This window comes from Cheilinus undulatus, linkage group 10 (assembly GCF_018320785.1).
Source record: "Cheilinus undulatus linkage group 10, ASM1832078v1, whole genome shotgun sequence".
Classification (NCBI taxonomy): Eukaryota; Metazoa; Chordata; class Actinopteri; order Labriformes; family Labridae; genus Cheilinus; species Cheilinus undulatus.
The window spans coordinates 33,999,332-34,061,280 of NC_054874.1; the positions used below are offsets into that span (position 1 = coordinate 33,999,332).

The window sequence follows — 61,949 nt, forward strand, 5'->3', positions numbered from 1 at the left end:
GTACAGCAGCATACCCCCAGTCCTGTCCAGGCAGTGCTACCATCCTTTTATCAGACCCATTGTCCTTTCAACAACTGACCGAGTGTGGGAATGGAGGTCATTGTACCTCCGCTCTTGGTCAGTCTGAGTGTTGGTGAGAGGGGTCATCAGCCAGCTCTTAAGTGGGTAGTTGCCTGGGGTCAATTGAAAACAGACAAAATAAACTGGATTTACAGTTTCTATTTGTTAATTTTATACACTACTTACATGGATCACATACTATTGTTGCAAATTAATGCAGAAGTGTGCCGTGAAAAAGGTGAGACTGATTAAGACATTTCACACTTTACGCACGGATTTCACACTTTATGCACAGAGTGAATAACATGAGTACTTTGCACACAGAGACAATCAGGGCCTTGTTGGAAAGATCAGAAGCAGTACTTTAACCAGCAAAAAACAGCAAGTCACTAACTTTAACCACTGACTAGTAATGATTCTGTGCTCGAATTAAAAAAATTTTCCTGTTGACATACTAATTCATCATGTGATGGTGCTTTACTAGTAATGTGTGTGCAGTCGATAGCTCCGATTACATTAGGAAAACCAGCTCTCGCTGCAAATTGCGCTTTAATGTTGACCTGTTCAGCTGCATTGTATGGAAATTTGATATACCTGGCGGACATCTTAATAATTCCGTCCCACACGGCTGGCATAGCTCGGCTCAGGGTCGACTGGCACAGTCCAGATCGGTTGGCCAGCTCCCTCTGGAATGCCCTGTTTGCTAGGAACCCCAGTGTGGTCAGCACCTGTATGGATACAGGCACTGCATGGCTCCTCCCACTCTAAAGCCTGCCACAGCTCTGAACACAGTTCCAGGAGGATTGCCCTCGGGAACCTAAAGCGGTTGATGAGCCAGTTGTCATTATGGCCAGTAAATCCTCTCTGTCTCTGAACACACACTGTCTTCGTATTGCACCATTTACAATGTCTTCTAATACTGATAAAGCAACCATCATTGTCATGGGTATTTTCTGTACCACTTTGCACAAGCTTTAATATCCACTTGCAGGGGTGTAACGGTACAGAAAAATTTCAGTTCACTGCGTATCTCATTTTGAAGTCACAGTTTGTGACATTTTTGGTACGGTAGTTGAAGCAATTAAATTAAATTTTTAATTTTTATACCAATATAGCATAAATAAATTACATTTAAATTATAGATAATGTGGCAGTGATTAAAAATATTAATAACTAAATATATTTTTTATTTACTAGGTTTTTAAATTGATACATATACCCATTCTTTAAATGCTAAAATTTCCCAGCCAACTTGAACACATCATCACACAACAGCAAGTTAGCTCAGGTAGCTTGTTGAGTATGGAAATTAGTGTCTATCCTGCTGATTTCAACACAGATTTAGCACTGGATCACTTTTTTAACCAATGGGACCTACTACAAAGTTTGGGAGAACTTTTCACAGCCCATCTTGGCAGATAAAGAGGTAAGAGCCTGAGGATAACTATACCTACGACGCAGCTGCAGACAGGAGGGAGTCCTCTCTCTCCCCCCTCCGAGGCTGACATATGAAGGTAAAATCATACATCATGGAGACACGGTAAGGCAAGGCATTGACTTTGCCACGTGTGGAAGTCATAATGGAAGCATTGCCTGCCGGTCCCACCAGATGCACTGACAGTCTCACCCATGTTTTATTGAAAATTTTGAAATAGCCCCTCCCCTTAAAGAACTGAACATACTAAGTTATCTCAGCTTAACATAATCATTGCATCGCATCTTTCAGCTGAATAGTACAAACGACTAATTTGATTTAGTAATGTCAACGTTTCTGACAAAACATAAAAGAATAAGTAATGATTGCTAAAAAGCTTAAGTAGAAACAAAATCCATGTTTACAGTGTAGTCTGTACTAAATCTTGAGCACTAATAACTTCCTTACCTAAGTACTCTACACAAAAGAATTTTAGTTATTTGAACTGAAGTGCAATTTTTCTTTCCTTAAAAAGTCTTTTTAAATACAATGCAAAAATCTCTATTTTACTCTACTAGGGTCATAAAGTTAAAGTTACTTGTTTTTTTCAAGGCAATCGGTTTGCATGATTTTTTTAAGTAAGGTTAACTAATTGGATTTTACAGTGTGTACAAAACCAGACAACAAGCCATGACAAAAGGATAATGGGGCTGTTTTAACTTCAGCCAAGGGCAGAAAGTAACAAATTATTCCTACTGGTTAAGGCAGTTGTTAGAATAAGTAATTCTACATTTCCCCACAACTATTTCCTGTGAAAAGTTGCCTTTCACTTTCACTACAGTTTGCACAGAATCAGTTACTGAGTCAAAAATAACATTCAGCCCTATTTACAGGATTAGCATTACCTGTGGATAACTTGGGAAAATTGCATTAGCCATCTTTTTAATCCTGTGATGACTGATAATGTCTGTAATTTATTGAATAACTTTTGCAGGGCAAATCACTCACCTTATTGTTTCACTATACAGTATAAAGGTACGTTCATAAATAAGCTAATTATCCTAAGATCCAGATGTCATTTTTAACAAGTTAATTGCCTTTGTAATGCAAAGAGATTGTGTGCCTTATTAAAGAGACAATATTTTCTTAAGGTAAAGTTACAAATGTAATATGTAACTTTCATAATCCAACATTAGTTTCTCATAAGAGGTTACTATGACACAACATTTTTTTTTTAATCTTTTTGCTACCTTTGAACCTGCTGCATTCAATTGAGGCTTCAAAACTCATGTTGAGTAGAAAATTCTGTAAAACATTCACAGAAGTCTGTAAATCTGAGTGAATGACAGGCTTTGCTCATTGTGCTAAACCAACTACTGATGACAGGGAGAGATTCATAAATTACCAGAGGTCACCACATACTAATCCCAGCTTAGAAAACAGTGAGACAAACAATGAAACACAAAGTCTTCCTCACAACTTAAAGGAATGATAACTTACAAAGTAGGTCAGGTAAAAGCTGCTGGGATCATCTCTGAGGAGAACTGTTCAGTTTACCAACACCACTTGTGGTCTGTCGTCAAAATTAAAAGCTTCCTCTGAGGTAAAAATACAAGCTGCTTGTGTTGCCAAAGCACAGTTAACTTCAAATTGGCTTCTGCGCAAGCTCAAACACACCTATCTTTTTCTTTCCAGTTTTCAAATGATACAGTTCTTCTTCTTTATCCCCCAGTCCTAACTCGATGTAATTACTGCCACCTACTGGCCTGTGGGTGTTAGGCAGCAGGTTTGAAACCAGTGGCGTGCACAGACTTTTTCAAGGGCAGGGGCGAAAAGAAAAAAAAGGACATATACAGCGCGTTCTCGCCACTGAAAAGGGGAACTAACTTTTGCGTGTTTTCGAGGGCACTTTAGACATGTTTATATGTTATACAAGTGGCAAATCCCTAGGGGGTCTGGGCGTCTTCCCCCAGAACATTTTCAATTAAGTAGATGCCATTTCCTGTGTTCCAGTGCATTTTAACACCACATTAGCATCAGATAATCCAAACTGGTTCTGTGAGATATAGTTCTGGCTCAATATAACTTAAGCGTGCGTTTTTCAACAATTGGGTCTGTCTGTGAGCTGTTTGTCTGAGTCCTGTCTGTGTGTGAGCTGTTTGTCTATGAGTGAGCTGTCTGTGAGTCCTGTCTGTGTGTAAGCTGTCTGTCTGTGAGTCCTGTCTGTGTGTGAGCTGTTTGTATGAGTCCTGTTTGCGTGTGAGCTGTTTGTGAGTGAGCTGTCTCTCTGTGAGTCCTGTCTGTGAGTCCTGTCTGTGTGTGGGCTTTTTTGTCCGTGAGTCCTGTCTGTGTGTGAGCTGTTTGTCTGAGTCCTGTCTGTGTGTAAGCTGTCTGTCTGTGAGTCCTGTCTGTGTGTGAGCTGTCTGTTAGTCCTGTTTGTCTGTGAGTCCTGTCTGTGTGTGAGCTGTTTGTATGAGTCCTGTTTGCGTGTGAGCTGTTTGTGAGTGAGCTGTCTCTCTGTGAGTCCTGTCTGTGAGTCCTGTCTGTGTGTGGGCTTTTTTGTCCGTGAGTCCTGTCTGTGTGTGAGCTGTTTGTCTGAGTCCTGTCTGTGTGAGCTGTTTGTCTGTGAGTCCTGTCTGTGAGTGAGCTTTCTGTCTGTGAGTCCTGTCTGTGAGTGAGCTGTCTGTATGTGAGTCCTGTCTGTGAGTGAGCTGTCTGTATGTGAGTCCTGTCTGTGAGTGAGCTGTCCGTATGTGAGTCCTGTCTGTGAGTGAGCTGTCTGTCTGATAGTCCTGTCTGTGTTTGTGCTGTTTGTCTGCAAGTCCTGTCTGTGAGTTCTGTCTGTGTGTGAGCTGTTTGTCTGAGTCCTGTCTGTGTGTGAGCGGTTTGTCTGTGAGTCCTGTCTATGAGTGAGCTGTCTGTCTGTGAGTGAGTTGCCTGTCAGGGTGCAAGCTGTGAGCCTGCATACATATGTGTGTGAGACTATCTGTAGCTGCCCAGCTTAGTGCATTAATCTGTAGGACATGACATGTTAAAAAGAGAAATTAATGAAAACATAATTTTGAAGAGAAAACAAATATTTTTTAACAGTTTGAAATACCTTAAACTATTTTCAATCGATATAGAGCAGGTATACTGACACGTCAGGCTTTTCCATTTTTATACTGTTTAAGATATAGTTTTTTAACTTTTTTTTTTAGGTACAAGGATCACTATTTCTCCAACACTGACACTGCTTTGGGAACCAAAGAGATGATGGTGCTGGAGCTTCAGAAGGTGGCAGGAGTGCAGGCCAGCATGCTGGATGATGTGGGAGAACCTCCTGCCAGAAAGCCACAAAAGGTCCAGGCTTGCAGCAGTCTGGACAGCATTTTTGACAAGATTGCAGATGAGCAAGTATTAACAGCTCAGAGCTGTGCTCCGGTGGTGCTACAGTTCAATTAGAGACATATCTTGGAGAGACCATGACTTCTCGTGAAGACAGACCACTGCAGTACTGGTGAACAAAGTTTCCTACTCTGGCCCATATGTCAAGGAGATACCTCTCTGCACCATGCAGTAGTGTGGGAAGCGAAAGACTGTTCAGCTCTGTGTCACAGGTTGTAGATGTAAACAGAAACACGCTCACAGCTGATAATGCAGAAAAGCTGCTTTTCATCAAAAAGAACCTGCATCTTACTTTTCAGAAGACCTAGTCCTCATAGAAAGCACCAATGCATGACAATGCCATTTCAAGTGTATCTTTATTTTGTTGTGGGGTTCAAAAGTTCACTACACAACAGTAACAGGTTGTACAAAGACAAAATGTATTTGTTTAAAAGAAAAATGGTTGACTGGTAAATGCCAGCAACAAATACACCTTCATCAAATTGTATTGTAATTGTCACTATCAGACAATTATGGAGGACTGAGAGTGCCAAAATGAAATATATAATTCATTGAATAATTAAATGTGCTATGAATTAATTAAATGTGCCATTAATTAATTAAATATGTCATAAATTAATTAAATGTGCCATTAATTACTTAAATATGCCATGAATTAATTAAATGTGCCATTTATTAATTAAATGTGTAATTTATGAATTAATTAAATGTGTCATGAATTAATTAAATGTGTCATGAATTAATTAAATGTGTCATGAATTAATTAAATGTGTAATTTATGAATTAATTAAATGTGTCATGAATTAATTAAATGTGTAATTTATGAAATAATTAAATGTGTCATGAATTTATTAAATGTGTCATGAATTAATTAAATGTGTCATGAATTGATTAAATGTGAATTACACATTTTATCAATTCATGACACATTTAATTAATTCATTGTTCCTGCTCCAGCAGTGCATCATGAATTTATTTTATCTGTCATCCTCTCCCATCAAACTCAGTGGGCGGGACTAACATTGATTAGTCACAAACCATTGGTTTGGTCTGCAGGATTGCCACATGGGGGCTTTTCCCACCAAACAAACTAACACACAAACATGGCAGCTATCACTGAGGACCTGCATGAGCTCTCCCGTGAGTTAATAACTGATATTTTAGTCCCGTTAGAGAATGTTGACGCTGGAATTTCGGACCCTGAGCATGTGGCTAGCAAAGCAGAGGGATTTACTGAAGTTCTTGGAGTTATTTCTGCTCTGCCTGACCAAGATACTGACCAAAGATAGTTCACAAACTAAGATTGCTGCCATGTTTGTCTGTGTCTGTGTGCGTGGGTGTGTGTGTGTGTGTGTGTGTTTTTGTTAGGTGGGGAATCCCCTTGTCTGGCAGCCCTGCAGATCAAAACAATGGTTTGTGACTGTTCAGCTTTGGTCCCGCCCACTGAGTTTGATGGGAGAGGATGACAGATAAAATAAATTCATGATACACTGCTGGAGCACATAGTGCATTATGAATTTATTTTATCTGTCATCCTCTCCCATCAAACTCAGTGGGCGGGACTAACGCTGAACAGTCACAAACCATTGCTTTGATCTGCAGTGCTGCCAGACAAGGGGATTCCCCACCTAACAAAAACACACACACACACACACACACACAGACAAACATGGCAGCAATCTAAGTTTGTGAACACTCTTTGGTCAATATCTTGGTCAGGCAGAGCAGAAATAACTCCAAGAACTTCAGTAAATCCCTCTGCTTTGCTAGCCACATGTCCAGGGTCCGAAATTCCAGTGTCAACATTCTCTGACAGGACTAAAATATCTGTCATTAACTCACGGGAGAGCTCATGCAGGTCCTCAGTGATAGCTGCCATGTTTGTGTGTTAGTTTGTGTGGTGGGAAACTCCCCCATGTGGCAATCCTGCAGACCAAACCAATGGTTTGTGACTAATCAATGTTAGTCCCGCCCACTGAGTTTGATGGGAGAGGATGACAGATAAAATAAATTCATGATGCACTGCTGGAGCAGGAACAATGAATTAATCAAATGTGTCATGAATTGATTAAATGTGTAATTCACATTTAATTAATTCATGACACATTTAATTAATTCATAAATTACACATTTAATTATTTCATAAATTACAAATTTAATTAAATCATGACACATTTAGTTATTTCATAAATTACACATTTAATTAATTCATGGCACATTTAATTAATTCATAAATTACACATTTAATCAATTCATGGCACATTTAATTAATTAATGATACATTTAATTAATTCATGGCACATTTAATTAATTCATGACACATTTAATTAATTCATGGTACATTTAATTAATTAATGGCACATTTAATTAATTATATATTTCATTTTGGTACTCTCAGTCCTCCATAGACAATATCTGATTAAATTAAAACTATTTCAAAGACATTTTAAGACGTTATATTTTTAAGTACTTTGTATTGGTATCGGTGAGTACTCAAATCCAAGTACTTGTACTCGTACTCGGTTTGGAAAAAAGTGGTATCGGCAACATCCCTAGTCAGCACAATTGTTGTTGTCTTTGTCCACTGTTGTATTTTACTGGGCAACATAGTGTTCCTAAACAGGACACTTTTATCTGGGCATATTCAGGCTGTTGGTGTTGTTTGCTGTGATTGTGTGGTTGCCAGGACAGTGTGACATTGAGATGTGCTCTGGTTTTCTGTCTGTATGGGAACTCCACATGTATCCATTCGGAACACGCCTGTACTGTACCAAGAGGTCCGTACCGAATCGGTACGAATACATGTACCTTTACACCCCTATCTACTTGTGTAATTGCAGACACGTGGGTGTGTTAATTGTTCATCAGTGTTATTGTTCATGTGTCTTTGATGTGCACATCACATTTATTTATTTTAACAGTTTCCCAGCATCACCTCTTAAAGTGTCGCCAAAGGATCAACAGCTGTAGAAACCATGAAGTTGGCATAAGGCACCGCACATTTCCACGGTCATTTCACTCTTGATGCATCTGAACTTTGCCGTGAAAAAGAACGTACGCTATGTTTTTGTACTTATGCACCCTTTGTACATGAGGCCCTCAGTCTTTAGTTGATTTCTTTTATGAAACCTGAAGCGCCCTTTTTTTTACCAGTGGCATTGGATTCAAGTGCTTCTTGAGAAATCCTGTAATTTCCTCAAATGTTTTGTCAGTGGGCTTTGTGGGTGCAATGAGGCTGTGGAGTAAATTGTAAGTTTTACCTCCCGTAACACTGAGCAGGATGGCAACTCTCCTTTCCAATTCTATTTTGTTAGCCAAACAATACTGCTCAACTGTTTACACATAGGTTGCCCAGTCCTCTATAGTGCTATCAAAGATGTCCATGTGTCCAACACTTCCAGACATTTTTGCATTCTATGCTCTCTCCTCTACAGCAATGTTATCATGTCCATTTACTTACCTTGGTCTTCAGCTACACAGGTCCCCTCCTCCTGTTAGCTTGTCAAGCACTGGAAAATAAGATTGGATTAATTACACTCCCTTGTAGAACTCCATTCTGTATTTCTCTGAAGAGGATCTTTAATCCATCTGTACATCTTGCCTTTTATCCCAACTTTGTTATTTTAATCAATATTCCCTCTTTCCACAACATGTTATAAGCTTTCTCCATATCAAAGAAAACTGCAGCAACTATTTCTTTATTGGCTTGTGCCTTTTTAATATCTGATTCTAGATGAATGATTGGATCCAGTGTGCTCCTTCCTTTCCTGAAACCACTTCGGTGTTTTGATAGTATATCTTTTGACTCTAAATAATAACTTATTCTTTCGACTATTATTCTCTCCATGATTTTACATAAATGTGACGTTAAAGCTATTGGTCTATAATTTGTAGCTATTGTTGAATCTTTTCCTGGCTTTAATTCCAATCTTTCTGTATGCATTCATCTTTTTAACTACACCTCAGACTTCATTTACAGATGTATTTCCCCCTAGTTTCACAATAGTTCCTCCAGTAATTCTTCTTTGCTTCTCTAATTGTCTCCTTAAAAGTGCCTGCTTTCTTTTGTATTCCCTAAACATATTAAATTCCATTGTCTTTTCAAATTCTTTAAATGCTCTAGTTCTCATTTTTATAACTTTACTGCACTCCTCTGTCCACCATGGTACTAACCTTTTTTTTCCTCCTGATCTTTCTGCAGTTATTTGCTTTGCAGCCTCTAGAATAGTTTTAGTAATGTCTTCATTTAATTTATCCGCATCTTTACATAATTTAATCTGATACATCTGTGATTCAAATATTCATTCAGTTCATCATACACTTGCTCCCATGTTATCGCTTTGATGTTGAGGTAACGAGCTGCACTTTTCACAACTAATGCAGTTTTTCTAATCAGTGTTTGGCTTGTTTTGTACAATTTATTACTTCAGCAATATAGTACAGGAAGTTTACTTTGCTGGCAATCATTGTGTGATTCTTCACTTTACAACATTTTACCATGTTTTCTTGTCTCATCCTCACATTATTTCCTTGATTTCCCTTCACTATCTTTGCTGCCTCAGCATACGATACGACCTTATAGTAAGCTGCAATGTGTCCATATTTCTGAAACTGAGAGGAGGGGGAACAAATTCTTTGACATTTTGCCATCACAATCCTCAACTCATTGTCATCTATTTTCCTGCGCACCATTCTCTCATTTTCTCTCCTATCATCTGTACTGTTGCCATCACTTAACTCTCTTTTTCCGTTCTTCTCTTTTCCTTTGCTTTAAGTTCAAGCCAACCCTGTCCACTTTCCTCCATTCTCTCCTCGCTACTGTACCCTCCAAAACCTGCCATCTGCAGACCATTCACAGACCTTGGGTTTTGATTTTAAGTAATTATACGCTGAACAAACTCACACTACCAAAGTTGGTGTTCTCCCAGCATGTACTTTGACGATTCCTGTCACCCCTTCCGTTTTCAAAACACCTGACACCTCAATGAAGGTTCCTACCTAAATGTGATCTACCTGTATCCAACAGTGACACCTTCAGTAAAGATCTGGGCATTACACCTTATTGCCTCCTAGTATGGCTCCTACAACAGCCATACAGTACTAGGAGATTGATGCAGAGGACTGACAGTTGTTGATAACTGTTTGTGTACTACATGAAAAGCTTTGAAGCTTTAAAGAGGATATTGGTTGACTTGGAGCCAGCCAGATCTGTCAGCAAATGTTTTGAATGCTGTGTATTGATTGTAGTTGATTTTAACAAATACTTTGTGTTTTTTCTTTCATCATACTGGTCTTGACATTTTATTTGTTTGACTACTTGTTGTTTGTCTGTAACTCTGACTGTGCTGCTGCCTATCTTGGCCAGGACACTCTTGAAAAAGATATTTTTAATCTCAATGAGGTTTTTTCTCCTGGTTAAATAAAAGTTTACTAAAATGTACTGATGTGCACATGATAGTGGTGGTGTTAACTTTCACTCCTCCACTCTCTCAGACAGAGCAACGCTTCCCAGTAACATGAACAATAAAAAACTGGTTTAGACAATTAATTACAGAAATTATTCAAAGAAAAATGTAATCTGGTGATAAAATGACCCTTTAAATAGCCAGTACTTATTCATTTTGCCCTTGTTGATAACTGATTTTCTAGTTAGATGTTGAACACTGAGAGCAGTGTAAACCAGAGTCACACCCCTTGTTTGTGTTCACATTCCTGACCATTTAAACTGATTCTGATTTCCTCAGCTGCTACTGCTACCAGCCAGCCACACTTCTCTCTCCAGAAACATTCAGAAAATACTTTTAACAGAAATACTGAGAGTAGTGTGTCCTTACAGAGTCACTGTGTGACTTTGTGAAGTTATTTTATGTTTAATTACAATAATACTATGTTTATCATTATATTTTGATATTTTCAATGTTTTATGAAACATGGAAAAGATATTTCACTTTGAAAATATGAAATTTCCCAAACATAAGTACAAATGGCATCAGTTTCTTTCAGCTGTCTCACATACCAATCACCATCTACCTGGACAAGGAGCAAATATTTGAAAGAAATCCGCCTGGTATTGATCTAATTTTTGGCTCACTCTGACGGCTCACAATGAAATAATATGGGTGTATTATGAATTTCCTGAATTCTTAGATCCCTGTGAGTATTCCAGTATCTAACTTTTGTGTCCCTGATGTTCCTCGTTGTCAAAAACCTAAAAGATAGAAAATAATTTCTGTGAAAATTGTGAAAAAAAAAGTGTGCCAGTGACTGTGTGAAGAGCTGCTGTTAACTCATAGCTACTTTGTCAGAAAGAATTAAAACTGAGTTTAAATGAAAGCTTAGAGTGTCCCCTTTAAAATGATACCAATGAGCCTAAAGGAGAACACTACCAGTGTATATATGACAATTTTCACTAGGGGGTGGTCCATTTCAACAGCTGATAACTATGACTCTGCTACCATTCAGGAAAGTTTATCATGCCAAAATATTAACTACAGACATGGACCTTTTCAAATTTATTACAACCCTTTGCCACCTTGAGTAGTACCGATATCTGAAATTTTGGGGTCTGGGCCACGGACAAAATGTGATGTTTGTAAAGTTAATGAAAATGTTGAGCATGTTTTTTTTAAGTGTAGAAAGTGTGAAACTGTGAGAAATGCATTAAAAAACAAGATATGAACTAGAACAACCTTGAAGTGTGACAGGGATTTTAGGAAGAAATGATAAAATGAGAGATTACTATAAGGCTCTCTTAGTCTTTCTGAAAGATACAGGATTATAACGGAGAATATGATTGTCATTTTCTTTCAGTATTATCTTTTTATGTTTCTTTACGTCACCCTAAAGTTGCACACTCATGTACAGTAGGTGGCGATATGCACCTATACAAGTTGGTTGCGAACCGCCATAAACCTAGAGAAGAAGATGATTTCCGGTTATAAGTTGAGGTCCTTGACTGCATCCAGGTCCCTCTCATTTATTTTACGAGGAAAAGAACATAACTTTCCCTGGGGTTTTCTTGTTAAGATCTAATTGTCCAATTTTATAACATATTTTGTCAACAAAATAAGAAAACAGCAGCCAGTCATAATATCATATTTTGAAGGTTCAAACTAACCAGCCAGAACAACTTCCTATTGGTCCACGTTTGTATTTACCGTAAACCCCATAAAGCTGCATTTCTTTGTAATTAAGTAATTGACGATGCACTTTTCAATAAAAACACAAGTTTAACCAAAATATTGAGTAGCATTACGTTTTTTCTAACATGTTAAGAAAAGCCTCTCATAACTACTTTTACATCAACAGACAGAAAACAGGTAACGTGTCAGTGGTTCCAAATGTTGCTCTTGCGTCACATTGTAATTTCAGCCGGATGTGAGGTGGCTTCCAGTGAGCAAGCCTATAACAAATACGTTGCCAGACCGCTAAGGATACTTGTTATTATAAGCGACAAATTTCAGGCGTTAAAATGGATTAGGTGGGCATTTACGTAGGAGTTATCCGCCAAACTACACAAGAGGCGAACCTTGCTTACATATCAAGTGGGTGAGTTCCGCAGATTCACTGAGCTGCAACCAACCTTGTCCTGCTAGTCCGCTAATGTTAGCTAGCTATCTAATCTTATTACCAGATTTTAATAGTTAGGTTTGAAGTCACTTTTCTGTCACAGTTTGGACAATGTATTCAGTAACATACGTAAACGGGTATACATTTTCTTCTCAAACTTTGCTAACAGCTGGATTTATCCAAACTGATTAAACTGTAAGCGAGCTACGTAAGCCAAAGAAGCTTCGTCTTCTTCGGGTAAGTGTATGCTAATTTTCAACCTAGTATATTAAGATATCAAGAATAGTTTAGATTGATCACATTAGAGGGTAATATAACATGCAATTGGATGCAGAATCAATACGATATTTTGAGCTAAGTCTATGCAAATATAGCTATCTCTAAACTATTTTATCTTAATTACAACCCCGTAAAATCCCATTTGAAATCGGATGTTTTATGTTTGAATTTGATCCCTTTCCGAATTTAATCCCGAGTGGAGTCCATGAGCATTGCCAAGATTGATTTACCTTTTTCGGACTCCTCCGTTTTCGATGCCAACCAAACAATTTATGGTATGAGATTTGACGATATCTAGACATCACTTGATCAGGTATAAAACCTTACAATCAAGCAAGGAACGTGGAGATACTGTAGATACTGAAAAAATCAGATGCACCGCAATTCCTATTCGATTATTTTTGTAGTTATGTGATCAAATGTATACAAGGGGTGAACAGTTTTGCTGTAATGCCATTTTAAACATTTTTTCAATGATGTACGTAATACATTTATTTTTATGCCTGTTAAAACGAACAAACCAAAACAGAATGGTCTAGACTTTTCTTAATAGTAGGGCCCAGAAAACGTTACAGGGGACCCTAATATTATTATAATTGTTATTATTATTGTCATTATTTTTAGCAGTATTGGTATTAGAAGGTTTGATTGTATTTGTAATGTTCCTTTTGCCCGCAGTAGGTAATTTCCAAAATTTGAAGAATACAGTGGCGCATGGTCTGAAAATTTCAGGCAACTGTTGTCTGAAATCATGATTTAAATAACATTAATTTTCAGTGACTGTGTTATAATTGGACTTATGGACCACATGTTTTGCAGTATAGACCTTACTGAAGGGTTTCTGAAGCCTTTCAGCTACATTTCTGAACACTGTGGTAACATTTATTTCTAAATTGTTTTGCACTACAGATCCGCCTGAGTAAACTGAACAGCTGAAATTGAAACTTTGAAGCAGCTCTTCCCCCTTTTTGCATGTTGCTTTCCTATGCAGCAACCTTCTGCCTCTTCTGTCTGTTTCCCCACTGCAGTATCGGTAGCTGACTCAAACATGGTACGAGCAGCATTGGTAACAGCCACCAGTATGGCATTGACAGGGGCTGTAGTGGTACATGCTTACCTCCTCAAACATCAGTTCTATCCAACTGTGGTCTACCTAACCAAGAGCAGTCCAAGCATGGCGGTAAGAGCAATTCTAGTTGGATGTCCCAGCTTGGGCTTCATGTAGCTTATTAAATAATTGTGATCCATATTTATATGTTTAAATTTTCTTCAAGAAATATAAGTCCCATTATTAAAATTCAGCATGATTTTTGTTGTGTTTGTGGGAACAGGTGTTGTACATTCAGGCCTTTGTTTTGGTGTTTCTGTTGGGAAAGTTCATGAGGAAAGTCTTTTTTGGACAGCTAAGGGCTGCAGAAATGGAGGTAGAGTTCTGTTTACATCTGTGACTACCTTGATTATTTCACAAATTTGGGTTACCAGTCATAATAGGGTCTTAGTTGTGAATCAGAACAATTTATCAGATAAACAAATGCAAATACATAGTTTTATAAGCCAGTATTTATGCATTATTTGTTGACGCAAATTTACATGTTTTTCTCTCTACAACCAGCACCTCATTGAACGCTCCTGGTACGCTGTGACTGAGACATGTCTGGCCTTCACTGTATTCAGGGATGACTTCTCCCCTCGCTTTGTTGCCCTGTTTACCCTCCTGCTCTTCCTTAAGTGTTTTCACTGGCTTGCTGAAGACCGGGTGGACTTTGTGAGTAATATGAAATAAACTCCCTCATCTTGCTCACAGTAAACTTAATTTATTCATGTTCAGTATACTGTTGAAAGACAGAAGGAGATTTGGAAAAAAGTTTCAGGCAAGAGGTAGGCTATGTGTTAGGGCTCTTGCCACCGTTGAAGTAAATCGATTAACATTTTTAACTAATTATTTATAAGCATTTTTTATGTAGCCCTTTATGTATGTTTCAGCTAAAATATCCGAGAGAAGTTTAACGTTTTGTAATGGAAGGGAGAGGAGGGGAAGTAGTCTTTCACTTATAAGTTCCTGAAGACATAAGACATTAGTTGAATGAAAATAGAATACATTTCAGGTTTCTTTGCTCCAGTTATGAATTTGGTAATCCTATGTGCAATGTTCAAGTCAGAACCAAAGTGTATATTTCAGTTTTTTAATGGACATACAGTAGGGATGCAACGGTACTCAGTAAAATACTGAACCATTTGGTCCGCTCTGCACGGAACAATACGCCCTTGTGGACAGTGGATTTTTGGATTTGTAATTCATTTGCACTGATGGTTTACAGGCCATTGTGTGTGTCTGTATGTGCATCTGTCCTGGCAGGAGAAAAGCCCTCCCCACGAGTTAATGTCCAATCGTTGTGCTCTGCCCCTCTTACACTGTTTTGGAGCCGGGTTCACCATGCCGCTCTCACACTTAAGCGGAAAAAGTAAACAAAGAGGCATGACCATTACGAGCGGAGGAGTTGAGACATTTGAAGAAGCACTGGCTTCATTCAAATCAGCGGTGTGGGCTAATTTCGGTTTCACCGTCAAATACAACGATGAGGGAGTGAAAACTGTAGACAGCGTAAGCTTCTTGATATAACGCTTCCCAAACACAAGACAGTGGAGTGACTCGACTTGTTTACGCGCTGCGTCATGTCTCATTCTCATCTCATGATCACACATCCATCAGCTGTTGGTTGTGCTATCATCATTTAGAAGCTTAACATGTTTAGCGCGACTGGCTGTTGTACACTTCAGTGGTACACTTAGCCAAACAAACTCTCTTTTAGCGCCATAGAGTCCACTGTTAACTCCAAAAACTGCAGTTCTAGCCCCATTTAAATGCGCCCTGCTATTTGTCTGACAGCACACAGAACACTTGCTCACCAGCGCTCACACATTTAGGTGAATGCTCATCTGTGCGTCGCGTCCAACGCTGTCAAAGCTCATATGAAAAAAAAGCGTACAAAATGATCAAATAAATTATTTCTCCAAATTACAGCAAACGTGTTACTGACAGAAAGATTTCTTTTGAGTGTTTTAAATATGGATGTCCTTAAAGAGGGTGAGAAATAGTTTAATTTTACTGGTGCAGCTCTTTATATTTCAGTCTGTTGTAAACTGTGTTTAAAGTAGCCTACTTTCAAAATAATCTAAATGCTTTTATTATTGATATTATTATTATTATCGTAATTTTGGCAATGAGTGCACAGTGTAGTAAAATAAAGATGTGGTAGACTATTGGAATGAAAGGTTTGATTTGTAGAGCATTAAAATGTACGGTTTGAGTCAGAGTTAGACAAAATAAACAGCGTTTAAGCATTGATAGCCTATTCAATAAAAGAAGAGTTAGTTTAAACATTTCTAAATAGACCGGAATGCTTAACAGTTATGACTTATAGCTGAATAAAGGACATATTATCCACCAATCAATTTTTTTCCGAAATTGAAAAAAAAAGTGTTATATTATGCAGTACACCATTCATACTGGAATTTGTTTACTGTAAAATGCAGTTTTTACTTACAAGCAAAATAAAGAGATACTTTCGGGAGAAAAAAACTTCTCTTTAAGCACAAAACTGAACCAAAACCGTGGCCCAAAAACAGAGGTACGGACCGTACTGTGGGTTACCTGTACCGTTGCACCCCTAACATACAGTGCTTAACAAATTTATTAGACCACCTGTCATATTTGTCTCAGAGACCATCCAGCATCATGAAGTGCTTTAATGCGGACTCTTTCATTTTCAGTGAGCTCTCCACATTTTACCATTTTGAACAGGAATGGGGAATTTCAAACTGAATTCGCCTTTTTATACCCAAATTTGAGCCGGCTCACTGGGCTTGTCTGAGAAGTTAGAAATTAATCAAGCATAACATTCAACCATTAAAACAAAATTTTCTGTTCAGGAATGCAAGTAAATAGCTATAATTTGACACATTAATCAAGAAATATTAATGTGCTTTACTGTTTTTTCATTTTTTTTTTTTGTAAATCAGTAAATCTGAAAATCCATGGATAACACTAGTAATTATATTTAAGCATTAAAAAATCATTTCGGTTAAAGAGTTTCTACATATTGGAGTATTAACCATTGCACAAACATAAATGATTTTGGTAATTACCAATGCTGTTAATTTAGGGCAGCTGTGGCATACATCTTACTTTGGGTGGTGGTCTAATAAATTTGTTAAGTACTGTATGTCTTCTTTTTTTTTTTTTTTTTTTTTGAATATGAAAATAACCGTTTGTTTCTGTATTTATTATTCTCCTCTTCCAGATGGAACGGAGCCCAAACATATCTTGGATTTTTCACTTGAGAGTTTTATGTAAGTAAAAGCTATAAGCCACATCAGAAATGTTCTTTGACACAGTGACTTTTTGTTTCTTTTTTTTTTGTTTTGTTTTGTTTTGTTTTTAAACTCATTTTAAATCTTAATGATAGCCTTTGCACATGATTCTGGTTGCTCAAGTGCACTTAACAGTTCAATGGAGTCTCATAACCAGTTATGCAGTTTTCATTTTATCATTTTATATGTCTATTTCCTACAGCACTCATGGGGCTACTGGGGGTCCTGGATTTCCTTTTTGTCACCCATGCTTGTCAAAGCATTATCACTCGAGGAGCCTCTGTCCAGCTTGTTTTTGGATTTGAGGTCTGGCATATCTCACCTCTGTTTTTTAACTGCCAAGGTTTATTATTCAGGCAGCATGATGCTGGAGGAAAATTTAGGATAAATGTAACAAAAATGTTTACTTCCTTTCCCCATCTCTTGAACTTGCCACCTTGTCCCCACATGTCGGCAATGTTTAGATGGAAAAGGAGAGACGGAATTCAGACATGCTAAACACTCTGTAAACAAGTTAAACTTTTTTGTATACTTAATCTTAACAGTTTATGTTTAAAATTAAATAGAATAGTGAAGTTTGTTTAATTCTCCAGCTACAAGGGCACAAAAATCTACTTTGTTAAGCCTAAATTAAGTTAACAGCTGTAGCAATATGACTGGTTTGTTTTAGATTTTCAAAGTATTAATCTTGAGTTTCAGTGTTTATATTAAAATTCTATTTCTCTATCCAGTATGCCATCCTGCTGACCATGGTGTTGACAACCTTTATCAAGTATGTGCTGCACACAGTTGACTTGCAGAGCGAGAATCCTTGGGACAACAAGGCTGTCTATATGCTCTACACTGAGCTATTCACAGGTGCCCTGTTCAGCTTTTGCTCTGAATTAAATATGTATTTTTTTCAACTGATTTATTCCAAGCAGTGTGTTCAGGTATGAAATGGAATTTATATTGATTTTTTTATTAAGGTTTCATCAAAGTGCTCCTGTACATTGCCTTCATGACCATCATGATAAAGGTCCACACTTTCCCCCTGTTTGCAATACGACCTATGTATCTAGCTATGAGGTGAGTGACTTTATGCCTTTGCCTTTGGTCATGGTTGACTTAGTTTTTCCCTCCTTTTTATCAGGTCAGCGCTCTTGCAGAGGACAAAATACTCATGGAAAAAAACATGGAGTAATAGGGCAGCTATTTGCAATACTTGTGATATTATTTCCCATTTTTAAGTAGTACTTCCATTTTAGGAGTATTCTTGCAAAGATTTCAGGCAGTGGATATTAGAAGTTTTTTATTTAGCTGTGTTTTGAGTTTGGTATTTTCCTTTTTCTTCAAGGCAGTTCAAGAAGGCTGTCACAGATGCTATAATGTCAAGAAGAGCCATTCGCAACATGAATACATTGTAAGTAATGTCATACCATAAACAAAGACATTGTCGTACATTTTAAATGTTATTTTCCCAGAGCATACGTACATGTAACTTAAATTGGATTTTGACTTGCATTAAACAATTTTGGATTTATATCCTATATGCAAATAATTATCTTTTTTCTATTTGGTGTTATTTTTTTGTTTTTAAAGATTATATTTTTAGTCTGTCTTATTGATACCTGGAGAGAGACAAGATATGAGGGAAAGAGTAAATGTGTATGCAGTCCATGCATTATTGGCCCAAGGCTGGTTGTCAAAACCTACTGCAAAGTTGTCAAGGACTATGGCCTCAGTATACTGGGTGACAGCTCTACTAAATAAGCTGACTTAGTTGTTGCCCAGAATAATTTTTCTTAATTTATTAAATTTGTCCATATAGTAAGTCAATTTGCTGATTATTTAGCTCCTCTTTCAGGACAGTATTATAGAATTGTTTTTCATTTCCCTTCTATTTTTCCCATATTCAGATACCCTGATGCTACTCCTGAAGATCTGCAGGCCTCTGACAATGTCTGTATCATCTGTCGAGAGGAAATGGTCACTGGAGCCAAGAAACTACCTTGTAATCATATTTTTCACTCCAGGCAAGTCTGAAGTGATCATTCAGAATCAGCAAAAATATTGTCAACTGCAAACACATCAGTTTAGATGTTAGATATTTCCTTAAATACAGTTTGCCTGTTTACAAGTCAGTGTAGCAGATTAAAAATAAAACAGCAAACTAAATTGAATGGTTTATTTTGTATTTTTCCAATAACTATTTTAAGGAGGTTTTTTGTTGCCCTTCATTCCTCCAAACAGCTGCTTGCGCTCCTGGTTCCAGAGGCAGCAGACCTGCCCCACCTGTCGCATGGATGTCCTCCGAGTATCTAATAACCATCAGACTCCAACTCCAGCCCAGCCCCCGCCCCCTGCTCCTGCAGCTCCTGCCAATGCCCCTGCCGCCCCACCTGCAAATGGTGAGTGAAACTAGTATCCATATACGCAACCCTTTTGTCACTGCTTTTACATTAAGTCTGCCAATGTCAATTTTATTTTTAGTCCAGAACATGCCCATACATACTGTTAACCTTCACTGTATAAACTACCTCTGTATGAAAGTCACAGAAAGCAGGAAATGGCTTAAAGTAACTTAAACTTTACAGTGAAGTTTCTGGGTTACTGTTTTTTGATGACATACCATAAATTAAATTGGATTGGCCAAGTAGTATCACGTGTGATGATCTCATGGATTAAAGTTCTCTGTCGCCACAATGGATTTCTGTCATTTGGAAAATGGGGGGGGGGGGGGGGTTAATGTACTGTTGAAGAAGACAGGGTTGGGGTTATAGTACACTATGGATCAAAGTGGAGTGTTAGTGCGGCCCGCGCCTTTTTACACTCACACACTACAGCCTCAGCCGCAAAAATCTACCAGTTTCTGCTGCCAGTCAACAACACTGCAGCTATAAAGCAACAACAGGCTCAATTCATATTAATATCCATAATATGAATAAGCATTAAGAGATAACAATTCAAAACAGGTGCCCTAATCCACATATGCATTTAATTAACACACTGCAGCCGACAAAACACGCTGCTGTTCCTCAACACATTCTTTAAACAACGTAGACATGACCTGCAATCACAGCTCACTGATGTGACAGGAAGGCTCAGAGATATAGATAGAAGGTTAAGTAAGTCTATGAAGGCATCCAGAGGTTTTTGCCTTGTAAAACCAAACTTCTCCTGAGTGGGATTAAAAAAGCTGCGCTAAGGATGACAAATGTTTTCCCTGCGTAATTGTCCCTCAGCCACAAATGCAGATATCATATCTCGCTTTGGTGAGTGACTCAGTTCAATCTCTCATCTGATTTAATCCCTGATTATTAAAATCTATAATGCCAAAGTAATATCAACTAATTTTATTTACATATGATTTAATTTCATGTCAACAAGAAGTGAAACTGTGGTCTTGATCACTTAAGTTTAAACGGGACATAGTTTATAAATCCTGTTGCATATTTAACTCCAGGTCTCATCGAACAGTAAAAATTCCTCTCATAACGATAAAAACAATACTTTATAACTGAACATTTAATCCTAATCTGGATACAGGCATGAGACATGAGAGGTCGGCATGTTTGATCTTGACGCAGCGCTAAATTATGCACTGAGATGCCCCAGTTAATGATGCGTGCAGGGACGTCAGGGGTATTCAGATAGAGTGGACACACAGAAGAACGACTGTAGGGCTCATACATGTGTTTAAAGTCAAGTTTTCACTCAGCAGGTGAGGGTTTGCAGCTTTATAAAACAGCAACAGGGCAGCAGTGTGGCGAATCTCTGCAAGAAAGAGAACGACTGTAGGGCTCATACATGTGTTTAAAGTCAAGTTTTCACTCAGCAGGTGAGGGTTTGCAGCTTTATAAAACAGCAACAGGGCAGCAGTGCGGCGAATCTCTGCAAGAAAGAGCGAGAGTCTCTCTCGCTCTCTCTCCCTCCCTCCTTTCTCTTTCTCATTCTCCTCTCTGGACTTTTTGCACTGATCCCATGCCAGATGAAATAGGGCTCAGATCAGGTTTTGTGAACAGGTTGCTGTTTTAAAGCCATAAACAGTCATGTTGAATGAATAGTTAATGAATAATCCAGTCTTGTAAATTCATCATCAGTGGATTCTAAAAATGTTAAAATCTGTAAAACTTGTCATGTTACAAGGTCAGCATATTTTTGCCTGACCTGTTTAGATTACCTGCAGGTAAATTCTCTTTCTAAAGTAGCTAATTAACACTTTAGTGTGCAAACACTCAGCACTCATTAAACGGTACCTACATCTAATATTGAATCATTTCTCTTTATAAACATTACAGCAGCCTATATATCAGTGGTTGGTCATATTGATATTGCTAAAAAAAAATTGTGCGGCCCACAGGATGTCTCGTTGGAGCAAACCTGGCCCCTACCCTAAATGAGTTTGGACCCCTGTGCTACAGCCTCCTCCTCCACTGCTGGAGTCAGAGCCCCAGAACCTGTAGCTCATTCAGAAAGACCCCAGAAATGGGTGTCACTTGAAGCATTCGGTTTCACTGCCAAAAATCAGAAGAAATGAAAAGCAGGATAGCCATTTACACAACTCCATTTAATATTTCTTAATTGTTGGTGCTGCTGTGAGTTTTGTTTTTCTGTAAAGTGATATGGCTTTTCAAAGTAAAATAAATAACTTGTACTGAAAAGTTATGGAGATGGTTAAATATTTGTATGACTACATATATCTGAGTTAAACCATGCAAAAGTTGTTTTATTGGAGAGATTGAAAATATTGAAATTACATAAAAGCAAACTAACAGAAAAGCTATTCAAAATCGCTCTCTTCCTTTAAAATGCTATTGGTCTTGAGAATCTTAATAGTGTACATGAAAGTCTTTTTACAACTCAAATGCTTTATTAGAGGCCAATATACTGTGTATATGCTCTTGGGCTAAGGGTGTGTATACGGTATACTTCTTTTTACATGAAAACCTTTGGTAAGTGAAGTAAGTAAGTAAGTAAAGGCTTCTACATGTGTGGCATGGTGGGTTGATGGTCAGGTAGTATGAATTTGGTGTTGAAAAAAAATTTCAGTCAAAAGATTTTTTTTTTTTGCTTTAATCCCTGCGATTTCAGCCATGAATTCAAGAAGAGTTGCACTGTTTCAGATAGACCCCCATTTGAAACCATTAATAGCTGCGCAGTTTAAAAAAAAAAAGGCAGGGTGATTAAGATGTTATTTTTTTTTATTATACCTTGGTCAAAAAAGGGTGGCTGGCTCATATTTTCCATAACACGGGACCCAGCCACAGTTTAACTCCCAGTTTTTATTAAAGGAAATATGGTATTACAACTTGATTCCCTTTGCTATCAGACCTGTTTCATTTCATATTCCTAGTGGCCCCAGGAATGTTACCTGGCTTTCCACCTGGTGTGTTCCCCTTCTGGGGTCCCTTCCCTGCAGTGCCTACTCCTGCTGCAGAAGAGGCAGCTCCTGGGCCTAGTGATGCTCCTCAAAACAATACAGACACTGCACAAGCAGCTGGTAAGTAATGCTTAATTTTTCACCCCAAAAAAAGAAAATTCTTTGTTGGGGAAGTTACTATTTCTAGTATCGCTGTTGCTTCCAATCAGAGGTTGCGCTGGACTTCTGTGTTGTCCGTCATTTTGATGGAAAGGGTCGTAAAAATTCCGTCATGCCATTTTACGATCCGTCATTATAATTTCCTCTTAAATTTTTACGCTGTGGCGGTGGAGCAACAGTCCCTGTCTTTAAGCAAGCAACTATGAACTGCACCTTTTAAGATTCACAGACAGTTTTAAGGATATTTTTAATATCAAGATATTGTAGTTTGAAGACCATAGCTGATAACAAGTTGTTAAAAGGTTGCACTGTGAAGCTGTGCACATTTGTCTGCTTCACAGGAGTCGTAATCCAAAAAAAATGTCACGCACTTGGACCTTGAACACAGAGTCTGTTGTGTTTGTATTTGCCTTGACTGCGAAAATTGGAATACGGCACTGTACGGATGGCCTAGTGTGAGTACACCCTGAAACAAGTTGGAGAGATGGACAACAACTTTTTATTTCTGTCTCTGTTATGACCTGTGAGTAGGCTACAAACGTGTGCCTTTATCTGTTATATTTCCATGACTGATATCCACATAATACACGGGCAAACTACGGTGTTCAAAGTGAGGTTTGAGAGAGAGAGAGGGGGAGGGGAAGGGAGGGGAGGGCGGTGGTGAGCGAGCAAGAGAGAATAAAGGAACAGGCGCTGATCTGAATCATCATTCACCCATCTCTTTGTTAAATTTCCATGGTTGATATCCACATGATAAATGAGCAAACTTTGGTGTTTAAAGTGAGGTTTCGATGGTGAGCAAGTGAGGTGGAAGCAGCGGGAACTGTTTTGAATCATCGGTCACCTTGGACATATATGAAATTTCGCATTAAAATGGAACCTGTTCCGAAAAAAAAAAAAAAAGGGAAATGAAAGGACAATTTTGGCATCAGTGTGCAGACATGATTAGAACAACATGAAACGGAAGCAGCGGGAACTGTTTTGAATCATCGGTCACCTTGGACATATATGAAATTTCGCATTAAAATGGAACCTGTTCGGAAAAAAAAAAAAAAAAGGGAAATGAAAGGACAATTTCGGCATCAGTTTGCAGACATGATTAGAACAACATGAAACGGACTCATTGTGCATAAGCATGCCAACCTGTGTACTGACTGAGACACCTGCAGCAGCCTCTCAGTACGCTGTCAGCACGGAGACCGACGCGCTTTAATCTACGATGTCAAGAACAGTGAGAGAGCCCACTGGGTACAAGATTTTAAATAGATTAAATAACCTCCTTGATAGTCCATGTATGCAAAATGGAAAAGATCTATGGATCTGTGTGTGTGTGTTTGTGTGTGCGCACTGAAATGCAGGCTCATCCTCATCATTCCAGCCCATCAAAATGATGGACAGCCTTCAAAATTCTCTGTCATCCTTTAAAAAAATCTGTCAATGATGGAGAATAAAAAAAAAATCTGGCAGTGATGGAGAATATTTGGTTAACACAACCTCTGCTTCCAATATATGATTCATCGTCAGGGTTAATTACTTTATATTGTGGAATACCTTGACATTTACCTATGTTTTTTTTTCTCTCCGTTAAGGCACTAGCCAGCCAATCTTGTCATCTTCAGATACCGCTGCTGCATCAGGTGTTCCACCTGGATCGGCAATGCCAGGCTTCCCCTTTTCTTTCCCCCCTCCTCCTTTTCCCACTACTCCATGGTTGCCTATGCCACCACCTCCTCCCTTTGGTAAGTGCTTTGTTCTGTGTCTCAGACTAAAATTAATATGGTCTTGTAAATGTTCCACTCTTTTATTTAAGAGATGCCTAGACTGGGAAAAAGTAAGAAGGGAGATGTGGACCTAAGAACAGGGAGTTACTATTGCTTTTGATATAGAAAAATTTAGTTTTTAATAGACATAGGCTTTTTATGCCTTTTGATATATATATATTTGTTTTAATTTCTGGGTTTTAACCCAACCAATGTCTCATTTATCTTATTTTAAACAGTAGCTTGCCAGTGCCCCTTTTCGTTTTAAGTAAGACTAAAAAATGTATGTAACTGTATCCATCAGGTTTAGTATGTAGAAGTATTGTGTTAAGATGGGCTGATTAACACAACAAGTCATTATTTTATGCCTTGGTTGTGCTTGTTAAAGGTGCGATGTACATGTATATGGGCCATTCTTCCAAATTCGTGTAAACTGCCGTCCCATACTAAAAACACATTTTATAAGACAATTAGATATTCACACCTTTGATATTTATTAATGTCATGTTATGACCTGTTCAATATAAATGCATTAGTTCAGATAGCATTCAGTCAAACATTTAAAACGTTCTCCTTTTTATGTGATTTTGTATTGGGAAGTTACTGTCCCAAACTCTAACGCCAAAATTTCAATAAATGATAATATTATTTACATTATCATTTTTTCAAATGGGTTTATCTATATATCTTTATGATTTCTTTTAAATGGAAGTTGAAATATTCAAATTTATTTTGTGGTTGTGTTGTAAATTCTAGAAATACATGTCAAAAAATCTACCCCATACTTTCATGTCACTACCAAAACAAGATCAGGAAGGGTCCATAGGGGGAGCCTTATTTTTCAGCTACAAACATCAAAATTTGAGATGTCGTAACTACATTAATATGTGAATATATCTCGTCTCTAACAATTTTAACAACAAAATATAAAGTTTAGGGCTGCACTGTGAGAATTCGCCACATTAAAAATAAGGTAAAAGTTTAGCTGGTGTTTAAAAGACCCCCCATAAAAGTGTCATAAAAGTGGCTGTCCCTCCCCCCAAAATTTCCATTTATTACAAGATTGGTCATATTCTGTTGTAATTTGCTCACACAGCTCCCAAGATGTTGACTTTACATATATTTGAAGGTCAAAAGTCTACATGGAAAGGCATTGCCATGGGGATTTTTTTGTTCACCTTGAAACAGGAATACGGTAATTTTACATGCTTTACATACTTACACAGCCATTCAACTTGATAGAAAAATTTCCTGTGAGAAACTGGAAAGAATGATATTGCTTAAGCATGTATCATGCCAGAATCTATAAAACAGCCATTTGTACCCGTACTGTAATAATTACAGGGAGTCCGCCATTTTAATTTTTGTACAAATATTGGTCAAAGTTGTCATTTCCAGGGGTCATTCAAGCATTATTTTCTCTCTTCCACTTTGCTTCATCTTTGGTGTGAAACAAGAAGAGCCTTCAAGGATTGAAAGTTAGCAAAATGTTGTACTTACCTCAAAGGGTGGGGCCATGTCACCTCGTCAAAATCAGACGTTTCACCATGTCATAAAAGTGGCTGGTCCTCATAAAAAATCCATTAACTACAAGATTAGTTAAATACTGCTGGAATAATTCCAGGCATTTCCCAAGATGTTGACCTAACACATATACACTATATTGCCGAAAGTATTCATTCACCCATCCAAATAATTGAAATCAGGTGTTCCAATCACTTCCATGGCCACAGGTGTATAAAATCAAGTACTTAGGCATGCACACTGTTTCTACAAACATTTGTGAAAGAATGGGTCGCTCTCAGGAGCTCAGTGAATTCCAGCGTGGTACTGTGATAGGATACCTATGCAACAAGTCCAGTCGTGAAATTCCCTTGCTCTTAAATATTCCACAGTCAACTGTCAGTGGTATTATAACAAAGTGGAAGCGAATGGGAACGACAGCAGCTCGGTCACGAACTGGTAGGCCACGTAATATGACGGAGCGGGGTCAGCAGATGCTGAGGCACATAGTGCACAGAGGTTGCCAACTTTCTGCAGAGTCAATCGCTACAGACCTCCAAACTTTATGTGGCCTTCAGATTAGCTCAAGAACAGTGCATAGAGAGCTTCATGGAATTGGTTTCCATGGCTAAGCAGCTGCATCCAAGCCATACATCACCAAGTGCAATACAAAGCTTCAGATGCAGTGGTGTAAAGCATGCCGTAACTGGACTCAAGAGCAGTGGAGACGCGTTCTCTGGAGTGACGAATTGCACTTTTCCATCTGAATTAGAGCAGAGACTGAGAGCCAGGCCTTCTCGCCCAACATCAGTTTGTGACCTCACAAATGTGCTTCTGGAAGAATGGTCAAAAATTCCCATAAACAAACCTCAAAACTTTGTGGAAAGCCTTCCCAGAAGAGTTGGAGCTGTTACCTGCAAAGGGTGGACCAATGTCATATTAAACCCTATGGATTAAGAGTGCGATGTCACTTAAGTTAATATGCGAGTTAAGGCAGGGGAGCGAATACTTTTGGCAATATAGTGTAGATCACCACAACATCTTGAAGGACAAATCTTGTGTACAATAATTTACTAATCTGTTGTCTAGCATCCTCTATCAACAGCTTCAGAGTGTATTAGATCTGCTTTTTGTTCAAGTTTGTCTCACTTTGGACCATATTGTGTTTGTGCCCATCTCCTCTCTCAAGTGTCTTCAATGCCACCACCTCCCCCGTCTCTATCCCGGCTGTCGGAGGAAGAACTGAGGGAGCTGGAGGCAGAAGGCCGACGGGGCCTTGAGGCAAGGCTCCAGTGTCTTCAGAACATTCACACCCTGCTGGATGCTGCCATGCTAAACATCCACCACTACCTAAGCACTGTCGCAACACTCACGTAACTGAGCCTTCTTTAGTTTCAGCCACTAATTTCCCCATTTTTTAGTTAAAATACTAATGTACTCTTTACACCTTGCATTTCTCCACAGTCCCTCTCAGGCAGAAGGTATCATGGGAGAATCCAGCAGGAAAAAGCATGCTGCTTCATCCCCTGCAGCTGACAGTAGCACAGATAGCCCTAGACGGGAGAAAGACTCCCCAAGCCGTAAGTGTACAGACAAATCCCATTTATACTACAAATTTGCACTTCGAAGGTAACAAAAGGGTTAAATCAAAGACCTCATATCGTTAAATATTCCTTTTTTTAGCTGAGATGGAGGACGAGGGCACTGTTTCCCTCAAGCCGTCAGATGCTTCTTCATTTGCTTTGGATGTAGAACAGGATCAGGAAGGAATGACAGTGGAAGATGGAGAGCCCAACACTGTCGAGCTAAGGCGCCGGCGTCTTCGTAAGCTAGAGACATCATCGCCATCATCTATACCCCCACCTGACAACTGATTCCTGTGTTCTGCCTTAAACATATTGCACTGGACCAACAGGAATTTTGAGTTGACTTTCTTGGTGCATTTGTTCTTCTTTGTTTCTCTTACTGAAAGCTCTTGTCATCTACGCATTTTTTATTCTCTTAAGCTTGACTGAAGCCCACTTAAAGATGCAGTGATCTTTACTGCTTGAATATTCGTTCATATGAAACCCTAAATTTGAAAGGGACAGCTTTCAGATTTCGGTTTTGGTAGGTTTACTTTTGTTTAGGGCTTCCTTTATTTTTGTTTATTTCATCTCCCACCCCACCCCAAATAATTTTGGCCACAAATGCCCCATTAAGTATATAACAGATCATCTAGTGTGACATCAACTGAAATTGAATTAAGGGAAGTTGATCTAGCAGATTTGACTTTGTCTATCACTATTCTGTTGCCACTACGGACTTTGTAACATATTGATCCATTTGAATGTGTATATATTGTATAAAGGGTTTTAATAGGTGATCTATACATAATGCTGAATAAAATGCAGTGGCAGTGGCACAACAGGTATTTTTGCTTGCATGTTCACAAACAGGTGCCATAGTATTGAATATTCCCAAAGGGTTTCTTTATGCATTCTTCATAGTTATAAATTGATTGATTCAAGATGCAAATAAAGGCACCATCAAATCTGGGATACAATTATGCTTAATGTTACTACTTTCTGTAAAGTTTTTGTTCTTGAAAAGTAGTCAGTTTCTTAAATGTTTACTTAATTTATTTTAGTTCCTTGTCATCAAGCTTCCAAAAAAATTGGCAAAAGAAAAAAATTGTTTACACAGATAAAATAAAGTTAAAGTTTTTTCTAATCATTTGGAAATACACAAAATTTGACGCACTCATTTCAGTAATTATCAAATCCACTTCCATTGTCATTAAAAAAGACTTTTAAGTTTGTACCATTATGGCTTTTACTGCAAAATTTAATTGTGGTTCTTTGTAAGCATGCTTTGCTTTGTTTTTGTTAGTTACTTTTACTACTTTACTGAGCATTTTATTTCCACCAGGCAACCCCCAACTGGATAAGCTGTATATTAAATTGGATAGATGGATAGATTTTTTTTTTTTTTTTCATCTTGTCCAGTAACAAAAAAAAAAAATGCACACTGGGCAGATTAAGGATAAACTGAATTTTTTTGTAGGTTAGTTCATAGGTATTGCAAAACATCTCGGCTTGCATTCATACACAATCCAAAATTCTCTCATAAAGCTCCTATCATTTCAATCAGGTCTTATACGAGTTTCACAATGATTTATTTTACAAGTTTGGAAATGATTGCCGTACAGATTCCATCGTGATGTCTTTATGAACTTGAAGGTGTAGTGAGGCAGACAGCACGATAAGATACCCCCTATGAAGTCTAGACTGGTTCTGGTGATGGAAGGAGTAAGATGAGATGAGTGAGAGACTTCTGAGGAGCAGAAATTCGGAGGCGCTTGATCCAGACACTGATGAGATGATTAGAAGTAGTGTTGAAGGGATGCAGGATACATGGAGGGGCTTGACCTGGACACCAATGAGGTGAATTGGAGGTGGCTGGGGAGGAGGAGGGTTGCAGCGATCACACTGAAATGACTGTTGAGGAAAGAGAACAGATTTTGAAATATGAGAGATGCAGGATGATTGGATTGAAAGGGGTCATGGCTGAAAGGGGTTGTCTCAAAGCTTAAGTATGTAGATGTCCATTGATGATTACTAGAGCAGGAACAGGTGCAAGGAAAGGGGGGACAGGAAAGTGGGTGGTTACTAATGAATGAAACGGTGAATGGAAATGAAACAGTCTTCACTAAGCTTCATTTCAATCAGGAGAGACTTACACGAGTTTGACAATGATTTATTTTACAAGTTTGGACATGTTTGGCAAATTGTGAAATGTCTTTGGCGTATATACTCCATCATGATGTCATTATGAACTTGAAGGGGTAGTGAGGCAGACAGCACGGTAGGATTCCCCCAGAATAAGTTTGTGAGATTAGTGAGCAATCATCTAGACCAATTGCTCTAACTTCACATATTGGAAAAATTATGCAAAAGATGATAACGGAGAGATTAACATTTTACCTAGAAACGAGAGATTCGCTTTCTCCATTTCAGAGTGGATTTAGGAAAGGGAGAGGAACAATGGATCTAAGAAAAGCCCAGGTTAACAAGGAATGTGTCATGGTTGTGTTTTTTGAAGTTGAAAAAGCCTGGTATGAAAAGAAAGAATTTTGGTTAAACTGTATAAAATGGGTGTGAAAGGAATACATTTTAACTGGATTTAAAACTTTTTGTTCAGTAGAAGTATTCAAGTCAAGATGGGTAGAGCTGTATCCACAAAGCATATGGTGGAGCACTCCGCAGGGCACTGCCATCAGTCCGTTGTTTTATTCAATCATGATCAATGATTCTTTTTTCTAATATACATGCTGATATTGGTCAGTCAGTATGCTGACAACAGGGCACTGTGGAAAAGACGGAAAAATTTAACATTCATCCAAGATAAGATACAGAAAGCAGTAGGGGTTGTTGGAAGGTGACCATACTCATGGAGTTCTCAGTAGAAAAGAGTAAAACTGTTGTTTTACTAGAAATGATCTAGGAGATACAACTATACAGATGTATGGTAGAACAAGTCCACACTTTTTAGTTTCTAGGAATATTGCTTGATACAAAATTGACATAGAACGATTATATAAATAAGATGGAGAAAAGATGTAAGATGGTTTTAAATGTAATGAGATATCTGTCAGGATCAGAGTGGGGAACTAGTCGAAGTGCTTGAAAAATATTCATGTCACACTAATTAGATCAGTCGTAGACTATGGCTGTTTAGTATACAGAGGAGCAACAAAAGCTGTTGCAGAAGATAGAGGCTATACAAATCAAGCATTAAGATTGTGTTGAGGGTCTCTAAGGACTTCTCCACCTAATGCTGTTCAAGCTGAGATTGGAGAGATGCCAGTTAACTTGAGACATAAAGAATTACTGATGACATACTGGCATGGGCACGAGAAGGTTGATGCTGGGAGTATGAGCACAGACAACGTTTAAACAATCACAACTTAAAAATATTTAGCCTCGTTTTTACAGCAAGGTGTCATACATTTCCTGTCCGAAGCAAATGAAATGTATTCTAAATATGATATTATTCCATATAAATTAATTAATTTCTTCAACCTTACAACAATCGTTATCACGTCAGGTCAAACTGCATTGACAAGTCTTGTCTGCATGCAGGGCATGCAGGTAGTCGAGTGGTCAAGGCACACACCATATACACAGGCGGCCCAGGTTCAAATCCAGCCTGTGGCACCATTTCCCATATATCTCTTACCTGTTTCTAAATCTATCCACTGTCCTCCTCTATCTAAAAAAGGCATGAAAAGGCCCAAAAATAAATCTTAAAAAAAGTCTTGCCTGCATGCAACTCACTCTTCTGCAGGATCTTGCAAAAGAAAACAGCCTTTGGGGATGCAGGTTTTCTGGGTGGCCTGCATCCACAAACTCAGGAGCTGCTGAGAGAGGTGGAAAAGTTCATGGAACTTTGCCTCTTGTCTGTGACCTCTTCTAAAATGTCCATCTCTACACTTAAGGGGTTGAAAACATGGTTAAGGAGCACTGTGACTAAAAAAAGACAGACACACATGGCTTAATGCCATTTCAACACTATTGTTAAGAAATTCTTGTCTTATTACCATTTCATATGTGAGACCACCTTACACCAGCCAATAACTGCTTTTATAAGTTACTCACCTATGCAACTTAGTTAAGTGCAATCTTCCTCGATCCTACGCTCAAAGTAATACCTATTCAACCCATATTTTAACGTTTATCATTTTTGAGCTAAATTATTACATTACCCGACAGGGCTGATGCCTTTGAAAATTTCATTAATTAGTCGCATATATTACAAGTTTCTCCTTCCCCAAGCAGACCACAGTGCTTAACTCCTCAACATCTGAGAATAAACACAAGATTAATTTATCAAATTTTCTCTTATCCTTTAAAACACACTAAGTCACTACAGCAGTCTTTTCCCAGGGCATCAAATCAAGAAAAAGCATCTATGTCATTCCCTTGACCTCCGATCTTGAGATTTAGGGCCCATACTGGTAATCTATTCATCACGTTCTCTGCTCGTAGCCTCATTCCTGTCAAAGCGAATGAAGGCACACGTCACATATCCTCAACTTCCAGTCTTAAAAAACCCTCATTCAAAATGAGCATTAACAAGTAGTAATATCCAAAGGCAATGTCCTGAACACCAATGTTGGTCGTTAAAGTCCAAATGTTCAAACATGAGACTTATTTTCTGCAACCTAAACAGTCTCAATATCAATCGACCACAGAGTTAAGGGCCCCTTGCTTTGCATTCCTGTCAAATCAATAGTTGTAAAACATCAGACAACTTTAACCTCTGGTCTTCACAAACTCTTGTTAACCCTTCAGTACAATACAAAGCAAATTGAAGATAGAGAAAGGAAAATAAGCAAGCTCTCACCACCGTATTCACTCAGGTGATGACATCAGGCACAAACTTGGATCCAGGTCAGTTACCACAGCAGGAAAGGGAGATACCCGTTCACTTTACCACTCAGCTTCAGAACAAATACAACATCCTTGATTCACAAGACTTCCCTCCTCTATCCCAGGCTCCATCTACCTCCAGGTCTCTTGGAGATCTAAACCCTAATCGGTGTTGAAACACAGTCGGCCATAACAGCAGCCTTTTTGGGGATAACTCAGAGATTCATCAGAGGTTTGCCAATCTGTTTCCACCTCAGGGGCCCTTCGATTTCTCGAACATGCAGTACATACCTCATTATCTTCACGACTGATTTCCAAACAGACTTCAAACTTCTCGACCCATAGCCATATCATGCTACCTTCTCATCATATTCTAAATCAACAACAGCAGTTTGCAGATATCCTTGGCAGTCTTTCTTTCACTCCAACTGTTTAATTCAAATCAATCAAACATCAGAATAATGTTCCATACCTACCGCCAAATTCGATACCAGCTAACCTGCATCACCAAACATCTGTTTCAACCCAGACCTTAAAACAAACTTTACTTTTCTCAACAACCTGAACCATTTCAAGCTTTGGTGACATCTAGTCTCCAAAGAACCTTTTATATCGTCAAAAACAGCTGACATCAGATCTCCTAATTCACAGTCTTTAAGCTCAACTGCTAACCCTTCATCTGAAAGAGCCATATAACTTAACAGAACCATGGTTCAAATTTACCAAACTCAAACTCAAACCCAATAAACTAGTTACTCTTCTATCGTCACAATCCGGCTAACATCAATAACGTTCACTTGCTCCTCATCATAGAAATCTTTTTGGGGCTCCTTACTGAGAGCAACAAGGAGATGTCCCCCCCACCCAAAGTCTCTACCCCTATGGTTTCCAGACATTGTATCAACAGCAGCAGACACCATCAAGTCATTGGACCCCTCCGTCCAGATCCCAAGTTTTCAAACTCATCCGTCTTAGATCAACCTTCACTACCAACACAAATCCCAATTCTTCAGCATTCCTCAGATTCAGCCAACTCGAGATGGCTCACATCATCTCTACATCCATCCACTTGGTTCCTCATACTCATCCCTTCGCTCCTCGACCTTAATCTTCTTCCCTTGGACACTCAACCTTCATCCTCTTCCCTTTGCCCCTCGACCCTCATCCCTCAACCTTCATCCTCTTCTCTTCACCCCTCGACCATCTTCTTCCCTTAGCCCCTTGACCTTCATCTTCTTCCCTTCGCCCCCCCAACCCTCAACCTCTTCCCTCTGCCCTTTGACCCTTAACCTCATCCCTTCATCTCTCTATTTCTCCACCATTTCGTCATTTCAAATTGAACTATTCAAACTTATATCTGACTAGCGCGGTCTTTGTTAGTGAATTCTCATTCATACCTCTCAGAGGACTTTTTGGGTATACTGGGTCATAACTAGAAGCATGTTAACATCATGAAAATGTATAGATTTTGTATAAAACTCCAAAATCGCTGTTTATACGCTTCACTTTGCTCATCCTCAGGTCCCCATCCTCTGATGCAGCTGACTGTTGATGTACAGTGAACGTATTGCGCCACTTTCTCTTAGTGTGGCTGCTCTTTTGCTGTTTCTCACACCATTACACACCCCAGGACAAGACAGGGGCGGATCTACCAGGATGGCATGGGGTGGCAGTCGCCACCCCAGAGAACCCCCTTGCCACCCCAGCTGCCACCCCAGCTGGCAGCCTTCAATGCAAGAAAAAGTTTTGGTTCACCTGACTTTTTACGCGAGTTAACTTTGATGTCCGATTGCAAGTGTAGGCAACACCTGATGAGTGGCCCCTCCCCTCCCCCCACGGTGATGACTGCGGGAGGACTTGGCACAGCTGATCGCACGGAGCAAACAAGGTAAATAAACTATCCATGAAGAGATGGCAATCATCTGAAAAGTGTATGGAGTTGTGGTGCTGATACAAATCTGGCTGAAAACCTATGGCATCATATTTATGTCAAAAAGGACAAGTGAGATTAAACATACCCATGAGCAGGTTACACTATTTCACACATGCAGGTTTAAGCACCGCAGGAGGTATACGGGCATTCGGCTGTGGCAGGCCACTTTCTCCCCCTCCCCTCTCACTCGCAGGTGCCCGTGTACCTCCCGCAGTGGTTAAAATTACGCGGGAGGACTTAAAACCTGCATGTATGAAATAGTATAACCTGCTTGTGAGCATGTTTAATCTCGCTCGCCCTTTTTGACATAAATATGACGCCAGAAAAACACAATCAACACTAACCTGAGTTTGCGTGTATCGTTTGCTAGGTCCGACATCAGGTCTGTTTAATGTAGGAATACTTATTGAAGTTTTTAATGCACGCTCAAATGTTCGATGTCACTGAGTAGAGTCCCGTTTCAGAGAGAAGGATCAAATAAAAAATAGGCTGAAGCAGACAATTTTATTTTATTGGGTATTTAGCAAATCTCTCTCATGACGATGTTTTATTCTGATTGTCCAATGTTTGCATGCTTTAAAGATCTTGTAGTAAGCCAAAATGAACACTTAGGTTTCTATTGTAACAAGTATGGTTCTGATAGAACTCATACCGTCTGTAAATAATTTGACACATTATTTGAAAGCAAAAGCCTAAATACAGCCTATAGCCTGGATGTATAAAGGCTTCAAAATAAAACATCTAATTAAGGACTTACAGTAGAACTTTATTCTCATAATGTAGCTATTGCTACAACCTTGCAAATTACCCAGTTTAATCTAAAAATATCAGATTTCATACCCATATTTTTTATCACTTTAATCTTTCAGTATTACAACTTAAATGTCAAAGTGTTTATTTTGTTATTTGGCCCCTATACTCCATCATCCTCTGCTTTGCCGCTGAAGCAGTCCAACTTTTTCTCAAAAATATCTTTATACTTAAATTTTGTTGAATCACCTTCTTGAAATGGGCCCCTGGATGTACAACCTTTTAAAGGCTTAACAAACCCATTCAGCTCCTATAGAAAGCTCTTATTGACTGAAAACTTTGAATCTTACATATATCTGTTTGGGTTCCAGCTCACACTGCAGGCAGTGGAATCAGACAGTTACTGGGAAAACAACAGCCATTTACACACCCAGCATTTAATGTTAAGATTTACACCATTATATATATTTATATATGGCTGTTAAAATTTGATGAAAATCACAGTAAAGTCCTTTAGAATTTTATATAAGGAATGGGAAAGATGACAATGTAAATTTTCTCTCACTAAAGCCTGCATGGTTGAAATAGAGACTGATCAAAGAGGGAAAAAATGTTCTAATAAAAGTGTTTGCTTTGGAGGGATTCAGTAGAAAACTTGTGGGGGACTGTGTTCTGTGTGCAATGTGTTTAGACCTATTATAGCATCTGAAGTTGAAATTCCAAAATTGAGAAAGGCATGCACACCAGATCAAAATGTTCTACTGTGTGTTGAAATACAACCTGAGTTAAACATGCCTTATCAGTGACAGCTTCACATGGTGTTGTTAGTAGTTAATACATCTTTTAATCAGTAAAGCTCTAAGTTTTAATCCTTTTTCCTCTAGACAACCAAATCCAGGTGTGAAACAGGACCGTTTCCCAAAGAACCTTCATGGAGGAGTCTAAAGAAGGTTCCACAGTCCAAAGATAGGACTAATTGTTTCCCTTCCTGACATTTTCTCTGACCTGAAGAATGTTTTTATTTCAGCTGGTTAGTGCTGTGATTAAAAGAAGATCAAACTCAAAGACAGTGGTCTCTGTGCTCATGTCAGATCTGATTACTTTTATATACATCCACATTTTCAGTTATCAGCTGGTTTTCTGTTGATGTATTGAAGCTTTGAAAGTAGTTAATTTATCAATCAATCAATCAACCAAACTTTATTTACATAGCACTTTTCATACAAGAAAATGTAGCACAAAGTGCTTTACACACAGACAGATAAATTAAAAGAAGATAAAAGAGGGTATGACCCAAGTCCACAATGTCTGACACCCCACCCCCCCGGCCACACACACACACACACACACACACACACACTCAATCCATCCACAGTAATGGTAGAAATGCAACATAAGTAAGACACTGGTAGAACAGGAAAATGTTTAAACCCAGTACGTACACAAGAAACGCCATCTTGAAGGTTTAAAGTGAGTAAACACTGGAGGTTAGGTTAAAGTGTAAAATAATTTTAAAAAAGGGTGCTGTAATGAGAATAAAAACACTAAAAGGTGAAGGCAATATGCTCAAACAGGGAAATAAAACACTTAAAAAGAACTCAGGAAAAGACAGTAAAACAAGAGGATAAACTACTAAAAGATCATTCTGAAATTAAAACAGAATAAGATAAAACCTAAATTACTAAAACAGATTTAGATGGGCATATTAAATTCAGGTAAAAGCTAGACTAAAAAGGTAAGTCTTGAGTTTGCTTTTAAAAATATTAACATTTGGCGCAGCCCCTTTATACTGGATATATGATAATGAAATCTGTACATAAAATGATTATTGCACACAAGTTGGACTAATGATTGATAGCTGATAGAAATATCCCATGTTAACACTGTTAAACATCAGTGAAATTTTTTTGTGATTAATACACTTATTGTATCAGCCTTTGTGTAGACCACTGCTGGTGTAAGAGTGTAAAAAGTAGTATGTTGTTGTAAGGCGGCATATTTTAGTTATTTGGTAATAATTTGTTCTGTTTTTGTCTTTCACCATGTATATTTTTATTTATAATTTTACTCATGTGCCTCAGTAAGGGAGTCAAACTTTACTGAGTTAACATACCTTAATTTGGAGGCTTTTCATATAAATATCAATTGATAACGTGATTGAATCAACAAATACACTTTGCCATGGGTTGCCATCCCTAAAAAATCTCCTGCCACCCTCGTGCCACCCCAGGAATATTTTTCTAGATCCGTGCCTGGGACAAGAAGACGTTGTGTTTTCTATATCTCAATCACGCCAGAGTTATTATTTTTATTTCCTCTTTCTACTGCTTATCACTACTGTTTCATAGCTGTTGTACATTTACGCATGCATATACTTAACAACAAGCACCGTTTAGCTGCTTTTCTCCTAGCTTCCCTGTCCTCTTTCAACACAGCTTAGATTAGCTTAGCCTTGGCTTATGTGTCTGCCTCGGTCTGTTCACTGTGCCAGATGTTCAAATTCTCCCTGTCCTCCTTCGCCGATAACGATACATGTATATAATGTAGTTTATTTGGAGCTTTGGAGGACAGGGTAATGCTTTTGGAACCGGGACTCCACGACACTGAATCCAAACCTTTATTTTCTGCTCTTGCTAGCCAGACCCCTGTAGCCAGGACCTGCCGACCCAGTTGGATCGCCACCAACCGCTTAATGTTTCGACCAGATCAGATTTCCCCGGGTCTGCGACACACCCGCTGAAAATAAAGCTGATGGATGGATGGATATATCTACTTTCCCAAGGGAAAAGCAAAGCATCCAGTAGCTGCTTACAAACACAAAACGTCTCCTACATTTACGCCCCCCCCCTCCCCCTCCCTTTATCAACCACAACATAATTTACACAGACTTCAACTCAGACGTGACACAATTTACCACAACAATTTATACTTACTACTTTATACTCTAACAAATTAGACTAGAACCCAAAATTACATATAAATTTAAAGACAAAACAAATACAAACCTTTACAGATGAACTTAAATTAGCCTGTTTACAATTTCAAGCAGCAATACATTTTGACCTGTGCAAGAAGAAAACCTGTGCAAAAAACTTACAGCCACATAGCACTGTCTACACCTAGTGCTGTCAATTGATTAAAAAATGAATCAAGTTAATCTCATCACTAAGCTGTGATTAATCATGATAAATCACAGCATTTCTTTAGTTTTAGTAATTTTTAGATTTTTAAACGTTCTTATTATCAAGTGTTTATTTTCATTATTTTAACTTTATGTACAGCACTTTCAAAGGGATTTTTACTAAAAAATGTATTATTATTATTATTTTTATTTGTAAATCAAGATTTAAGAACTACTAATTTCTTGCATTTTTGTTTGAGATAAATTAGTACAAGTATGGTGTTTAAATGAAGAAAAATTAAACTAGAGTTTTCAAACTTATTTGTGGTATGTAAATCAGAGTGTCTTAATTCACTGAACAATAACATTTTTAACTGCAATGGAGCCCAGAAGACAAACACATCAGGTACAACATACAGTCGAAACCAGAAGTTTACATACACTATATAAAAAGGCACATAAACTTTTTTTTCTCACCGTCTAACATTAAATCAGATTAAACTTTTCCTGTTTTTGGTCAATTAGGATTACCAAAATTATTTCTTTTTAGCTAAATGCCAGAAAAATGAGAAAAGGTTTTTTTTAGACACTTTTTATTACTTTCTTCAAAGTCAGAAGTTTACATACACTAAGATTACTATGCCTTTAACAATTTTGGTAAGCCCAGATGATGATGTCATGTCTTTGGAAACCTCTGATAGGTTTACTGACAACATTTGAGTTAATTAGAGGCATACCTGTGGATGTATTTTAAGGCACACCTGAAACACACTGCTTCTTTGTGTAACATCATGGGAAAATCAAAAGAAATCAGCAAAGGTATCAGGAAGAGAATTGTGGACTTGCACAAGTCTGGTTCATCCTTGGGTGCAATTTCCAGATGCCTGAAGGTGCCACGTTCATCTGTTCAAACAATTATACGCAAGTATAAACACCATGGGAATGTCCAGCCATCATACCGCACAGGAAGGAGACGGGTCCTGTGTCCCAGAGATGAATGTGCTTTGGTCCGAAAAGTGCATCTCAACCCAAGAACAAAAGCAAAAGACCTTGTGAAGATGCTGGCTGAAGCTGGTAAGAGTGTGTCATTATCAACAGTCAAACGAGTCCTGTACTGACATGGGCTGAAAGGCCACTCTCCCAGGAAGAAGCCATTACTCCGAAAGAAACATAAAAAAGCCACATTACAGTTTGCAAATGCACTCAGGGACAAAGACCTTAATTTTTGGAGACATGTTCTGTGGTCTGACAAAACTAAAATTGAACTTTTTGGCCATAATGACCATCGTTACATTTGGAGAAAAAAGGGTGACGCTTGCAAGCCTGAGAACACCATCCCAACTGTGAAACATGGGGATGGCAGCATCATGTTGTGGGGTTGTTTTGCTGCAGGAGGGACTGGTGCACTTCACAAAATAGATGGCATCATGAGGAAAGAACTTTATGTGGAAATACTGAAGCAACATCTCCATCAGCCAGGAAGTTAAAGCTTGGGCGCAAATGGGTTTTCCAAATGGACAATGACCCTAAGCATACTGCCAAACTGGTTACAAAGTGGCTTAAGGATAACAAAGTCAATGTTTTGGAGTGGCCATCACAAAGCCCTGATCTCAATCCCATTGAAAATTTATGGGCAGAGCTGAAAAGGCATGTGTGAGCAAGGTGGCCTACAAACTTTGCTCAGTTACACCAGTTCTGCCAGGAGGAATGGGCCAAAATTCCTGCAAACTATTGTGAGAAGCTTGTGGAAGCATATCCAAAACGTTTGACCCAAGTCATTCAGTTTATAGGCAATGCTGCCAAATACTAATGAAATGTATGTAAACTTCTGACTCTCAAGAAAATAATTAAAAAATTGTCTTAAAAAATGATCCCTCTCATTATTCTGGCATTTAGCAAATAGAAATAATTTTGACCAAAAACAGGAAAAGTTTAATCTGATTTAATGTTAGACAGTGAGAAAAAAAAAGCTTATGTGCCTTTTTATATAGTGTATGTAAACTTCTGGTTTCAACTGTAACTTGTGCTGTAAAATGAATGATCAGGTGTGCTGTTACCCCGATGTAGCTGAAGTTGCTTACTGATGTCCAGTGGTCTCTCGTCAGTGAAATAAATGTAGCTCGGGCCAGCTGCTCCACTTTGTTGCCTTTTTAGCTGTCATACAGTACAGTACAGATTCTTATGCCAGTAGTTCTTGTAGGTGTTCTGTGGTACGGGTCATCAGAGGTAACTCGGATGATGTCTTGAAGGCCCTTGTCGTCAACGATGGCGATGGTCTGCAGTCTACGGTGACCTATTAGCGATTGCATTAGTTAGCTTAGTAGTTGTTGTTTTTTTGGGGACAAATCTGGGTCTACTGGTTTGCGCCAGTGTAGCTTGGCGTTATGACTTGATCCTGTGTTGTTGTAAGCATCTTTGCTAGCATTAGCAACATTAGCTATCATAGCTTGATCCCATGTTGTTGTTAGCATCTTTGCTAACATTAGAAAAGATGCGTTTTGCCCGGAGGTGGTACTTCAGACACATTGTGCTTCGGTGTAAAAACAGTTCATCACCGCAGTATTTTTTTCCAGTCCACACTAAAGGTGGTACTTAAAAAACAACCAACCAAACCCCCCCGGAAAAAAAAAACAAAGGCCGCTCTTTGATACAAGTGTCCATATTCCTCACTACCCCCCATTTCATTAACTAATAAAAACCGGTTTTACATCCATTTCATTAACTAACATAATTTGTTTTCACATCCATTTCATTAATTAACATAATCTTTTTACATGTCCGTTTCATTAACTAACAATCTGTTTACATGTCCATTTCATTAACTAACATAATCTGTTTATATGTCCATTTCACTAGCTAACATAATCTGTTTACATATCTACATACATACCAACAAATATTGATACATATTAAGAGGCATATCTCCTTGCTTACTTTGCATCAATATTACTCTAATTTTTTCTTATCCTACTTTTCCCCCTCTTTCTTTTCTTTATCAAAGCATGTATGTTTCAAATGACCACTCCCTGTACCCTCTCACATGGTCTTAAGTCCCTAATATAGGCCATAAATGCTTTCCATGTCTGACTGTGTTTTTTGGGGGGGTATCACTTAATCGGGCAATTATATTTTCTAAAGCCGCTGTTTCTGTCACAACTTTCAACCATTCTGTGATCTCTGGCTTCTGTGGATTCTTCCAGTTACACAGAATTAACCTGGCTGCTACCATACATTCTGTTATTACAAGTGCTGACTCTGCTTTCATAACACCTACAGGTATTATAGATTTGTCTCCTAACAAACAGAGTTTTGGAGACTCAGGTATAGGCTGTTCCAGCCAGTCTTCAAGACTTTACGGCACCAACTTCCAAAATGGTAAAACCACGGAGCAGCTCCATATAGCATGGAAAAATGTGCCTACTTCATTTTTACATTGCCAGCATTTATTATCTTTTGCTAAGCCCATTCTACATAATTTCAGAGGTGTAAAATAATATCTATGTAAAATCTTATAATGAATAAATTTACTTCTTGCATCTCTCATGGCCCTACATCTGACATAAATTCTTGCTATAAATCGTTCCCACGTTCCATATCAAGGTCCTTTTGCCATATTAGTCTTAAACTTTCACAGATTCCACTGTTGTTATTGGGCAATTTCTTATAAACTGCTGAAGCAGATTGTTGAGTACTAGGGGAGTTAAAAAAAAAATTCTTAATTTTTATTATTTTGTTCTTTCTCTACTCTCTTCAGCCCAAAAGTTGATCCCAAAGAACACTCTCTTTAGAAATCCTTAAGGACATGTATCCCTCTTGCCAGCCAGGTGTCCCAAAGGAGATTTTTTTTTTTTACCTATACAAATTGATGGATTATTCTATACTGAGGAGTAGTTCTGTTTATATGGTGAGACTCTTAGAATTTTATGTGCTTTTGTCAATGCCCATTTTGAGTGTTGTAGAATCAAATTCCCTCCTATCTGCTTTCCTGTATCTTTTTGTGATAATATTTCAATGACTCTGAAAGGTGCTGTGATGGCCTTCTCTATGTTTACACACGCAGGGTTAGACTCATATTTTGTCCAATGTCTTACCAACTTTTTCATCTCAAATGCTGCATTATATAGTTCCATATTAGGGAGCGCTAATCCTCCACTCTCTCTTGAGGCTAGAAGCTTTTTAAAGAGATTCTGGGTTCTTTTCCATTCCACAAAACATCTTTTATCATTAGATTATATTTTTTAAATGTTTCTTCAGGAATATTAATGGGAATCATCATAGAAATGTAGTTAACTTGTGGAGCAACCACCATCTTTATGATATTAATTTTTCACCATAAGGTGAGATTTATTAATTTCCATTTATCCAAATTTGTCTTGATTTTACGTAAGGGAGCCATGTTTATAGAGATTATGTGCTCTAAATTTGAACATAAGTTAATGCCTAAACATTTCATTCCTACCGAGACCCACTTGAACTGAAATACACTGAGTGTAGATTGGTTACATCACTGCAGTACACACAACTTTTGTTTTATCCAGACTTCCATTAGGCAGCTTTTTAAATGAAAATTTGCCGTGAAGCACTCACTCATCACTGCTGGCTGCATTTGACTCGCCTTTAACCTTTTAACCCCAGGGTTGAAAACACCTGTGCTGGAGGAAGTTGTGGTCAAACTTAGTCATGTGGTTTCATTGCGTTATTAATTTTTAACGTGTTAAGCTTTCCAGATTAATCACAAGCATTAACATGTTTATATTAACAGGCCTATCTACAACAGAAAACATATGATTTGAATATGGCCCAAGCTAATGTGTCACACTTTGTTACTGTTTTTCAGTATACAGGTCTGTGTGTATTCATAGCATAGTTGCAAGATGTGTAAAGGGCGCAAGAATGCTGGCTGCACTTGATCCCAAGTATGCAATATGTAATGGTCTGGGCACCATTTTGTGATCAGATCTTCTCATTTGTTATATTAGTGCAAAATGTGCATATGAGGTGAGGGGATCTTCTCACAGTATCTGAGTTACAACGATTATTCATTACTTCAACATCTGAGTACAGTACATATATTATATTACTAATATACGTATGTATTATATGTATTAGTATAGGTTTCTTGGTGCACATACACTTATGATCTGCTGCATTTTACCACAGTACTTTACTTAACAGTAAGTATGATCTATTAGTGCACATGTGCATGTGGGGTGAGGTTTTTCACAACAGTAATTTCAGTTACAGTTAGTACATTACTTCATGCAAATGTGTATGTGACATAACTGAGATGTCTTCCTGAGACTACAGACTAAAGAAGACTGTGGCCATAGTGAACTGTACTGTAGGGGCTACAGATGTAAGCACGCATAGTGTCCTGGGGCCAAAGCAGAATCAGCTTTATTGGCCAAGTATGCTTTTACAGCAACGCCTTTGACTCTGGTAAGCTTTCTTCTCAATGTACAGGAAGGACACACTACATACAACTTCATAGACTTCATACACTTATTTGTACAGATGGTTCAAAGGACTCTAAGAATGGGTCCACTGGTTTTGCTTTTGTCATACCAAGGTTAAACATAAATGTTAAGAAGAGAACACAAAATCATTTAGCAGTATATACAGTTGAGATGTTGGCAATAGTAATGACATTACACTGGACAGAACAGAACAAAATAGAACAGATTATAGTGTGTTCAGACTCTCTTTCAGCAGTGGTATCCTTACACTCCATCTCATCCTAAAGCAGACCATCTATATATAAAATATACAAAACACTATTCAGATTGCACAAATTGCAATTGGATGTCAGGTTTATGGGGGTACCAGTTCATGTGGGTACCAGTGCATTGGGGGATTGAGGGAAATGAAATGGATGATCATCTAGCCAAACAGGCCCTTAGGCAGGAGAAAATTATGAATGTGAAATTTAGTAAATCAGAGACTAAAGTGTTGATAATGAGTAAAATTATGAGCAAAAGGTATGGGATGAGGGACAGAAAGGACGCCATTTGCACAATGTTAAGGAGAAAGTGTGAAGAATAAACACATTAGGGGTAAACAGAAGGGAACAGATAATGCTTGGAAGACGAAGGCTTGGGCATGCAGGATTAAATAAAACAATTCATTTAATCTGAAAAAATCCAACAGGTTTGTGTGAGTGTGGGATGGAAGAGAAAAGTGTGGAACAAGTAATCTGTAAATGTAAGAAATATAAAACAAGCAGAGAAAAGCTGAAGAATGAACTAAGGAGATGTGGGCTACAATTGTTAACTCTTAAAAATATATTAAGTGATGAGAAAAGTAAATTTAAAGCCTTTTTTGAGTTTTTGAAAAAAAAAAAACTGGGTTATCAAAAAGAATATAATTTTATTCATATTATTTATTTATTTATTTATGGGCTATTTTACCGAATTTGTGTGAATTGGAGTCCCATACTAAAAAAACATTTTAAAGACAACTAGATATTCCCACCCTTGATATTTATTAATGTCATGTTATGATCTGTTCAATTCAAATGCATTAGCTCAGACAGCATTACATTAAATTAATAAAATGTCCTCCTTTTTATGTGACTTTTTATTGGGAAGTGGCTGTCCCAAACTCTAATGCCTCCATTTCAATGAATGAAAATATCCTTTAAATGATTTTTTTCCATTTTTTTTAAGATGGGTTTATTTATATATCTTTTTGAGGAAAGTTAAAAGATTCAAATTAATTTTGTGGTTTTGTTGTGAATTCAATAAAAAAAAACTGTCCCATGTTTTCTTGTCACTACTGAAACAAGGTGAGTTAGGGTACATAGCTGCACAGCTATAAAAAAACAAAATTTTACCAACAATAAAGACAGACATCCTCTGTCTAAAGGCCACATGGTTAGTACAGGAGTACTACCGTTTTTAAGTTTTTGTGTTGCAAAGTCTGACAAATCAGATGTATTTGTTAATTGTCAATACTGAACACATAATTTCTACAACTAAATACATGTTTTTGTTTTTACCAAAAGATGCATCGTTTTTATTTATGAACATCTGTTCAAATCTGTGACTGCTGGACATTCTAGCCTAGCATTGCTGAGTTGTTACTGATTAACTAAAATTGTCACTACCGAAACAGTCACTACTGTAACATATGTTAAAGTTACGGCTGTGCCTTCATTGTTTTGGTAAAGACAAAACGAATTGATGTCAGTTATTTTTAGACCAAAGAATTGATTTCTTTTAATGTTATACAGCTTTTCCTTCACCATTATTTTTGCTAATGCTAGAATTACAGTGATCATTGCTCTATCTTTTTACATCAGTTTTTCATCTATGATCATTACTACAACAATTTTATTGAATCCCAGAGCAATTTGACTTCACTACTGTGATAAATTAAAGCTGGTCTTCTTATAATAGTGTATAGGGTATTTATCATGATTAACGCTGGCCACATCAGAGAGTACGGTGACTTCGGTTATGAATTGGCACTATAAAAACATTGATTGATTCACCAAGTGACTAGCTGTGGAAAGTTCACACACACTGATGCCTTCTTTATCGATTTTAACCAAGCAGCAACCTCCAGTCCTGAAAAATGAAGCCAATGCAGAAGTGCAAAAAATTGCAATACCAAGTGTGTCCACTTGAGACTGGCTGCAGGAACACTGGAAGTCCTGTCTGAATACATGTTGAACATTCATGTGTCATTAACTAATGTCTTCATGTGCTCTCACTGTACAGGGGGTGAATTTTTTTGTATCACAGTCGTTTAGATTATATTTAGCAAAAACCTCACTATGCACTGATTGGCGCGTCTCATTTGATTGACAGATAGCTGGACAGGCAGGAGTTACGTTTCTGTCAACCAGAATGCTAGCTTGCTAGCTGACAGGAAGTGGCAGGCCGTTAGGTTGATCAAAAGTTTGGTTGAGACAGCGATTTCAATATGGAGCCCACCGCGGATTGGCTTCAAAAGCAATTTTAAGTCTGCCTATTGTAAGCAAATGGCTGACTTCACACAAGCTTTGTCTAATTTTTTCAACAGTCTATGGTTTTAACTTTCATTTGTGCTTCAACTCTAAAGTTTGTATTAAATTCTTTCTGTTATGTACCTTTTGGTCCATTCAAACAAATGGATATGGAAGTTGATAATAATGTATTATTTTCAATTGATAAGAAGGTTATAGTCCCATTCCTTGTCTTAAACATGCGTATGCAAAATTGGTTGGAAGTTGACCCATCGTCTGGGGAGCAGTGGGATGTACCTGCACACTAAAAAATGATGGGTTAAAAATAACCCAATTTGGTTTGTTTTATAACTCATCCGCTGGGTCAAGATAGCACCAGCCCAGCATTAGTTAATTTAACCCTTCAAGATGGGTTTGTCCATTTTAACCTAACAGATGAATTAAATATTTCACCCAAATGCTGGGTCAAATTAACTCCAAATCTGGGTAAATTCAATCACACATATTAGTTACATACTCTAAGTGATGTTTATTTTGAAATTCATGCTTTATTGTGAACATTTCCAGTTTCCGGGTTCCGGTTTCTGTGCTGTGTGCTGCTAACTTCACTGTGCTTTCCCCTGAGGCTGCGACCATCCCCCACGGCACTGAGGAGAGGTGATCACACCTGCAGCGAGTTTCCTCATCAGCACTCTCTACTAGAGGCCTCCTGAAACTCTCCCCAGTGCCAGAGTTTGCCGACTACTCACTAGTGGTAACCTCAAGCTCACGGCTCCTTCACTCACGAGAATCTTTTGTAAATCTCCAGTGCTTACCTTTTTGTGCTTTTTACTAATGTGTCTCTCCTTCCCTTTCAGTGCCTCCCTCACCGCTCACCCACAGCCCAGCTTCAGCATCCTCTCCCCTAAGACTCTCACTCCCTGGATTCCCCCCTTCCCCCAGCATATTCACTGTTCAATAAATCTGTTAAACCTGTCATCCGCCTCTGCATTCTGGGTTCAACACCAACTACACACCACAGAAAACTCTGGCCAGCATGGACCCAGCAGATCCGGACCCAATCAGAACCACCATCTCTCATCAGGGACAACATCTTGGACAACACGAAAGAATGCTTCACGGGATCATGAAATCTCTGCAGGCCCCTCAAGTCACCACTCTCTCCGACCAGCTTCAAGCAGCCAGTCAGCTCCTCAGCTCTTCCCCTGATCCCTCACCAGTGAGTAACCCTTCCACTTCCCTTGTAGATTCACCTTCCCCTCCCCTCCTCCCGTATAAAGAACCTTATGTACCTCCACCAGAGAGTTTCGCTGGCGAATAGTGCCAGTAGTTTTTTTGTTACGTTGTTCTTTAGTGTTCGACCAGCAGCCCAGTAGCTATCCCACAGACAGGGCCAAGATAGCTTATGTTATAAATCTTCTTTGAGGAAAAGCTTCAAGATGGGCAACTAGTATTTGGGAACGGGGTTCTCCAGTGTTAGCTTCTTTTCCTGAGTTTTCTAGTAAACAATGTAGAGTTTTTGACCACCCCTACAGGGCCAAGAGGCCGCCAAGAGTCTATTCTCCCTTTCCCAGGGCTCCCAGTCAGTCGCTGATTTCTCCATAGATTTCCGCATCACTGCTTCAGAGAGTGGGTGGGGGGAACAGGAATTAAAAGGTATCTTTCTTAGGAGCTTATCAGATGAGCTGAAAGATAAGTTAGCTTCCCAGGATGAACCTGACTCCTTGAGAATCTTATTTCTTTAGCTATCAGGATTGATAATCGGCTGAGGGAAAGACGGAGGGAGAAGGGCCAGTCAAGACCTACCAGGCCCTGTAATTTGGCTCCCTCTTCAGGCCAGCCGCTCCATCTCTCTCCTGTCGCCACCAGAGCTAGTGTTTCTCCTCCTTCTCTCTCCCCTGATGAGCCTATGCAGTTAGGTCGAGCTAGACTAAGCCCCAGTGAGTGTCAGAGGAGGTTCAACCTTAAACTGTGTATTTACTGTGGTCAGGCGGGCCACTTCTTAGCCTCATGTCCCCAGACGCCCAAAGGGCAGGCTCACTAGTGAAGGAGGGTGCACTGGTGAGCCACACTTCCTCTTCCCCAAGCTCTCCCCCCGTATCTCTGTTCCTTCCTGCCTGCTGTGGGAGCGGGATTCACTCCCCCTGCAGGTCTTGATTGACTCCGGTGCTGACGATAATTTCATTCAGGACGAATTAGTTCAACAGCTCCAACTACCCCTAAAGCCTCTAGCATCTCCCAAGATTGTTACCACTTTAGATGGTAGGGTTTTAGCCAAGGTAACCCATCGCACCATTCTCCTTACTCTCATTATTTCAGGCAACCATCGTGAGGACATTCAGTTTTTTGTTATTCCCTCTCCCCATTCTCCCATTGTCCTTGGTCTCCTTTGGTTACAGCTTCATAACCCCCAGATCAACTGGAAAACTGCCTCCATTACCAATTGAAGCATTCATTGCCACTCACACTGCCTTCGCTCCGCTAACCCCTTTGCTTCTCGTCCCATTGTCACCCCCTGTCAGTCAGACCTCTCTAGTGTCCCCTCAGAGTACCACGATTTAGCGCCTGTATTTAGCAAGGAGCTGGCAGTTTCCCTACCCCCACATCGTCCCTATGACTATGCTATAGACCTCCTCCCTGGTGCCCCCCTTCCCAGTAGTCGTCTATACAATCTCTCCTGACCTGAGAAGGAGGCCATGGAGACTTACATCCAAGAGTCTTTAGCAACCGGTCTCATCCGTCCCTTCTCCTCTCCCCTAGGGGCGAGTTTCTTTTTTGTTAAAAAAAAAACAGGAACACCAGCAACACGTCCATCTAGTCCTCCAGAGGCTCCTAGAGAACAAGCTTTATGTGACACCTGAAAAGTGTAAGTTTCACTCCCCCTCAGTTAGTTTTCTAGGGTACATCATTGCTCAGGGTCAGCTCAAGTCAGATCTGACTAAAATTCAGGCAGTCACAGATTGGCCCATCCCTACCACCCGTAAAGAGCTCTAGAGATTCCTAGGCTTTGCAAACTTTTATCGGAGATTCATTCATAACTACAGCAAGGTAGCACCACCCCTCACGAGACTTACCTCCTCCAGCTCCCCCTATCGGTGGTCCCCGGAAGCGGTGGATGCTTTGCCCACCTTAAGACTCTGTTCACCTCGGCACCTGTGCTTAAACACCCCGACTCCTCACTCCAATTCATTGTGGAAGTGGACGCCTCTGATACTGGAGTCAGGGCCATTCTATCCCAGAGAGACCCCACAACCCAAAGACTGCATCCCTGTGCCTTTTTCTATCGGTGATTATCCCCTGCTGAAAGGACTTACGACGTGGGCAATAGAGAGTTGCTGGCTGTGGTCTGGGCTCTACAAGAGTGGAGTCACTGGCTGGAGGGCATGCACCAACCCTTTTTGATATGGACAGAACATAAAATCTCGCCTATCTGCAGTCTGCACGCCATCTAAACCCTTGCCAGGCCCGGTGGGCCCTCTTCCTCAGCCGCTTTGATTTCACCCTCTCCTACAGACCCGGTCCTCAGAACACCAAGCCGGACCCTCTATCTCAGGTGGACTCCTCCTCCGTGGATCCTGAGAAACCAGACCTCATTCTTCCTCCTTCCTGTGTGGTTGGAGCAGCTTCCTGGGAGATCCAATCCATTGTAAAGGAAGCGCAGAAACAACAGCCACACCCTGGTACCAGACCACCTGACCATCTCTTCGTCCTGGACTCTGCAAGATCTCCAGTGCTCCAGTGGGCCCACTCCTCTAAGCTTACATGTCACCCAGGTTTCCAGAGAACCCTCCAGTTTCTCCACCAGAGCATCTGGTGGCCTGGTATGACTCAAGACACACGTCAATTCGTTGCAGCCTGCTCTGTCTGTGCCAGAGGCAAATCCTCTCATCTCCCCCCTGTTGGCTTGTTGCACCCTCTACCCACTCCTAGACACCCCTGGTCACACATTGCACTGGACTTCATTACCGGACAGCCTCCATCAGAAGGTAATACAGTCATTCTAACCATTACTGACAGGTTTTCTAAGTGTGTGCACTATGTTCCCCCGCCCAAACTCCCTTCCGCCCTCAAGACTGCATACTTACTAGTGTTACATGTGTTTAAACTTCATGGTATCCCCAGTGATATAGTTTCAGACCGCGGACCTCAGTTTATCTCACAAGTATGGAAAGAATTCTGTGAGGAGTTGGGCATAACAGTCAGCTTGTCATCAGGATATCACCTCCAGACCAACGGCTAGACAGAGCGGGTGAACCAGAGCTTGGAGGCCGCTCTGCGTTGTGTTGCCGCGCACCATCCAGTGACCTGGAGTTCCCACCTTCCCTGGGTGGAATACGCCCACAATTCCCTCACCTCCTCGGTCACAGGTATGTCTCCATTTATGTGCTGCTTCAGCTTTCAACCCTCTCTGTTCCCCGAGCAGGAGCAATCTGTGGCCGTTCCCTCCGTCCAATGACATCCGCGGAGGATAAGGGAGGTGTGGAGGACCGCCAGGGCTGCGCACACGGCGGAACGGAATAAGACACTGGCTGACATTCATAGTTCTCCTTCTCCTGAGTACCGGGTCGGACAGAAGGTCTGGCTCTCCTCACGTGACCTGCCCTTGGAAACTGAGTCACATAAGCTGTCTCCTCGTTTTGTTGGCCCTTTTGAGATCGTGAAAATTATTAACCCCTCTGCAGTCACACTCAGGCTTCCGGAGTCCATGAGGATACACCCCACTTTCCATGTGTCCCTTCTCAAGCCCGTGGTATCCAGTGACCTGAGCCGACCGTTGCCCCTCCTCCCACCCTACGCCACGAGCCACTCTCCTCCCATAGCTTTGCTATGAGGAGGAGAGTGGCTCGTGTGGCTCGTGTCGTTGCCCCAAGCCCCTAAAAATAGAAATTGTTTGAGGAACCTGAGCCTAGGGTTAGCTCTAGGGATCAACTGATTGATGGTAGCCTCATCTAATAGATGAAAGCTCTCCTCATCAATTTCCTCCTCTGAAAGACAAAAATAGGAAACACTAAGACATCTTTGTTTTTACAACAGAAGAGCAGAAAACAGAAAGGTGTGGCTAATTGCATTGAATCTATAGCAATAAACACGTATTTTCCATTTGTGGCAAGATGGGCTTCAGTACACGTTTAATTTTTGCTTTATAGTTAGTTTTATTGTTAGAGAACTTTATATTTAAAGTTAGTCTTATTTTTTGGATTTGTTTAATTCTTAAAGTGGTTTTATTTAGGAATATTTTTACCTGGAAATTAATTTAATTTTGTCCAAAAACGCCACCTAGGGGAATTTTACCCCCAGGACATTACTCAGAAAAGCACCTCTTGCACTCAACAGTAAAAGGTCACACAGGTTCGTACTCACCAGGACAGAGACGTACGTGTTCCAAAGAATTGACAAACTTTATTGAACAATATAAGGTTTAAAATAGAAATTTTCCATAAATTCTATCAAAATTCATTCTATCAAAAGTATTGCACAGTCCAAGTGGCCCAATAAATTAGACGTTATGGGCCAGAATTAAGGGAGCAGGGCTGAGGGCTTACCGGGGGGCGAGGACTAAATGGGGAAGGGCAGGGAAGGGGTCCTGGAGTTATCACCACACTTGAAAACCACACACTATCTGAATTGACACCTAAGTGCACTACTGTACAGGACTGTGAAGGGACCACTACCAGGGAATCGTCCAGCCCCCTGCCCAACAGCTCCTGTCCGGGGGAAGAAAACAGCAATTAATCCAAGGGTCCACAATATAAATATTCAGGCACTGTGCCTTTAAAATGCCTATACCATTCACACACACACACACACACCCACCTACACACACACACTTAAACCCAAGGGGGACTACACAAATCGACCCTAAATGAAACCCAAAAGAATAAGAAATTAAATTAGTAAATTAACACAGATGTTGTTACTCTAAAATAATCCTTAAGACATTTGTGGTATTACTGTCCTGGTCTAAAGTGTCAAACATTAGTACATTAGTCCAGAACCGAGATCACTGATGAAATGGGCAGTTAAAAAGAAGCAGACAAAACAGAGTAGACAAAAACGACGGACAAAATGGAGTACAAAAATGGCAGTAAAAGCCAGGAAGCGGAGGCCGAAGATGCCAAGTCCTCCACCCCGGTGCACGGCTTAGCCTAAAGCATGCACAGATAGGCATAATTACCACAGCATATTTCACATGAACTTCATTTAACAAGGAATAAGTACATTTTCAAACATACCAGAACAGAAGTGCTGAATCATAATAAATAGAGGAACCGCTGCAGAGCTGCAGAGCCACGGCACGGTACTAAAAACAGCCACAGACCAGATAAATCAGTTTTAGGCTTTTTGAACAAATACCACACAATAAACAAAAGGAGACAATAAGCAGCCTACCTCTAAAAAAGCCACAGTGCAAACTCAGCACCACTCACAGCCTCTCCAGGTCTCACCGGGTCAGACAGACATGCCAGCCCGCTGCAAAGTGAGAGAGCAGAGGCAGATATAATGCCAATTACGCATGCTTAAAATGTGCCAAAAAGAAATTACTGAGGGGCCTTACCTTACACCAACAGCAGACATTCACAGAAACAGCACCCAAGGAAGCCACGCTGACGGTGGGCAAGCCAGCAGCACCACACCACGCCAAACAACGCGGAAGTCTGTCTCCAGGAAGACGCCAGGAGGCATGGCACAGCACACAGCTTTATTGCAGCGCCGCACCACCTCACAATCAAGGTGCCAAGTGGATAATCACCTACAGCCTCACAGCACTGAGGGTAGAGGGAGGGAGGAGAAACTTCACCCTGCCACACCCACCCCCTCCTTTTGCATTGTCGTCCCGACAATGGAGGTAAAGACAAAATAAATGCTATTTTCTAGCACCAAGGCCTGTGGAAAGCAGACTGGACATTGGACACAGCCTGGGAAGATTCAACTTCTCCAGCCATACTAGCAGCTGCCTGAGGGGTGGTGAACATTAGAGTGGTAACCCGCTGTGGTATGGTTTGTTTGTCGCACCGTCACCTGACTGTCACTGGATTGGCCAACTAGAGGCAAGGAGGAAACCAACAACTGAGGGTTCTCCTGCAGTGATGGAGTTTCAGGGACAGGGATAGCTCCCTCAGGAGCGCAGGGTCTCGGACTCGACCCAAAAGAAAATCGACTGGGAGCTGTGGTTCTCAACCATACATTAGAAAAAAGGGAGACTCCCCAGTGACCTGACAAGGTGTAATATTGTAACAAAACAATACTTGTGGAAGACAAGAGGCCCAGTCTTGTGTTCATGACACTGGCAATGTGTGTAGTAGGCTATGGAGAATTCTATTGAACCTTTCACACTGCCCATTACCAGCTGGATGGTATGGTGTTAAACAAGACTTTTCAACCCTGTACAAACAATAGCCCTTATGCGGAACGTCACGTGACCAAAACCGGAAAACAGGTTGGCGGAGTTCCTGTGTGCGCAGCGAACTAGGGGCTGATGACATGATGGTGAAACAGAGGTGTCTGTACCAATTTTTATTTACAGTTGTTAGCATTTTAACAACCCGAACTTGCTAGAGTATTGTTTTCTTTATCGCTGGTGTCTTCGGACAAAAGAAGAATATGTCGTTAAGACCAACAAAATACCAGAAGCGGGAAAATCGTAACAGTGACTTCTGCTGTGTACCACAGTGCGCCATGTCGGGGAAATTCAACTCCACCATAAGTTTCCACCACTTTCCAAAGGATGACACCTTAAGAAAAATATGGATACGTAATGTGAGACGTGAAAATTTCGTCATTAAGAGGACCACAACAGTCTGCAGTTGGCATTGCCTCTCCACGGACGTCATCCAAGGTGGGAGACGGCGTTTAAAGGAGGATGCTGTACCTGTACTTTTCGCCTGGAACAACTACTCTCTGCCGGTAGCCAGACCGAGTGTCTGGGAGAGGACACAGCGACCAGAGGAGGAATTAATAGAAGAGGAAGAGATGAATGTTGATTTCTTACTTCAGTGCCATGATTACAATGCAAGACCAGAACCAGCAGCTCTGGATACAGCACAGGAGATAATTGAGGCGCAGCAGCTGGTGATAGAGGAGCTGAGGAAGAGACTGGAGGAGATCTCACTGAAACAATCGTTTGGTTTGGAGAGGTTTCTGGCATCAGATGATGACATCAGATTCTATACCAGGTTTGTGTGATGCCATGATATAATCCCTCTTATTATTTAATAACTGATCATAATTCTGTTGCATGCCTAGATTGTGTTTATATTCATGTATCAGCTTTTATTCATATTGGATGACTATTAAGAGCAATTTTATGTGGACACCATGTGAACACATGACCATATTAAAGTAAATAAATAAAAGCAATATAGGATAGACGTTAGCTTTTGGAGCTAAAAATATAAGTTAAAAAAAGCTTACAGTAAAGCTTACACTACACCTAATACTTGTCAAGTTTTCTTGACATATTCAGAAAGTTAATAATTTGTGAATTATACTAAGAAGTGTTCCTTACTTAAAAGCCTGCCCCTCTCATGTATTTAAGGGGGGTTGACAAAATATCAGGAACATCTCTCGGTTTAATGCACTTCTCACCAGTACCCACTGCCACCTCAATAATACTCATTTAGAAGAATTAGCAGGTTTCTGACAGTGTTAATACAATTTAGAAAAAAAAGAGAGGTTTTGGTTTGCCAGCTACCGCCATCTTCAGGCATTTTGGAGACAGATTGAACCTGCAACAAAGAGAATTGTGCGTGTTGGTACATGTTCATCCACTCCCAGTGCAACAGTAGCTCTTGACAATTCCACTGATCCGCCTCGTCGACCGGTAGGCATAGTTTATACATCATATTTTTGTTTGAGCAGCTATTTGATAAGTTGGTACCTAATAACAGTACTATGTAGTGATGCACCCAATATTTGCAAACCAAAATTAATAATTTTTTCCCAAATGTGGCATTTTTTGATGACTTGATCAAATAGCAGCCAGCATGGAGCGATAGCCATAAAATGCAGCAAAAATGTCATCAGTTTGGAAGCATGTGAAGTGTCTGAGAATTATGAGAAAAGCAACTTACATGCTTGTAGGAAAAGAAGCTTCTGTTCATATAGAAGAACTTGCCACTTTTTATGAAGAAGTAAGCAAAGTAGTCCTAGGTCATCTTTGATTCCTTTGTTTTGGGTTTATCTTCTTTTTTTCAATGCATCTTTCAATACATTTTTGTAAGCCTGCAAATTAGATATATGTTACACTTTCAGCACTTAGTGATAGGACTAATACAAGCTCAAAAAGGTCAACTAAAATGTTATAATTTTACTACTTTATAAAATTAAGTTATTGTGCTTTGTTGGTATAATGTCTGTTGGACTGTTAGAAAATGTTCAGTGTTCAAGAAATATTTTTACCTTGTAATTTGGTGAGTTTTTTTTTCTCTTGAAAAGCACGAGTAAAGCACATGTATTTAATTTATGCAATAGTGAAAAAATGGGCAAAACTACTGAAAATGCTGTATGGTATTCAGTACTCGGTATTTATCCAAGTGTTTCATTATAATTGGCCACAAATTTCTTTTCAGTGCATCACGACTACTATCTAATTCATCCAATTAAAAAAACGCATTTAAGTCCAGAAAGCGATTATTGTTATAACCACTAAGACTTGTCCCCTCTGCTCCCCAACCAGAGCTGCTGCCTTTCAATGATTGATGAACTGTTCCTGTGTCTTGGTGTACCTGTCACTGGGTCTGAAGGAGAGAGATCTGGGTGATCGTTTCAACATTCATCAGTCTACCGTCAGCAGGATCATCAAAACTTCAATTTCTTGTACACCTTACTCGGCGCTGTTGGGATATGGATGTCTCCTGAGACAATAAGAACAACAATGCCCAGTGTGTTTGGCAAGTACTCTGACACCCAAGTCATTATTGACTGTACAGAAATGAGATGTCAGACGCCATCATCTTTACTCTTACAGAGTGAGATGTTTTCCCAGTACAAACCACACACTACCCTGAAAGGAATGATAGGTGTGTCACCACATGGTGCTGTCACTTTTGTTTCCTCATTGTATTCTGGCTCTATCAGTGACAAAGAGTTGTTCAGGCAATCTGGCATTATCCCTCTTTTGGACAAAGACATGGCTGTAATGGTGGACAAGGGATTCAGAATTGATCAGCTAGCGCCATGCAAAAGTTTACAGACCACCTTTTCTGAGTAAAAGGTCACAGCTGTCTCATGATGAAGTGCTGGTCACTCAGGACATTGCACGGTTAAGGATACATGTGGAGCGGACAATTAGACGCATCAAAGAGAATAAACTATTTGACACCACTATTCCTCTGACCATTGCTGGCAGTATCAACCAGCTTTTTGCAGTAGTCTGCCTCCTAAGTAACTATCAAAATAAACCACTGGTAAAGGCATGGGCAAAGGAACTGACTGTGTGTTAAGTTTACACAGTGAGTCTCCCTGGATACTTGGACATTAAATGGCATGTCAGTAGCATGAATGTCTTAGGTCTTCTCAGTTTTATAATGGGTCTCCCTCAGTTGTTTGTCTCTTTGTGATAAAAAGATTACACCTTTTCACCAAGAGATTAAAATGAGTCTCATCTTATGATGTTTTGGTAACATAATACATGTTTGATTCTGAATAGTTCAATGTATGACATGAAAGCAAGAATAAAATATGAGATGAGAGCATTGAATGCAGTCATTATATGAATTGTATATGAAATGCTTTAATGTTTTCCAATGACAAATTAATTTGTGGAAATAAATACTTCTCTTCTGATTGCAGAGTATACAGTATCTGTTTATTTTTTATGACAATTTATCTTCACACTGAAGAATCATTGAACCAACGAACACTTTCACTTGACATCCTGAGATAAGGCAGTTTGAACAATGTTTCACTAAAAATTAAAAACAACCCCAGGGTTTTTTTCATCTGCAGAAGTCAAAAACTTTGTTACTTTTTGAACATATTGCTTCTTTAGGAGTCTAATTTAGCATTTAGCTGCATAAATCATTCAAAAAGTGATGCATGAAACATTTAATTGTCTATACAATACTCACATAGTCTATGGTCTACGGAAGAGTATTGGGGCCACTGAAAAAAAAATTGAGACATAATTTTTTTTCCACTTCTGAGAAAAAAGTCAGAGTTCTGACTCAAAACTCAGAATTCTGACTTTAATCTCAGAATTCTGACTTTTTTCTCACAAGTGAAAAAAACCCATTTCGTCTCAATTTTTTTTCAGTGGCCCTAATACTCTTCCGTAATGGTCTCATTTCACTTCCAGCTAATTTTGAAGGAACGGTTTAAAATCCTAGACTGTGCATTGGTCTGTAAAGTTACAGTTCTGACACAGGTATCATGTTTTTATAGCACCCAGGTCCTCTCTATAACATTTAAAGCCTGAAAAAGTACATTTCACACAATATGTGACCTTTAGGATCTTCTGGAGTCAGACAGGTACTTCTGCATGCAAACATTAAAGTAAAACCAGTCGGCCCTCTCTCTGATGACTGCTGTTACTTTCGGGTCAAAATAGATTCGCTGTACCAGCATGTCTTCCTGGGCACAAATCACAAGGTCACACCACTGCAGGCCAACTATCAGTAGCTGACCCTGTACCTGCCAGTAGTAGGAGTGGCTTTCACGGAGGGCAAAAGTGCCATACTGCACTTGAAGGTATTTACAATCCACATAGTTCTTCACATTAGGGCACTTTATCTCAACCAGTCCAAATGCCGGCTGTGCAAATGGATTGAAGATCAAGCCATCTGGTGAGGCACCAAGCCAGGGGGCATCAGGGTGGACTACAAGGCCGCAGGGAGTGTAGTTCACATTTTTCATTTTGCAGTAGTCTACTGCCACTTCAAACTCCATGTCTGCCCTTCTTTTCATGTCTCCAGTCTGTCTTGTTCCTTTGAGGATTCTTTCTGCTAGACCTTCTGCAGAGCTCACTCCCCTCACAAAACACACTTTTCTAAAACGTGAAGATGTTATTCTAGGCCTACGGAGCTGATGCCACCCCTGATCGGCTGCCTGTTCTCTTGTTGCTGCCTCAATCTTATGGGCCATGTCCAGTGTGAGCATCAAACTTTTAAGGTGAAAGTGCTCCTCCTCAGTGCACACATGCACACACTCTGTTGGGGCCAGCCTGTACTCCCTAAGAGGCAGTGGAGGGTAAGGTGGATGATCTTGGTGCATTTTCACTGACTTTGTGGGCAGTTTCGGTTGTTGGTAAGAGAGCACACTTCCTTTTTGTGCTAAGCCTAAAGCAGTCTCTGCAAGGGGCCTCTCGTCACTGATGCCCATAGTTGCTGCTAGAGGTTTATCTGTAATGTCAAAGTCTTTGTATGTTTCCACAATTTGTAGCAAGGGGATGTCAAGCGGATCACCCACCAAGCGCTTGTGCAGTGTGGTTCTGTGAAAGACAATAATAATCTTAGGTATGACTGGGCAATATAAAAACATTAATAAATATGCAGTATTTTACCAATAATGATAGACATTCACTGGTAGACACACATGTACAGTGTAATGCAAACCAATACAATGACTCTGCCATGAATTTTGCTTTAACAAAACCTATTACTTTTTGTGACATTGTCAGAAAGCTAATTATTCTTTGTTATTGAGGTGGCAGTGGATGTTGGTATTGGTGTAAAGTGCATTATACTGAGAGGTATACCTAATATTCTGCCCCTCTCATGTTTATAAGTGAGGTTAACAAAATATTATGAACATCTCTCAGTATACTGTACTCCACACAACACTCACTACAAGGCCAATAATAAACACGAAGAAGAATTATCAGCTTTCAACATTTGAAAATTAATAAGTTTTGTTTAAGCAGAATTTATGGCAGAGCTGTTGTATTGGTTTGCAGTACAATGAGCTGTGTCTACTTAAGTGGGCATGGAGTATTTAGGTAAATGTTATGAATCTGTATCAACAGTATGCAGAATCTTAACATGAATAAATTATCCAAAATGACTGTTCATTACATTGAACTGCAGGAGGCTGTAAAGTGTGATATCAAATCAAAACTCTGTTATTTTCAAATAACATCCTCTCAAATATTGAAAATACATTTTTAGACAAATCTTGAGTTTATATGTGATTGTCATCCATTTAGATTACAGACATTGTACACAGTGATATCACAACATCATAAATTCATCATAGTACAATTAACAATAATACTGAATTCTCGCCAAGCCTTGGTTTATGCATCCCACATGACGTGACACAAGTTAATATGTAGGAAAATTTGTGCTGTCTGCTGTACTCAGTGGTGTTTTACCTGCCTGTTGTACACTGACAGTGTATGTACTAGCAGCTTACTATCTCACCTGATTCCTCCCTCCATCAGCCTGCTGAGCTTTGGTCTGGTGATGATCATTTTGTTTATTGGCCCAGGTTTCACACCCTGACGAAAAAAACAGCAACATAAAATGTCAAGAATAAGAAATACTTATTCTTATTGACATTATTAATACTTATTGACATTACCCATGATTACTTACTGTATGTCAAAACATTGAGAGTTCAGAGTTGCATTTAATAGTACATTGCTTTCCTAAGGATCAGTGATATTTACAGTAAGTATTAACAAAGGATAACTGTATTGGAAGCATGATCTGTCAATGCCAGAGTCTAACTTGTCAAGGTTCAGAGCTAAATTTCAGGCATATGAACTAACAACACTTACTGCTGTTCTGGGCTTGTGCCATTGTTGTTCTCGTTCTGTGCAGGCATGGACAGGGGGTACAACCTGAACTGTCAGCTCTGAATAGTGTGCAGTTTGAAACAGCAAAGCAACAGTATGGTTACACACTGCAGAGCCAGCTACACATGAACAGCGATTTGATGATGATTGACTCAGGGTCTAAGTCCTGAAGCTCTATCTGTACAAAAAAAGATATGGAGAGAAATTTTTACAAGCAATAGCAGTGGCTACAGGCTACCTGATCAGTGACCCAAAACAGATGCCACCTAACAGTATAACCAGGTTGCTGGGGCAAATTTGGCAATAATCCAAAATTACAATTTGTTTTAACTGTAATAGAGGGATTTTTATCTTGGGAGGCCTGATTGTGAGTAACATGCAATTATGGGTGGTACTCAAGGATTTACAGTCAGAGTCAGTTGTACCCCAGTGACCTCATCTTTTAGCAAGTAGACAAACAACAACACTAAATTGAACTTTGAACAACTGTACATGCATGGTTTACCAAGCGTCTCAGAATATGATTGCTCTGGCTTTTTTTCAGTATTATATAAAGTACCAAAAAGTCAAACTTGAGTAAAAAAAAATTAATAAAGACACCATGTTAAAATATATTAAAAAAAATACTGCCTTACAGTATCTGATATATAATTGGCTTAAGTATCAAATGTATTTTTTTTTCAAAAACAAGTAAAAGTCAAAATCAATAGATGATTACCAGTTATCTGGTTTGATATTACACATTTTTCTGATTGTCAGAAGTACTTTTGTTTTTCTATATGATGGCTGGTTAAATAATTTTTTTATAATGTGCTGTTTTGGCTATAATTCATTTGTAATCCAACTGTCTCCCAGTTAAAAATGATATGATGAGCACTAAGCTCGATAAAAAATATATTTGATAAAAAAATCATTATTATGAAACAAAATTCAAAATTATGCAATAAAAAGAAAACATGAAATAAAAAAACTAAAACTATAAGAGCCACAGTTGAGAGACAAAACATTGACTTTATAGAGTAGAAATGTAAATCTTAATGGTGAATTTTTATTTCATAACTGTTACTTACTATCAATTTATGTTATGTATCTCATTCATTTGTGTCTTATTTTATTTTTCTTATACATTTTAAGCGTTCATGAATTTGTTTCTTTAGCTGACAGAAATATACTTAAATAGATGCAGCCTGTCATCTGCAAAGCAACTAAGAAGGAAATTTGTCAAATGAATAGTAGAAGTATAATATTTGTGGTGGTCCACTGTTTTCTTACCCTGAGAGGCTTGATAAGCACTATAAACACTGTCTCTGAACTGGAACAGATGAGAACTTCAACACAACACCCAGCCCATCCCTAACATTACTCTCAGGCTGTGAGGCTTCTCACTTTTCCTCATGGATCTGTGACAGCCTGCCCTGATGCTGACAGCACCAGTCAGTCTGTCTTTGCTTGATACTGGTGAAAAACAAGTGACAGTATGATTGTGTATATGCCATAGCGAGAAATTAATCAGAGTGATGATGTTTTCAATCTGCTGTGATGAGACAAAGTTAGCTTGCACAAATATAACTTTAGAGGAGAGCATGTTTTTGATCTAATTCTATCAGCTAAGACTAGCTGCTTGTTGTTAGCTATCTACAGACATAAAACATTCGCACTATTTACTACTTTTAGGTCACAGTATCTTGTGTTTTATCATAAATAAAAGTTACAAAGCTAACGTTAGCAAATAGACACATTACGTACCCTCGAAGTCGCATATGTAAGATGAAGCATACAGCTCAAAACCTTTGTCCATTTTCGTGACAGGAGTTTTAGATGTCGCCCTGCAAATGCGATGGACATCAGATATGGTCACCTTTGGTAGCTCTTGAAGACATCTTGTGTACAACAAAGACATTGTAGACGTTTAATATTTCTACAGGTGCTTTGTCCCGGTCTCCTGCCACAGGGCTCCGCCAGTGACCTGAACCGGAAGGAAGTGCTTCATCTTGTTTTGCTGAATGCGGAAGTTGGTTGCCCATAACCCCTATAAAGCTACCGGATTAAGGCACTCTCAAAAGCTTTGACCTTGGTCACAATGAATTTGGCTGGGAACACCAAATTTAAAGAGCCACTCCATCAACAAAACCTGGGCTACTGTAGAAGCCCGCTGATCCCTAGTTGGGATTGCCACTACACTGTA

At 39.3% G+C, this 61,949-nt stretch overlaps 2 protein-coding genes across 7 annotated transcripts; both read left to right on the forward strand.

The window, feature by feature from the left end:
* The first annotated feature begins 12,215 nt into the window (after nucleotides 1-12,215).
* syvn1 (synovial apoptosis inhibitor 1, synoviolin) lies at nucleotides 12,216-28,409 on the forward strand. 6 transcript variants are annotated; one of them, XM_041797424.1, is made up of 18 exons: nucleotides 12,217-12,409; nucleotides 12,600-12,667; nucleotides 13,738-13,889; nucleotides 14,041-14,133; nucleotides 14,322-14,474; nucleotides 17,011-17,059; nucleotides 17,283-17,386; nucleotides 17,812-17,938; nucleotides 18,049-18,148; nucleotides 18,417-18,482; nucleotides 18,979-19,095; nucleotides 19,313-19,470; nucleotides 22,416-22,562; nucleotides 24,191-24,340; nucleotides 25,458-25,556; nucleotides 27,054-27,237; nucleotides 27,329-27,444; nucleotides 27,548-28,409. In XM_041797424.1, the coding sequence occupies exons 3-18, from the start codon at nucleotides 13,758-13,760 to the stop codon at nucleotides 27,736-27,738; spliced, it is 1,986 nt and encodes a 661-aa protein (XP_041653358.1). In that variant the 5' UTR covers nucleotides 12,217-12,409; nucleotides 12,600-12,667; nucleotides 13,738-13,757; the 3' UTR covers nucleotides 27,739-28,409. The 6 variants fall into 6 exon arrangements, with proteins under 6 accessions (XP_041653363.1, XP_041653362.1, XP_041653358.1 ...); XM_041797427.1 differs by having other exon boundaries at nucleotides 12,217-12,405; XM_041797429.1 differs by lacking the exon at nucleotides 14,041-14,133 and having other exon boundaries at nucleotides 12,216-12,409.
* Nucleotides 28,410-53,533: 25,124 nt separating this feature from the next.
* On the forward strand, nucleotides 53,534-55,736 carry LOC121516232 (THAP domain-containing protein 1-like). Its single transcript, XM_041797390.1, has 2 exons — nucleotides 53,534-54,203; nucleotides 55,706-55,736. Exons 1-2 carry the CDS (start codon nucleotides 53,632-53,634, stop codon nucleotides 55,722-55,724), a joined length of 591 nt encoding a protein of 196 aa, XP_041653324.1. The 5' UTR covers nucleotides 53,534-53,631; the 3' UTR covers nucleotides 55,725-55,736.
* Nucleotides 55,737-61,949: the final 6,213 nt, after the last annotated feature.

What these genes read in the sequence shown, in the direction of transcription:
- syvn1 (XM_041797428.1), top strand. Translation starts at nt 13,758, where the DNA reads ATGGTACGAGCAGCATTGGTAACAGCCACCAGTATGGCATTGACAGGG. An exon ending in CTGAAGACCGGGTGGACTTT is followed by an intron (nt 14,475 to 17,010) that starts GTGAGTAATATG and finishes CTCCTCTTCCAG; the next exon opens with ATGGAACGGAGCCCAAACAT. An exon ending in CTACACTGAGCTATTCACAG is followed by an intron (nt 17,939 to 18,048) that starts GTGCCCTGTTCA and finishes TTTTTTATTAAG; the next exon opens with GTTTCATCAAAGTGCTCCTG.
- LOC121516232 (XM_041797390.1), top strand. Translation starts at nt 53,632, where the DNA reads ATGTCGTTAAGACCAACAAAATACCAGAAGCGGGAAAATCGTAACAGT.